General features: G+C 38.2%; 2 protein-coding genes across 2 annotated transcripts; both read left to right on the top strand.

Moving 5' to 3' along the window:
• The first annotated feature begins 19,689 nt into the window (after positions 1-19,689).
• Positions 19,690-27,944, top strand: LOC134531967 (protein takeout-like). The gene is made up of 6 exons (XM_063368067.1): positions 19,690-19,897; positions 20,552-20,644; positions 22,710-22,857; positions 24,610-24,743; positions 25,820-25,969; positions 27,716-27,944. Exons 1-6 carry the CDS (start codon positions 19,825-19,827, stop codon positions 27,865-27,867), a joined length of 750 nt encoding a protein of 249 aa, XP_063224137.1. The 5' UTR covers positions 19,690-19,824; the 3' UTR covers positions 27,868-27,944.
• A 6,984-nt stretch (positions 27,945-34,928) lies between these two features.
• On the top strand, positions 34,929-59,810 carry LOC134532293 (protein takeout-like). Its single transcript, XM_063368712.1, has 6 exons — positions 34,929-35,001; positions 36,028-36,120; positions 40,211-40,358; positions 42,558-42,694; positions 54,161-54,313; positions 59,593-59,810. Exons 1-6 carry the CDS (start codon positions 34,929-34,931, stop codon positions 59,742-59,744), a joined length of 756 nt encoding a protein of 251 aa, XP_063224782.1. The 3' UTR covers positions 59,745-59,810.
• Positions 59,811-72,089: the final 12,279 nt, after the last annotated feature.

Below are 72,089 nucleotides of genomic sequence, written 5' to 3'. Positions count from 1 at the left end.
TCACGGCGGTCATCTTGGATGGATGTGACCTTGACCTTTGACCTTGACCTTGAATTTGATCCTCAAAAATCGCCAAAATTGGGCAAATTTTGCCCAAAATTCCTCAAAATTTCCATTTCTGTGGAAAAAAGTTCCGCCAAAAAATCTCAAAAAATTCCACAAATTAAAAATTTCTCATTTCGAGGGAAAAATTTCCCGTTTCGAGGGAAAAATTCCCGTTTTTAGTCCTTAAAAATCCCAGCGGCTGAAAATTCCTAAAACTGGCTTAAGCATCCTTAACTCAAGCCTCAGTTAAGCCATTTCTAGGAATAAGGATACCATGACCGCCATCTTGGATTATGTCGTCACCGTTGCAATTTTCGTTACGGTCGCCATCTTTAACTTTTTTATTATCCGATTTTAATAAAAAAATTAAAATTTATTAAAAAAATTCAAATAATAAAAATTTAATAAAAATATTTAAAAAGCATACTTTTTTGACACGGAGCTCGGAGTCCTCGGTTCGAACCCGACGAATGCAAAAAAATAAAAATGACGACCGATCCTTCCCTCGTGGTGGGAGCTGGCAGACTGACTCCCACCACTTTTTATCATCATCTAGTATGACGTCATGGCCGCCATCTTGTCTTCGATGCTGGAAGCCATCATCATTGTATCGTCGGCTAGAGTGCGCTGATGACATGTTAGTTTAATTCGTATCCGCTAGAGTGCAGTAATAATTTATTACTGTGACACCCGCCATCTTGTCATTTGGCCGCCATCTTGAAAATCCGTAACTATTTAGCTAGAAATTCGGGAAAAGTTCCAAAATTCATTAAATAAATCACTCATTAATTTACATATTGATTCGATCGATTCCCGTCCTCGGTTCGATACCCGATCGTTGCAATAATGTTTAATCTTATGTAAAAAAAAATAATTTAAATAAACCATGTTCAACATTCGTAAAGAGACTCTAAATCCTCTACGACCACCATCCTATCAGACATCAAGACCACCATATTGGAAATGTGTAATTTTAATGCTAGAGATCCGGGAAATAGTTCAGAAATCATTAAATAAATTTGTAATCCATATAATGATTGATTGGATCGACTAAGGTCCTTGGTTCGATCCCTGGCCGATACAAAACAACTTTAATTTAAAAAATACTAAAAAAGTGTTAGGTTTGAGAAAATAAAAACACCACAAGTTCTTTTAAAAAAAATTTATTACATACATTCAATACACTACTACAAGTACAAAAAAATACACAGACAAATTACTAAAGTTTTGTGGATTTCTCGACATCTGCATCTGCCACCCACGAATTAAAGCGAGGTGGAAAGCCCCACCACTTGACGTAGGACCGTCCATTTCTTCGTTTTATAATCTTCTCCACCAAGTACGTATCGGGATACAACGTAGGCTGAATCTCTTCGGCATAGAAGCCTCCATGGATAGGTTTGTGGTCCAAATCTTCGAGGTAGTAGGTCCTAGGCTCTGATTCACGAACATGTGTCACACCGAAAAGTTCGGGACTCCAGTTTGCAGTGAAACCTTTCTCGAAGATACCTTTCTGCTTGGAGATTCGCACAATGTCACCGACGTTAGCTTTACGCTTTCGTGGATCTTTCTTCTTCGTGTTGGAAAACACTGTTTGAAGCAGGCGATTGTCCGTTACGTCCTTTGGCTTCATTTTCGTGGTAGAATGCACCGTGGAATTATACTCACACTTAACTTTCTCGATAGCATTTTTTATAATGTAGATGTAAGCTATCAAGACGTGAAATTAGTTTTTTGCACTTATTGCACTGAAACAGTATTCTTTGAGCATTATTCTGACAGCTGCTTCTTTCATGTCTGCGCGCATTTGAAGTTCTAGTAAATGATGCACCACAATATTTGCATTGATGCGATGTATCCTCTTCATTAATTGATGTCTGGAATGCAGATGGTGAAACTTCAGCTGATGGTGGAACAGCACGTATCGTTGTCTCCTCTGCAGCAGGTATCGGGATCTTCACAGCTGTCGTCACCTCAGCCATTGAGCCCTCCGCTGCCATGGTCTCCTCTGCTAATGGTATCGGGATCTCCGTCTCCATCATCGTTGCTGCCATCGAGGTCCCCGCTGCTAACGGTAAACTTTCTATTCCGGTCGACATAACTAAATCTCACGAAACTTAATGGAGAGAGCACGTCCGTACAGCACCGCGGCCAGAGGTGAACTGCGGGTCCAGTCGTCCGAACCTGGCTTATATACCCACGGCCTACTGGTATGCTACATGAGTCAAAATAATGTCTGTATTTAAAATTATTTTTTTATTAGGTACCTAAAAATTATAGAAATAAAAAACACACGAGTTCAAGTTTTACACATTTATTTATAAAACATACACAAATACACATTAGGTTAAGGAATCAAGCATTTTCACAAGCAAAGTCTTTAATGCCGCACGAACTGACTCGTCGACTCCGGTTCCAACTGGTTCGCAGGCCACGGGATCAGGAACACAGGTTTCCAGCTGGTCATCTTCTGCGATGTCGACAACTCCGACAAGACATGGTCGGTGACGTCTGTGACCACGTCTACGCCTGGGCTTTGGCTCAGTGCTAGTTGGGACAGATTCACTGCCTGAACTGCGACGACGAGACGCACACCGTTTGGACGTCTGCGTAGAAGCATCGCAGGCCGCAACAGGTTGCAACACGGCCATGTTTGGTGTTGCACGTGCAGACGAGGCGACTACCTCAGCGATGCTGGCAGGAAGGATTGTGTGTGGTCTCATGTGATAGACGGCACAGTTTCCAGGTTCGCAACAATCTACCAGCTGCTGGGTCGGTTCGTAGGACACAGGAAAGTGCGCAAACCGCCAATGCTGAGCGCCTCCATCACAGGTTTCTGTATATGTACGCAGATACCCGGAATCCCAGTAGCTGTACTCGACACTGCTGAAGCTAGGTCTTGCGCTCACGTACACGTTAGCAGGATGAAACGTAAACATCTTCTTGCAGGTCGAACGACAACTGAAGGCACGTACGTAGGTGCGCCATTTATATATATGCAGGCTCCTACTAACACTGTGTGTGCCATTTCTGCATTAACTGCGAGTTTGTACAGGCACAGACACGTTCAAACTTGTCACGTAGCTGCACGACGTATATTGCACTAAGCTTGCGCAGGGAAGGACAACCGTAGTCGGTCTGTATATCCACAATTTCAGCTGCTCCGACGTCACACAGTTCTCGTAGCCATTTCTTCTGTTCAGGTCCGACGACGTAGATTATTTCGTTTTGCAGTAGTAAATCTTAAATAGTGTTTTTCACTTGGTGGTACGGAATTTTTCCTTCGTCCCACTCTAGTCCATGATAATATTTACATAGCCATTCGTTCGACCGTTTACTTTTTTCGTCTAGTAGTTTCCACGGATACGGGGGTCGGAAGCTACGGGTTCGAGTCCGGCCGTCGTGAGTGACGCTAATTTCCTTGAGCACGAATCCATTTTGACTCTGGAAACCTTGCAGGTTGCAGTACATCTTGTGGCTAGCAATGCTCGGTCGTAACTAAATTATTATCGAAAACGAAACGGTATTTATGTCAGAATTTTCACAAGTTTGTCTCGACAATTGTACGAAGCAAGCCGATCGTGAAGTATCAGACAAAAAGCATAGGTGTTTGGCGGAATATTTCCGCTAGTCGTTATCTCGATCCTACAGTCGATGATGTTTGAATTTATACGATCATCCTGTTTGGAAACGTCAAACACCATTAACGGTGCCTTGTTCTTGAAACTGTCGGGACTCAGTATCGGTGACTGTATCCGCCCGTAGTAAGCTTGCTGAAACTTGGCATACATTTGATATGCTAGAAGAAATCTTCCACTTTCAAAATCCATGTTCATGTCAACGTACGGATAACTTTCGCTGTTTAAAAATATTTTTACATTACGTATTTGACAGTTATCGAATACGGAGCGACTTACTCCTGCATTAAGCTGTCTTCCGGTCTGAAGTCCGACGATGATGTATCTTGGTTTTTCCGTAGCGAAGCTGGACTTTACTATCCAATTGATACGCTGACTATGAGGCAAGCCAGGATAAGTTTCCAGGCTCCAGGATCGGAATGGCACATCGAAGTTCTTGCCATTTTCTATGTTCTTCAACATCTTGACCCGCTCAACGGTGCTCACTTGGATGTGGGGCAGCATCCACTCGATAGACTGAAGTGTTAGCGAAACATCTTGAGGGTTTTCAGCAGCGGCGACAATTGCATTAATGTGCGTGTTGGCTAGAAGCAGTACGAGCTCTTGTTTCGAATTAATGATTATATGCTTGTAGTCCTCAGCGAATCCGAGAAGCATGGACAGAGGAACACAAACTTCGAACTTCCCTTCGGCATAAACCGGAAGCTTATATTCATCCTCGAGAGCCCAACCGGCCATCTTTGCAGCAGACAGTTCATTTGGCGTGAGCGAAAGGTAATTTTTCATAGCAGATGTTATGCCTACATCTCTCGTCTGGTCTACCTCGATACCATTGAGTAAATAAGTAATGCGCTCGATTAGGTGAAGAATACCATTGCAGGATATTGATGTCGTTGTCGGGTGCGTACCATCCGCTTTTGTAAGCGTGCCTCTTATACGTAGAAATGACTGCGAAGGTAAAGTACAAATATCTTGGTGCTGTACAGCAATGCGTACTTCCGATGGTAGTGCGTACGGTCCGAGTAGGAAAGGCTGGTACTCGTGCAATTCCATTTTCGTAATGCTGTCATCAAAAATGACCGGATCTTCCACGTTGAGGATTTCGTCTTCCATATTTATTCGGCACTTGTCCAATACTGAGAAGATACTTTATGTTGTCAGGTGTTAATGCACCGATGTCTGGTAGAGAACTGTTCTTGTTCACGCCAATACGATTTCTTTTATAACTGTTCGGTGTTACGAACTTTATGCCCATCGCTTCAAGTGCAGACGTAATGTAATTTCTTCGTCTTGAAAATTCACCAATCGTCCTCGCTGGTCAACGATTCGGACGACGACTTCGTGTGCGCACTTCACGACGACTGGAACGTAAATGATACTTTGCGGTACTTCTACCAGTTTATATCCTGGCGGGACCATCGGCGAAAACTCGTGCAGCATGTTGCTTAGTCTTCCGTTGAGATACGTTCCACTTGCCAAATTACAGTTTATTCTTATGACATTCACAGGCAAAATGTTTACTGCGCGCGTAGATTCATACGTTCTTCCTGTACCATACACCTTTGATTCGAATCCGAGCATCGTACCTATGGTCCCAGGTTTCGTAAAGTCGACATTTTCACTGCATGTTAGAATGCTTTTTTGAGTGTTTGGATTTCCACGCAGTTGAAAGTCTACATCCTGTGGTAACATATCCCTGATGTAATTTGCAATGTCATCTATTTCGTAAGAGCCAACAGGTAACCGTATTTCATGAGCGGTCCCATCGCTTTTCAGGAAGCATATCTTGCAGTTTTCCTCGTCGATGTTCGGTATGGCATTATACGTTTGAAAATCTACGAGTCCGATACACCATTCTCCGTCTAAATCCAGAGGCGGGAAATGAACCGCCCGCAGCTCAGATGCGTGACCTGTCAAGGTAAGTGTTATCGACATGACTAATAAATTATCGTCACTGCACAACCTTTAAGTAGCAATTTTTATTGGTCAGCTAATTTTTGTTTGTTAAAAAGCGAAGACACAAGTGTCCGCAGTTTGTTTGATTTGGCCTCTGTTCCGTTTCGTAATTGTAAAACAACGTAGTGGTCCGACCCAGGTACTGTCGCAGTTCGGGCGGAGGCCGTAAATTTCCAAAACTATCGTAGTACTCGACCATGTTTCCAGTCTTTACATAGGCCACCCAGTGCGTGCCGCGACCCGCCGACGTGTCTAAATTAATGATGGCACGTTCGTGCGTTTTTGGCTTGCTGGGCAAAGTGTCTCGCATAAACACGCCGCGGAAGTTTGGTATTTTAAGTTTGCGTGCGTACTTTATTAAATCTACGTTGGTGAGCGGTCGTTTCGGTAGGGAACTTAGGATTTTTTCATTCGTTTTTTTTTCATGCCTCGGCCTGATTTTTGCGGCCGTAAGTACAGTCCTGCGCCGTTTTTTTTACCGATGGCAATGGCTTCCATGCTGGCATTATGTCGCTGTGCTTCTTTTAACTGCTTGCGTTCATTCTTCGAAGTGTTGACTGCCCGCACTATACCGCTCGTTGCACCGATGAGGCCGCCGAGAACACCCAATGCAGGCAAAAGCAAAGGAAGAAATCCTCCTATAATCTTCTTGTCGAGAGTCTGTAATTTTTGCTTGGCTTTTTGCACGCCTGCACCAGTCTTGCGTTTGGTCTTGCGCGAGTTAGTCTTTGACTTGATGGAGCCGGCTCGACGAGCGCCCAGTCCTAATTTCGTCTTTGCCTTCATGATTTTGGAAACGTCCCCACGCTGCGATTTTCTCTCCAAGTCCCGCGTTCGACGATTTACTTATATCTTCGGCTTCCTGTGCCAATGTCTCGTCGGCCCGGTGCCTGGATTCCAGATCCTTGCTTAATGAATATGCGATATCGTGCTGCTTGCACTTTTCGTCCAGAGAATTAATTCCCACGTCACCGCGAGCTAACCTTTTCGCTAGTTTAGTCCCGGGGCCGCAGAATCTGTAGCCGGGAATGTGTAGCTCGAATGGTAGATTGTTTATCAGCGAGTTTACGAGTCCCGCACCGATGTGTTTTTTGTTCTTACCTCTTCGAGTCATTACGCACAACTGACCAGAAAGTATAAATACGCTTATTTTATACAATTACTTTAGTACAATGCAGGTCGTCAAGCAAGACGTGTGTTTGCCCGTGCGCATTACGCAAGACGATGTATTTAGTGCGCGTGAATCACGACATGGCTTACTGTTGCCTTCTGCCGTACGATGCATAATGGCGGGTCCGTCCAACTGTGGCAAGACGTGTGTTTTACTGAGTTTACTGGAGGAGCCAAACGGTCTTCGGTTCGAGAACGTTTACTTGTATTCCAAGTCGTTGCAACAGCCAAAGTACCAGCGCCTAGCAACTGTTCTACAATCTGTGGATGGTCTGGAGTATTTTCCATTTAGCGATAATACCGATGTTGTACCTCCAAACGAAGCAAAGCCTAATTCCGTGTTTGTGTTCGACGATGTAATGTGCGAGAAACAAGGCATAATACAAGAGTACTTTTCCATGGGCAGACACGCCAAGGTAGACTGCGTTTACTTGTGTCAGACGTACGGTCGTATTCCAAAACATCTCCTACGAGACAACGCAAATGTCATAGTTTTGTTTCGCATGGACGAACTTAATTTACGCCACGCTTACGATGATCACGTAAACACCGACATGACATTCCAGGAATTCAAAGACATGTGCTCCTTGTGTTGGAAAGAAGAACATGGATTCCTAGTCATCGTAAAGGACTGGCCTCTATATAAGGGCAGGTACAGACGAGGTTTCGATCAGTTTATCGCCAAACATGAGTCATAGCATTTCGAAATTCGGCCGTAGCAGTCGAGACTTAGGTACTGCTCTCAAGTCTCATGACGACGTTATCCGCAAAAACATTTCGCTACTGGCTCAAAAAGTAGACGGGGTGAAAAAGGAATTTCTTGAGTACCTCGTAGCCATAGACCAGCGCGTGGAAGCTTCGGATTCTCGCATTCGCGACATGATCGAAGTATCGAATGCACAAAGACGTGACGATCTGAGGACTTTTCAAAGTAGTCTGAAAGCATCACTATCTCATTCGTCAACAAATTCAGATTTGGCCAAACACAAGAAAGAAGTTTCTGCGAACGAATAAAAAAAGTATATAAGGAGGTCTTGCAATAAGTTTTCAGCCAGTACAATGTCGGACCTGGCCAGTGACCTTCATCAAGCTATACAGTCTGTTCGCGAAAAATATTTACTTGCTAGACGAACCAGACTTGCACGTGAGATGGAAAATGAGGAGATATTTAAACCAATCACTAGTCGCCTCGACGAACTTAAAAACAAGGAAGAACCAGCCTTCATTGTGAAGACAGAAGTTGAAGATGAAATGCCGACTGTAAAGAAGAGAAAGTATGAACCAGATCGAGAAGAAGAGGACTTAACAAATACAGAGTCCATGCACAAGAAAAAAATACCGAAAAAGGGACATCAAGTTAATGCAATGGTCCGACCATACCTGACATCCTTTACGAGCCGGAATAATGACACGACCTACGGAGTGTACAGAAAACATAATAAGTGGTTCCTCGGTGCTAAAGAAATAGACTTTCTACCAGGAAACATCGTGCGCGTAGCAGAGTTCAAAACGCGCGGGACTCCGGGTCTGTACGAATTGCTGTTTCGCAGGGAACCTAAAGGATATTCTCACAACGACTTACAAGAGTACAAAAAACTGCTAGAGCTAACCAATGCACATTTTCGCGATAACGATCCAGATAGTGGTGTATATAAAGATGTAGATCATGAAAAAATGGTCATTCTCGCTAATCTCTTCAGTGAACTAACAATACACGGAGAAGGTTTAAAATGGCTAGAAAGTGGTCAGACATTTGACTATGTATATTGGGACGACCCTAATGAATTAGTTGATCGCCTTAGAATTCTACATGCTTCGCTTAGTGTAGGAAACTATTCGCACATCAACGAAATAGTCTCCATACTTGAAGAACTGAAGGAAGCCGGCTACATACAATGAGTCGAACCGGAATCGCTCGCGAACTTCATGCTCCTGCTAGACGAAAATACCTTCGTCGCAAAGTCATAGTTCGTGGAATTGATGATTTATTCCAGGCGGACCTTGTTGAGATGATACCGTTTTCCCGATTGAATAAAGGTTTCAAGTACATGTTGACAGTCATCGATGTTTATAGCAAGTTCGCTTGGGCTAGACCTGTAAAATCAAAGACTGCAACTGACGTAACCAAGGCCATGAACAATATTTTGCGTGATGGACGTGTACCGTCGCACCTGCAAACGGACCTCGGGAAAGAATTCTACAATGCAACCTTCAAGGCTTTGATGAAGAAGTATGGCATCAAACACATCTCTACATTTAGTAACGTCAAGGCCTCCGTTATCGAAAGGTTTAACAGAACTTTGCGTTCCAAGATGTGGCGACAGTTCACGGCTAACGGAAATTACAAGTGGCTTGACATCTTGTCGAAACTAATAAGCGAGTATAATTCCACGGTGCATTCTACCACGAAAATGAAGCCAAAGGACGTAACGGACAATCGCCTGCTTCAAACAGTGTTTTCCAACACGAAGAAGAAAGATCCACGAAAGCGTAAAGCTAACGTCGGTGACATTGTGCGAATCTCCAAGCAGAAAGGTATCTTCGAGAAAGGTTTCACTGCAAACTGGAGTCCCGAACTTTTCGGTGTGACACATGTTCGTGAATCAGAGCCTAGGACCTACTACCTCGAAGATTTGGACCACAAACCTATCCATGGAGGCTTCTATGCCGAAGAGATTCAGCCTACGTTGTATCCCGATACGTACTTGGTGGAGAAGATTATAAAACGAAGAAATGGACGGTCCTACGTCAAGTGGTGGGGCTTTCCACCTCGCTTTAATTCGTGGGTGGCAGATGCAGATGTCGAGAAATCCACAAAACTTTAGTAATTTGTCTGTGTATTTTTTTGTACTTGTAGTAGTGTATTGAATGTATGTAATAAATTTTTTTTAAAAGAACTTGTGGTGTTTTTATTTTCTCAAACCTAACACTTTTTTAGTATTTTTTAAATTAAAGTTGTTTTGTATCGGCCAGGGATCGAACCAAGGACCTTAGTCGATCCAATCAATCATTATATGGATTACAAATTTATTTAATGATTTCTGAACTATTTCCCGGATCTCTAGCATTAAAATTACACATTTCCAATATGGTGGTCTTGATGTCTGATAGGATGGTGGTCGTAGAGGATTTAGAGTCTCTTTACGAATGTTGAACATGGTTTATTTAAATTATTTTTTTTACATAAGATTAAACATTATTGCAACGATCGGGTATCGAACCGAGGACGGGAATCGATCGAATCAATATGTAAATTAATGAGTGATTTATTTAATGAATTTTGGAACTTTTCCCGAATTTCTAGCTAAATAGTTACGGATTTTCAAGATGGCGGCCAAATGACAATATGGCGGGTCTCACAGTAATAAATTATTACTGCACTCTAGCGGATACGAATTAAACTAACATGTCATCGGCGCACTCTAGCCGACGATACAATGATGATGGCTTCCAGCATCGAAGACAAGATGGCGGCCATGACGTCATACTAGATGATGATAAAAAGTGGTGGGAGTCAGTCTGCCAGCACCCACCACGAGGGAAGGATCGGTCGTCATTTTTATTTTTTTGCATTCGTCGGGTTCGAACCGAGGACTCCGAGCTCCGTGTCGAAAAAGTATGCTTTTTAAATATTTTTATTAAATTTTTATTATTTGAATTTTTTTAATAAATTTTAATTTTTTTTATTAAAATCGGATAATAAAAAAGTTAAAGATGGCGACCGTAACGAAAATTGCAACGGTGACGACATAATCCAAGATGGCGGTCATGGTATCCTTATTCCTAGAAATGGCTTAACTGAGGCTTGAGTTAAGGATGCTTAAGCCAGTTTTAGGAATTTTCAGCCGCTGGGATTTTTAAGGACTAAAAACGGGAATTTTTCCCTCGAAACGGGAAATTTTTCCCTCGAAATGAGAAATTTTTAATTTGTGGAATTTTTTGAGATTTTTTGGCGGAACTTTTTTCCACAGAAATGGAAATTTTGAGGAATTTTGGGCAAAATTTGCCCAATTTTGGCGATTTTTGAGGATTAAATTCAAGGTCAAGGTCAAAGGTCAAGGTCACATCCATCCAAGATGGCCGCCGTGATGTCACAAACCAATATGGCGGAGCCGGCTCTCGGCTCCACAGCCTGAAGCCTGATCTCGGACATACATTCGTATACTACTGACACCCAACCCGAGGTTTTAAGACATTATTATTCCTGTCTGAAACTCACGTCAATAGCGGCTCCACGGGTGTTCCTCAGAACTACAACGCTGAATCTCCAGCATGCTAGCTGTACGTTAGCTTCCATTCCGCTGCTGTCTGCGGGCGGGAATGGATCTCCGCTGGCAAATATTGACAGCGGGCGTCGCCGGATGACTCGGGATGAGGACGCGTCCGTCACAGAATGACGTCAAAGTATGACGCGACGGCCGAAGCACAAACAAAACACTTCAGAAGCTCACCTGCCTGCCATGAGATAGTCGGCGCTCCGTTAAAGAATTGCGTGAAGTAACGCGATGTTTTACTGTGACGCAGAGTAATTAAAAGAAAACGTCAGAACCATTATTCAGGCTTTTGGAACTTAAATCTTCTCTACAGCCTGTAGAATAAGTAGAGGTTATGACATCATCAGACCATAACAGTAGCATAATTTAAAAAAAATTCTTCGGCACAGTCTATAGGCGTAGGAAGATTTCGAAATACCTATTTCCTCTTGAAACGTTCTGGAAACTTCTATAAACTTCTGAAAAATTTAAAAACCTAATGTGCATGACATCCTATAAGTTGTATGATATTCCGAAATGATTGATAAAACATTTTCTTACATCTCACTATTATTCAAAATAAATAAATATTGTTAATTAGATGGACCAGTAGCCAATATCAATCACTAAAGTTTAGGATTTAAAAGCATGTATAACATATTTTATTTGTGTGTAGCCTTTTTCCAAAATGTCAATTTTTTTTTGCATGCTGCGCGCAGATTGTAAAAATTTACTCTCATAATTTTTTTTCATAACGCGCCTTAATAAATGCAGTTTAAAAAAGGCTAACAACAAATAATAATAATATGTGTGCTTTTCAAACTGAAACTTTAGGGATTTAATTGAATATTGGTCCATATAAATAAAAACATTTATTCATGGTGAATATTAGTGAATATAGTTAATTGTGTTTATAAACTTTTTCAAGTGTATTTATGTAAGTGAGGTTATGTCCCCGCTTGTATAAAGATGCCAGGTTGATTGTCTACTTACACTTTCGCTAGCACGGAGTGTCTGTGGAAGTTTTATTAGTCTCTCGCCCGTTTTCATGGAAGTGTTTGTGAGGTTATGTTTCCATAGCTATGTATAATTGTTTTTGCACTATCAATTATTAAATGTCTATTTGAAACATTGAAATTAAAAAATTAGAATAAAATTACTGCATGTATGTTGATTTTAAATATTTATTAAAATTTAACTCTTAAATATTACTAACTTAATTCATTAATGTTATACACGTGTTTATATTTCAACTGAATACTGAGTATTTATTTCAATTATTTTAATTTGATTTAATTTGTACTTTACAACCGTAATGGTAATATCACTCCAGTACTTTTATTATTTTATTTCTATTGATTATTGCATGCAAATTTAAAGTAAGTGTAACTTCTAACGCGACGCACCCCTTCTTTTTAGTTTATTATGTCTTCTTAGATTTAAGACGCTTTGAAATGTGTTAGCTCAATGCAGGAGCGGTCTGAGCACGATTCGTTTTAATGAAAGTTGTATGTAGGTATAATTGCCTTGGATTCACACGATCACGTGCTCGCGCAGAAACCAGCTCGGCCTCCAAAACAATGCCATCCGCCACTTTTCCAAGGCCCGGCGTAGGCGCGCGTACTTCCGCTACATGCTGCCGAGTCCGTGTTTCAGGTCTGCGTGACCGTGGATTTCATGTCCAGGCGACTCAAGGGCAGGTCAGTGACAGCCGTATTTGAAACCTACCCAACCTGCATCTTGATTCAAGATCTCAGTTTTCGCATACTACTTATAGGAAACTAACAAGATATATAACGAGTACTTCGCGCACATATAGTGAAATAAAATATCCAGCCCTGTCTAATAATTATTTGAAAAGCTAAATTACATTGTTCACGATTGAAATAGCGCAACAAAAGCGTCACCAATTTATAGTTAAAAACTTACTCTACTTATGTTATTTTAAGGCTGTTTAAGGCAAACCGTTTTTTTTTTCTTTAGTTATATTTAAATTTTCTTTCACATTTTCTGTAACCAAACGTAAAGCAATATTTTTCGACAGAAAATAGTTTTATAGTATTTTAAATTTTGGTGAAACAGTCCCACATCTCTCATAATGGGGAAAAAAACTAAGTGGTAATGTGTACAAAAAATAATTAACAATAGATAATTAAGTATTTTTAAAAATATATTTTTAGTATTATAATAATAATATTATGTATTATAAAGTTATTTGGTAAAATAAATATATTATATACTACACTATAGAATAAATTATTATTATCAAATAAAATACAAAATTTTAAACCAGGAAACTTTCATCTGAAATACGATCATAAACTTAAAAATGTATCAGGAACGTGATTCTATTGGATAGTTCTGTGTCATCACTCGCAAAATAGTTTTTTTATTTGAATAAATAACACTTAATGACTATAAACACATGAAGCATAAAACTAATATATCGAAACACATAAACAATAGTATTCTAAAAATCATACCGGCATTTAAATTACCCAAATTAGTATTTACATATTTTCGTGTTTTTATTTTAGCTGTAGATAATAAATTATTTAAATAAATAGGCATTTACATAAATATTGTAAATATTAAACTAACAAATTAAAATTAATGTAAATATATAAAAATCCTAACATGGCTATGCAAAGAGTGTTTTCAGGTGATGGTATTCCTTAGTTTATGGTTGGCTGTGAACCACTTGATAAGCAACTCTGTAATTAAAGTCTACCAATCTGCGAGCTCGGACACCAAGAACGATAATTACGATCGGAATTCCTGACCAAACTGTAGGTCGTTGAAATATTACAGCTTAATAAAACGTAAAACAATAACTTTTACCGTTGTCTTTGAAACACACAACGAATGTATAAATTTGCTGTTAAGCAGTTTTAATGGGATTTCTAAATGTTTCTTTAGTTAAGAATCATTATTTTTTATGGTATGGATAAAATTTTACATAACATCTCTTTATTGAAGTGAAACTTCTTTGCTGAAGGGGCTACAATTTTCGAGCGTTACGAAAATTCTGATCGTATGAGGGGAATAGCCAGGTACGTGGTGGGGGAAACCGGTAGAGCAGGAGAGTGCGTATGCTATGCTATTTGTAACGGCCGGAAGAGGAGACGGCATGGAAGAAGTATAAATGACGCAGTAGCGATCCTACGGAATTCTCTTAACGCTGCTTGTGTTTGTCTACTCTTAGGATTTCGCAACGGCTAACGTTTGACGCTACCATATAACTTTTATTTTATTTAAAGTTTGTACAATTTATTTATTCTTGTGGAAAACAGTTATAGAATTTTGCAGATGACTTTACTAATATAACTCATTTTTAAAGTGTGTAGTGTGATTGAAAATGTAAAAAAGACGTATAGACATAAAGAAGTTAGCTTTATAAGTGTAATTTATTTTTGGTATGTGAACAATGTGATTTCAAACGTCTAAAGGACTTATAGACTTGTGAGATAGACTTTATAAGTGTAATTTCAGTTATATTGGAGTGTGTTTTTTTTTTGTTGTTTCCTATTATTCAGCTGAAGATCGTGATTTACACCATGCATGAAAAATAATAAAAAGGCAGAAGATAAGTATTATGAAAAAAAGCGCCAATAAGTGTCAGTGAACGAATGCGAGAGTAAAGGGCATGGGAAAAGGCATTTATTTTCATTTGAGATCATACCCGCATCCTTACTATTCTCAATTATTATCTCTTGTTCAATAAAAAATATTAAACTCAATATTTGCATAATCAGAAGTTCCACTTCTGTCGTGGGTTGACTCCACGCACAATTTTTTAATGTGTTTTATTTGAAATTGGGCGAAACATCCCCACCATAATACTCTCTTTTGATACAATTCAAAAAGCTTTGAAGTTTTTTGAATGATTTAGAATCGTTTTGAGTGTTTTGTGTGCGCACTCTTCCTTTCTTTTTTCCAGATATAGGTATTAAATCATAAAACGCAGAGATATAATATGATACATAGGTACGCAAGCACGCACCTTTATAAAGAAGTGATTGCCTGAAAATTGTAGTCATCACGTGTTTAAATTAGTAAATACCTATATCATGCTAACCTCGTCAAAAAATCATGGCCAAAGTACTATGTGTGTCGAAGTCAATAAGCTGAATTATACAGTCCCATCAGCTGAGTTAGGTGTAAAATTGGCAAATAGAGCAATAGTTTGCTTTCAAATATAATAATGAATATATGCATATTATTATTACCTCATTTTTTAAATGTATATGTCATTTATTGTAAATCCTTATTAAATTCCTTCACCATGCAACTGTCAAGCCATGTTATTAGCCAAAGAGAGATAGGGACTTTAATACTTGTAGCATCGTAGCCCCGTAGCCTTTGGCCTTGTAAACTCATATACTTGTAGATTCTTAGCCAAGTAGCCTTATAGTCCGACATCCAAGTATCCGTGTAGTCTTTTGCTGGAGCTTTTGAAGCCAAAGACAGTTGGAGCCTTGAATACTTGTAGCGTCGTAGCCTTGTGGCCTTGTAGCAAAATGTCGCTGGAGCAGTTACGCCCAAGATAGTGGGAGGCAAAGACAGTTAGAGGCATTGTGGCCTACCGTAAATATGTGATCTTATCCTACCGAATGAAATGTTCCAGTAAATGTAAATCCGTATGGTTAAATAAGCTAATAAAGTCTGTAGTATCGTATCCTCATAATGAGACCGTATTCCTCTGTTGAGATTATATCCCTTTGACGAGCTCGTACTTGGAAATTAATGGAATGATGGCTGCAACGGCGACGGAAGATGGCGGTGGCGCCCTCTAACAGACGATATGTGTTAACTAGCGCTCCTGGTAGCTATTATTTAAAATAAAGATGGTGACAACGCCCTCTAGCAAGTAATGTTGTTATTCCTTCAAATTGAAAAAAAAAATTAAAGTATGACTATGTGTGTTAATATTTTATATACCATATTTAATTTTCGGTCTGGTTAGTACCCAGATGGCCGTGCGGTCAAAGGTGTATGTTTTCCAGCCTGGAGGTCCGAACTGTCATGGTTCAAATCACCGCGGTTCCAATGTGTTTTGTATGAAAATTAATATGTCGATGATGACCACAATAACACCGACAGGTAATGGAACATTGACCTTACGAGCACGAGACAGAGCGATCCTGGCGCTCTCTAGGAACAAACATCGGGAACAAATATGTCGGTATCCAAAATGGCGGCCTCCAGCGGAACATAAAAATCCCAGAACAGCTGTTGTGACGTCTTGAAATATGGTGGTCTCCAGCAGACGAAAAAGATATGGCAGACATGTAGAATCGAAAAAGTATTTGTAAAGTCGGATCCAAGATGGCGAACCTGACGTCAGAATTCAATATGGCTACCGTAGCGAAAAGTCAACATTCGGGGAATGGGGCGTTTCATGACAGAATGGTTAAATTCAAGATGGCGATCGTAACGAAGAGTGCAATGTTCGGGGAGTGGGACTATGAATTTCAATGTGGTGGAATTGAAGATGGTGACTGAGGTCAAATTTCACGGTCAAGGTCATCCAAGGTGGCCGCCGTGACATAATAGCGGTCGGTCGTTGACTCCAACTCACACCTCTCTCCTACTCCTAGGACAGGAAATACTTTTACATACTAAACGATCGATTTGACTAGGTGAAGGTTGAGGGTTCGATCTTAAATTCTCAAGATAACATAAATTTATGAGCATCCAGCAAAAAAAAACCGGCCACCGTGAAAAAAAATATATACATATATATATATATATATATATATATATATATATATATATATATATATATATATATATATAGATAGATAGAGAGAGAGAGAGAGAGAGAGAAAGAGAGAAAGAAAGAGAGAGAAATGTTTGTTACGCCTGAACCATATATTGGTTTTTATGTTGCAAATAAATTGAATCAAATAATTATTTAGATAATTTATGTGCACAAAACGCATTTCTAACATCAATTTTACTCTGGGTATGCCTACAAATTACATTGTGATAGAGAGTAAATATTGCTTTAGAATCATACAAGCAAATATTTGCTTGTTCCAATAAATTTTTAACTGGGCGCTTTGACCTTTACATTCTTTAGGCAGGTATCGCAATGACATCGGGTAAAAAGTTAACCAAGTTAACAGAATACTTTTACGTAACCTTATTTAACTTATAACAATGCTTCACATTAGCTTTTTAAAATTAACTAACGAGTAAAAAATCACAAAATAAGGGTGAGGAGATTAAGTTAAAAAATTATTTTTGTGCTACATATGTTAAAAAAATATTTAAGATATGATTTAACTTTTATAATTATTGGTTAAATGAGTTATTTTAACATGTAAGACTTGGAAATTGTCATTACATACTTATTACGGAATTGTGAAAGAACTTTATTTATTTCCGTATGAATACATAAAAATATTTCATTTATAATATTCTTATTTAATCTTGATAACTGGGTTTGCCGTTTAGTTTAAACGTTTGGAATCGCAAAAAAAATATCTATGTGACAAAAAATATGTTCCAACCCTAGGTATATTCGAAACAATAAAATAATTATAATAATTAAGTTTTCTGGTGGATTTATATAATAAAAATGCACTTTCAAACACGGTTACTGAATAAAGCATAGTAAAAATGTAAATGTTTGATTATGGTTATAATCACCATAAATTTATTTCATTTAACTTTATATTATGATTTATACAGCTAGCTTTAATAACTTCGTGTCTTTGCTCATAATTTAAGATTACTGTAAAATATAACAATTTTTGTTAATTTATTTTATGAAAGGCTTTGTCAATTCAATATGTGTTTATTTAAAGGTTTATACAAATTTAAATGCCAACACATCATTCAACCTTAATATGAACTTAGAAGTAATAGGGTGCTATACTGTTTTGAATTAACCATTTGTATGTATTTCTTACTGTAAAACCCTATCTCCATGTTTGTGCACTATTAATAAATTAGAAAAAAAATATTTTTGCGAAATCCTGTAATTTTAGTTTTTTTGTTGTTTTGGTAAAACATTAATATTGTTGATATAATAATGATATCTTACAAATAAAGGCACACATAAAACAGTTAATTAAATATGGTATAGAAAACTATATTAAAATAAAAAATAGATTATTTTGGTTTTAACAACCATAAAATCAAGACTTTCTGAATCGATTATATATTTTTACAAAATTTCTTTAAAAAATTTAGTCAAAATATACAAATTAATTTCGGATAATGCCGCATTAAGTAAAGTGATCAAGACTACATTATATTATTTCAAGTACTTTCCAACTGAGAAAGAAATTCAAATAAAAGAAGGATTCTTTGTAGTTCCATTAACCTGGATATTCGTATAAACTACGCCATATTCCGACTGCTTAGTTCTGTGTTCCATTGTAAACAAGGTACACAAGCATTTGGGGAAAAAAAATAGTTTTTTTTCTTTGCTGTAAATTAATAAATTTTGATTGTTCAGATGATACTGTTATGATTCTTGTTTATGACAAATGTTTTTAAAATTAAGGACAAACAATTTTCAAACATATAACATCGGGAAAAAAAAAAAGAATCTTATATTTTAGTATTCACCAGGGATGTGTTATATCTAAACTCGGTAACGAGCAAATTCATGTGTTCTTCTGTTGTAAATACACTTATATAAAACTCGGACTTTAAATTTATAGCAGATTAAAAAAACATAATGCCGAGCGTGATAAATGTACTCAAATTTTGTTTTCAACTACGTTTCTGGACGCGAATCACAAGTAGTTTCCGCAACCACCGATAGTTTTCGTTGCCGGAGCTGCTACGTCAATTATCGAATAATTTGATAAGCAGACCGAAATTTTAAACTTAATAATGAAACAGCTCAGATAAAAGCGAAAAAGACTTGGAAAAATATAAGTCCCAGATTCAAGCCAGAATTTTGACAATAAACTTTATTAAAAAATTGCCCCTATTTTAAATGCTTCAAACAGTTAATTAATTATAGTTTAACTTTGGCTTTGCGAAATTTTACTGTCGAAATCCGCCACAGATGGCAGCACAGTGGTTACACGTTTCCGCTCCATGCAACATACGTGCCATTCATGAAATTACTCTTACCAAATACCTTAGACCGAGAGCTAAGGTGTTACTCATCAAAAATTATGCCTGAAAATTGTAACTGGAAATTAATTTAACATTTTAAGAAACGAAAAAAAACAATATTGAATGTATTACCATCTCAATTAAATTATAATAATTGTTGATTATAGGGAACAATCACCCTGATGGCAATTGACGTCGCTGTAAAATTTCAGTTCGTGGTTGCACCCGACCACGCTCCTGGTAAGCAAGTGTGTGATTGAATTAAAATGAGTTCTCGGTAGTTGGGAAAAGCAGAGTCACGGAAGGCAGAGCTCGGATAGAATTCTTCACTCTGAGCGACGTCTCCGGATAGTAGAAGGAGTGTTTGCCCCAGCGAGCCAGAGGGCATGACTCGCCGCCTCTTGAATAGCGAATGTGACACTCTCGCGACGGCGGCGGCGGCCTCGACCTTAAGAGTCGCGGCTAACCGAAGGCAAACATTTGCCCGGTTTTTTTTCGCCGCCTGACGTCTCCTTCCGCGAGGAAAAAGCAAACACGAGGCCGTTTAGCGCCCGGTCTCCGGGGTTGTTTCAGTCCGACTTCCCGCCGGACGCGTAGTATAAAGCCGGCGGCGCGTCCATCGTCGTCGTCAGTCGATCCCCCCCGCCGGAGCACCAGTGCAGCCAACTGCCGAGAACATGAAGTGCGCGGCGTATGTTGCGGTGTTGGCGGTGCTGGTGGGGAGCTCGCTCCAAGCGGCCGTCAAGCTGCGTGAGTTGGCAACACTTCTAAGCCGCGCCAAACTCGAGTGTGGCACTTACCACGTTTAACCTAAATAAGCAAATATGTACTAAAAAGTCAAAGTTTTTTTTTGTTTTCTTTTGTCTCATTGCACAGCTGTTAATAAAGTTTCGAAACAAAGATACGTTCAACTAATTTTGCTTTGAACGTTAATTTAATTACTAACCTTGTCTTTTTTTACTAAATTTTATACAGAGATAAATTTAAAAATAAAATGATTTTCACGTTTAATTTAAAAACAAAAACGTAATAAAAAATAAAATATAAAAATAATTCGACATAAATCTTTGGATTTAACATTCCTTATTAACTTGGGAGACCAAACAGCAAGAGGAATTAATTAAAAAATAAAATTAAAAAATAAGATTACCTAGTTATAAAAGACATCAGTGTGTGACTAGGTACTACATTTTTTTACGTTATTATTTAAGAAACAGAACATAGAATCATAACATCAACCTTTATTCTATCATGGCATAATCTCGTTTAATAACATTAACTTACTTCAGTAACAACACTCTCAGTGTGCACACAGTCACTGTATGGTGATTAATGCAAATTTTAATGTGATTTTTTTTTATTTTTACAGGGTTAATAAAGCTTGTATGTGGTTTTTACCAACAGCTGGATACCTGAAGCTCTGCTCCAGGGGAGACCCGAACTTGAACGACTGCGCTCTGAAGAGCGGCATTGCTGCTTTGCCGAGACTCGCAAAAGGTAAGATTCATTCACACACAACCTTAACATTGTTGTAAGGAAAAGGTTCATTAAAATTTACATTTCCATCTCCAGAACTGTACATCGTAACGAATAATGTTTCTTATTTTTTTACACTAAAACTTTTTTTCTTTGTTTTATATTTAAGTAGAAATTATGTTAAAAATTTAAAATATTTAAATACGATTTGCTACAAATTCACAAAGTAAAATAGGACGAACTTGTATTTTTTTCTGCTTTTCAATAAAATTTTATCACCACGAGATCTATGTTCTAAAAACCATTGTGAAGTTATTATTAATACCAGTTAAAATGTTCACATAGGCCCCACGTAATCTCTTCGTTTTCCCTTCGCACACAAGGACAAATAAAAAAAAATATGTAAGTTTGGATTAGATGATGAATTTTTTCTACGCATTCAGGACTTCATATTTTCTAAGCTTAAATTGAAACTTGGTTTTACAAGTAAGGATGGTTATTTAAATTACTTGTCTTTATGTTGTTTGAAGGCTATCCATGTTCAATTATTAATGTTGCGTTGTAAGTATCAAAAGCGAAATTATTTCAACATAATTTTATTCCAGATTATTTAATAGAGGTTAAAATCCAAGCTAATGTTCATGATAAAGATCACGTACGGGATCTTTTACAAATGAAAAATAACGTTCAGTAAATATCTGGTGAGAAAATTTGTGACCCAACAAAAAATGCAAGAGATTTATCGTAATACTTCAAATAAAAGTAATGACAAAAAAATAACCTATCGAAAAGGCGTTTGGGATCGTACCTTAAAAAATTAGTATCCAAAATTAATTTGCTTTCAATGTTTCGTATTTTTTCACATGATACAGGTATTAAATAAAATCTATATAAACATATACTATTTTAATAAAAGTTTTTCCTACTTAATATAACATTATTTGTTTTTTTCAAAAAAAATTTGGAAACAAATTTTAAGTCCTAGTATGTACAGAAACCTTTTAATCTTGTCTTCTAATACTTGAATTTTTTGTTTATCTTTTATTAAATCAATTAAATTTAGTTAATCAAAAATTCTAATATTGGCTTTTATATTGTTTCGTTAGCTTGGTAATGTTCGCAGTTAATATTGGAAAGCTACTCGGGGAACGAATTAAAAATAATTTTCGGTAATGGGATAACACAAAGCATAAATGCTTGGGCAAGAATCCAAACCCAGTATTACAGCGAATTTTTGTTTTTGATACGGTACAGTTGCTTTTATGTAAATGTACAGATTATAGAATATATTTAAAAGTTACAGTGTACTAACCACTGGGCAAAATACTAACTTTGATCAGTCCCCGAAGTCTGGGAGGACAGTTCGACCCAGCTATTGCGCTCGGATGTTCGAGTCACGTGACCGGGTATGCTGTTGCACTCGGATGTTCGAGTCACGTGACCGAGGGTTCTGTTGCGCTCGGATGTTCGAGTCACGTGACCGGGGATGCTGTTGCACTCGGATGTTCGAGTCACGTGACCGAGGGTTCTGTTGCGCTCGGATGTTCGAGTCACGTGACCGGGGATGCTGTTGCACTCGGATGTTCGAGTCACGTGACCGAGGGTTCTGTTGCGCTCGGATGTTCGAGTCACGTGACCGGGGATGCTGTTGCACTCGGATGTTCGAGTCACGTGACCGAGGGTTCTGTTGCGCTCGGATGTTCGAGTCACGTGACCGGGGATGCTGTTGCACTCGGATGTTCGAGTCACGTGACCGAGGGTTCTGTTGCGCTCGGATGTTCGAGTCACGTGACCGGGGATGCTGTTGCACTCGGATGTTCGAGTCACGTGACCGAGGGTTCTGTTGCGCTCGGATGTTCGAGTCACGTGACCGGGGATGCTGTTGCACTCGGATGTTCGAGTCACGTGACCGGGGATGCTGTTGCACTCGGATGTTCGAGTCACGTGACCGAGGGTTCTGTTGCGCTCGGATGTTCGAGTCACGTGACCGGGGCTGCTGTTGCACTCGGATGTTCGAGTCACGTGACCGAGGGTTCTGTTGCGCTCGGATGTTCGAGTCACGTGACCGGGGATGCTGTTGCCGCAGGAGACGCGAGCCTGCACATCCCAGTGCTGGACCCACTCCGTCTGGACCGCATCGACGTGAAGCAAGGCTCGGGCCCCGTCAGGGTCGAGCTGGCGCTCACCGACGTCTACGTCAAAGGCTTGAAGGACGCCGATCTCAAGGCCGTCAGGTGGGTCAAGCGATGTGTGCGCGTCACTCGTTAGTTCCTTTCTTGTACTGAGGAAGATTGATTTGGTATATTTTTTGACGTGTTAAATCTTATCTCTCGATAAACGGCAGTTGGTGGAAGTGATTTCAAGAACGGAACTGAAATGTGTAACAACCGCGGTGCTGCCATCTGTGGCGGATGGCGTGAACCAAAGTAAACAAAGCCAAACCGAATCTTTAAAGTATTAACTGTTTAGTGAATTTTCACAATATGGGTAGTGTTTCAATTTTTTTTTTGTTGAAAATCAGGTCTAAATCAAGTTTTTTTTAATCCAAGCCTTTTTTTTCACTTCATTCTATTGCTTAATTTTTCATTCTGCAAATCGATTGATTCTGTTTTACGTAGCTGCTCCTGGCGAAAATAAAAGCGAAAACACAGTTTTCATATATTTATCACGCTTGGCATTATTTTAAAGAATTCTAAGTTGAATTTTGTGTCCGAGTTTAGTATTACGTGTGTATTTAAACTTTCGAACACATAAGATCGTTACCGACGTTAGATATTACACATCTCTGGCATGTACTGAAAATATTTACTCACTTTTTTTGGACATAGGTACTTTGTTATACTGTATGTCACAAGAATCCTCAAGTGTCCTCTCTCAGATGACTTGCGCCTTAAGACGGGAACAGATCTCAGTTGCCGAAACGTCGCAACGGTTTACTTAGAAATCCTACTGTGTTTATTTGTGCTGTCGTCGTTATGGTAACAGGGATGTATGGGTTCACCTGTGCGTCTCTGTTTCATCGTTATATTGTCCACATCTTTATCTGTGTAGTATTAACGCTGGGTTCATCCAAGGTCATGTTTGTCCTTATTTTTTGTTTTGTTTCAACAGCCACGTCGTTGGTAGCCCACGATGACCGCCTGTGTTAGAAAATATTTTTAATTATTTCATTTTACGATTTTTTTGTTCTAAATTTTTTTAGATTCTCTGATTTTGGCTCGTTTGATGCGTGTTTGCAAATTCTAATTGTTTGTCTGATATTGTGGTGTTTTATCACGTACAGTGTAACCAGCAATAGCTTTTTAAAAAAGAAAGAAAAAACCTTTCATGCTATTGTCAGTTCTTCTTATTTCCATTACCGTAATATTATTTTGTGTTTCACAACAATCGACAAGAAAAAAAAAAGAGCCGTAAACAATGAAAAGCGTATAAAATATAAACTTTTTTAATTTATCTACAAAATGTTTTCCTCTTTAGCTGTCTATTTTTCTTTAAAAATTTTAATTGCAACCTAGCGAATCTCAGTTTAAACATTACAGATTAAAATTTTGGAGTATATTTAAACTGATGGCACGAGTGTTTTAAATAAATAATTTCTTGATACGAAATAAATTTATTTGCTTTAGCCTTATTTCTAGTTCATATGGGTGTTAGAGTTCCTTTAAACATTTCTTTATTGATAATGAAGAATAAACATTTAGAGTTATCATATGTTTTCATATTTACATTTAAATTATTTTTCGTCGTTTTTTATTGATTAAATTATTATTTTGACATAATTTACGAAATAAATTGCAACTAAAATAACTTACATAATTTTGAGGTTTGATCAACTCGAGAAAATAAATAATTTTTAGTAATTTTTTGTTCTGTATTTTTGTATATTTGTTTATTTTAAATACCTCAAAAAATAATATGTACAAAACTTTTAGGTCTTTGTGTAGAATTAGAAACTGACTGATGTGTTGTAACGATATTTTTTTCAGTTTCGACTTGGCCAAAAGAACTGTGACCGTGAACTTCATTGCCAAGAAATTGGTCATTGACTCCAAGTACAAGATAGACGGACAGGTCCTTATTCTGCCAATCAAAGGAGACGGAGACTTCAACCTGAAGCTTGGTAAGTATCTTGCGGGATGTGCATAGGTATCTGCAGTTTTGGTAATACTAATATTTAAAGAACGCCCTTACAATAATTTAGAAATTAAGTATCGTCTTTTACAACGATGTCAGAATAAGGTGATTTATTTCTACACTTAGGTTTTGAAATTTTATAATTTTGTAGTCGGTGCGTATAATATTTTGTGACTGTTTGCAGTTGATTGCAAAATAATTCAGTAATTAAATATAACTAAGCTCCTATGTCTATTGCCACGAATCTCTATATTTATGTTTAAGGGTTAACACTTTATTAACTTTCTGAACGAAAGTCAAATTAAAAACTATTTTGCATTTTTTCTTAAAGACATATAGTTCCGAAATTGTATACAGCGTAAAAGTACGAATTTTTGATATCAATGGATTTGCACCAACAAAAATTATTGTGTGTGTCAATACTGGTTCCTAACTTCCTAAGTGTGGAAATAATGAAAACATTTAATTAGAAATATGTTTTAGTTTGACATAGATCAAAACCAAACCAATTCAAAGTTACCCTATCAGCATAATCTAATTAGAGTACTAACACGTAAACAATACGCTTATTACATTAGAATATATATAAAACTTCAATGTACTATTTAATGAAATTGTTCAAAAATCCACATATTTTTGAAGAATTTATAATTTAGGCCTTACAAAAATTATTTGAAATATATTTCAAGTACCTATTTCTATTTTTAATAAAATTAAAATATGCATAGTGATGTAATAGCTGTGATGATCATACAGTCAAGCTATTCCAGTGATTAAATGAAGCCCACTAATTTTAATTAAACAAAATATTTGCTTTGAATTTTTATATTTCTTTAGTTTTTGCAATATTACATTTTTATTGTTTATTATTGAAGATATTAAATATAGCTTAGTAGCAAATAAAACATAAATTAATAAATAGTCATAGATGTCAAACCAACAAGAAACATTTTTTGAACTAAAAAATAGTTTGAGAAATTCGTTCACATTTTATTATAAACTCTTTGTTTAATTAACGAACATCAATACAATTGAGCACCGAATTGAATATTTTCTTTACAGATAATTTGGAGGGAACATTCAAGAGTGACTTTGATATCGCCAAGAAGGATGGAAAAGAGTACATAAAAATTAAGAACAACAATTTCGACTTCACCATCACGAACGCATTATTTGACTTAAAGAACCTTTTTAATGGTGACAAAGTTCTGGGTGAGTATATAGCAGAGACATGACGAGAAAAATGTTTCATAAATCTTCGGAAACATTTTTAATGAAAGACCATTAAAACTAATATAACTTAATATTTTAACTTGATTCATTGCTTAAAAGTATCATTAAGATAGTGTTACGCTATTAAAACTTGCAAAATATTAATTATAAGTGTTCAAATATTGCAGGTAGGAAAATTGTAAGAATAATGCAAAGTTAGTACTCTAATAGACTTAGAAAGAATTAGGTGGATACCATTTTACTAAAATAAGGTTATCTTTGATTGGCTCTGTTAGTTCAATTAGACTAGGATGTTTTTCATAGAAGTTTAAGAATCAGTCACTGAGATGGTACATACTAAAGTTTAAGAGATAAATATCAAGGGGTTACTGGTGGGCGAAGAAGATGAAACGTTAATACTCATTACTCATTGTTTACAAATAGCTTTAACGATTGGCGGTAGTGGGACATCACAAAGTATGAATTCCCGGGTAAGAATCCGAACCCAGTATTACTGCAAACATTTTTTTCAATGATACAGTTGTTTTCGTGTAATTAAAAAAATTTTTTACCTGTATCTGTAATTTCACAACAATATTTCTTTTCCATTTACAACAAAAAAAATTCAGTGTACATAAGACTGGGTTTTCAATTAAATAACATAAGCGAGTGCATAGCAGACCATGTGCACGACAGTGCACACTTCTTGTTCAAAATCTGTTTACAATTAAAATCTTACTGCTAATTTCAGCCAATGAACTTTCGCGGTGTATCCGACATCTGTTGGCAGTGTTAGAATGTAACTATATTAACTACTAAATTATTGTCCTGTGACATCTGAACAGCAATTTATCTGCACAACTTAAAAATAAATAAGTTTTATATAAAAATCATTCTAAACCCAACACATAATTTTTTGTTTAAAATTCCGCTAGTGATTTATAAGTAATATCATAAACTAATTTTTAAGGTAGGAATTACAACTGAGCATTGTAATATTTCGACAATTATTTGCACAATATGAGTGATAGATATAAACAGTTCTCTAGTCCCGCAAAAATGACTTCCTACTTTAGTCTCATTGGTGATAGCGCCATGTGTCCGTAACATAAATAAATTGCATTAATTTCCCTCCTATGCATGCGACCTCTCTCCCGTGCGCACGACCATCCTATGCACTATTGTGAATCAGTAGGTTTTAAAACATGGCGGTTAAATCTTGCGCTCAAAACCCACTGTTACCGTTTTTTTTCCTCAATAATTGTGCAATCAGTTTAAGCCTGCTCGCTTTGATCTGATTGAGTATGGCGAGGCGGATAGGCCTCCACCGGACCACGGTTACACTGGGTGATTTGAGGGGTCCCAGCGTGATGTGGGAGATAGGGGAAAGCGCCAGCAGTGCTGATAAACGTCTTAGGGCTCATGACACAGCCAACTGTCTGGTCAGCTGAGTGTGGTAAAGGGGCTGAGGCGGTGACTATGCTGGGTTGGTGGCCCCAGCCACTGGTCATTGCCGAAGCTCTAATACCCTCCCTATCAACAAAAGGGAGCGATCCGTAACAGTTCTGTTTTTCTTAAAAGCTCGGGAATGTTTATAAAAAAAAGCGAACTGGAATGCTACTCCCACCCTACCCTATTAGGGCGCATATGTGGGAGGGGAACTTGAGAATGCCGGCCGTAAGGTCGGAATAATGTGTCCATGGCGAGGGTTAGTGTTCTATCACTTCATTGAACTCTCCGCCGCAGGCGACACGATGAACACCTTCCTGAACGAGAACTGGAGGGAGGTGTACGGCGAGATCAAGCCTGCCGTGGCTGAGGTGGTGAGGACTGTCATCGTGAGGATACTGGACGAGTTCACCAGCCTGCTGCCGTACGACGAGCTGTTCGCCGCCTGAAAACCACACCCCCAGAACATATTTATATTTATAATTAAAAATAAAAAATTTGAAAGCTACGTCACATGTGTTTTTTTTTTTTAATTCACTGCCATTAACCTTAAAAATCCGTAGACCTATGGTGCACGTTCGTAGATACATTAAAGATTTATAGAAGTATGTGGTTAATTTTAAACGGAGTCAAAGCAGATATTTTATGATGCTATGAAAAAAGCTCAGCTTAAACTAAAACACCAGATACAAAATCAATCCATAATTCCATACTCGGAAAAAAAAAATGAAAATTTGCTCTTGTTAATAACATTTTGTATACAAACATTTCGATTAAACTTGACTCTATGGGAATTCAGGCTAATGTTCATTTTTGGAGTCAAGAAGATGACGCTATATGACATCAATAATAAAATAAAGACGTTATACTAAATAAAAGTTTGAGTGTTATAGTTTCTTGGAAAAAAACCTAACAGAAATGATTCCCAAAATGTTCGGATTATCTCGAGTAAACTTTATTTATTAAATTTAAATATAAGTTTTATATTATGGGATACTTTTAATTTTAGTCTATGTTGATGCCAAATCATCTATCTCTTAAGTCAGGCCCTTAACATCGTATCCCATTATAAAAGTCATGATTTAATTATATTTTAAGGAAATAATAGGCCTATCAATTCGTGTTGTTAATACATTTTAAAAATTAATTATTAAATCAACAGTTTCCTTTTTCACCTCTCATTTTTGTTTAATATAAAAAGTAATATTTCAAAAACAGGTGGAAAAGAAACAGTTATGAATAAAAATATTTTTAATCAGTTGGAATTCAAACACAAAACATCCATTACCAAGTCAAATATTATGCCATGAGACAGCTGAGAAGCATTAACATGCAATATGTATAGCGAAGCCTTCCTTCTATTGCAATCGTTAGTGAGCATCCCACATTCCACATGAAATATATAAATAATTTTTCCTCAGCAAAACATGATATGACATCTGTTAACAATAATCGGGATACTTAGAAAAAGTTCTTTTGCATGAGATAAATTAACTCTCTCTACTGAATGGAGTCAAAGACAGAGGCAAATAGTTTTGAAGCCTCGTAAACTTAAGCCATGTAGTTTTGTAGCCTCATACACTTGAAGCCATTTATAGTCTTGTAGTCTTAAATATTTTATACATAATAAATGTACAGATATCTTTAGTGATTACTGCTAACACTCAGGAAACGCTAATGGACGCGAAACCTAATTCCGATAAAGTGTTGTAGTAGTCCTACCAGCCGCTGCGCGCTACTGCCTCGCACTTCCGCAAGCCCTGCCATCTCGTGAATGTTAGGCCAACTACTTGAATAGCGCCCCAAAATCACGAAAGTATTTCTTCATATGGAAGCGACTTCTATCCATATACATATCACAATGCCGTTTTATAGAATGATATGATATGACGTATATAAGTAAAAGAAATGCATTCCGTTTTTTTTTTTTTTTTTTTTTTTAGTTTTTCCTTCTTTCGAATGAGTCCTTAGCATGGTTACCGCTTTAAGTTACAATCAAAGAAATTGAAAAATTACATAGTGTTAGTAGTGCTCCAGGTACATCATAACTAAGTGGGAATGTTAAGACGTTCTTTCTATAATAACAATATAACGAAGATTTTATGCAAGTAAATTGAAAAATAACCCAACTTTCAAAATTCATAAATTATTCGCCTGTTTCAGATATCAAAAGTTTCAACAATAACTCAGCGTGTGTATTTTGTTGCAGTCGTAAAATTCGATAAAAATTTTCACCACAACAATTCGGGGTGCTTCTCCATAAAATAAAGCAACATTTTAATTTTCCTCTCACTCACACGAGATCGCCGAGCAGCCATTATTTCAATAATACAATGACCGACCACGTGCAAACAACTCTAAAAATTTCACACCAAATATCCCGTAAAAATAATTTAAGAAATAAACATGTTTTCGCTTGCTCGAGCACTTTTAAAATTACTTAAGATTTTTATAAATACTTTTATCAACATTGAAACATCTGGAAAGTATATTGACCTATAAACTCTGTGTTTTTATTTATAAATTTGTTAGAAATATGGTGTTTTTTGTTGTTATGTTGCTGTTTTCAAATCTCATCTTCGCTGCGAGAAAAATTGTAGAGGGGGAAATCGTAACCCGAACTTTGCCGAGATAGTTAGGCCTCGTAACGATGCCGCGCTTAGAATAGCAATTTCAGTACCTTTCGATTACGATCGTTCGGAACCGCGTGTTGTCGATCTGCCAAAGAGCTATATGTCGGAATCGATATTGAAATGTTCCGATAGAAAACGCTGGAAACTTAGAATAAACTTCCTGGAGCCAAAGGAAGCGCGAGCTAATTACTTTGGGAACCATTGACTGTCGGGGCCAAAATACGTTTCTTTGGAGCCAAATACTTTTGGAGCCATTAACTTTTGGAGCGAAAGACTGTTGAAACAAAAGATTTTTTTTTGGAGCCAAATATATTGAATCCGTTTATTTTTGGAGAAAATTACTTTTGGATTCAAAGTCTGTTGGAGCCAATGACTGATGGAGCCAAAAGACTGTTGGAGGCATTATATGTTATCGTAAATTGGCAATCGCATCCTACTCAGTTTAATGTTCATAAAAGTGTACGTCCTTTTCTTTAAATGTCCTTAGTCAAGTCTGTATTATCATAAGCTACTGATGAGATAGTACCCAACTGATGAGATGGTTTAACACTAAGTTGATTGTTCGTCAAAATGTACTTTATTTTAGTCAAAAGTGTGGCCTGTGTGTACGTTGCTTGTACGGTGTCTACATTGCATGTTCATTAACTATTCGTTGAGTTTGTATTGAGTGTTTATTCATTGCATGTCCTGTGTGTGTACTGTGTGAATATTGTGTGTCCTGTGTCTACTGTGTGTTTATTGTGTTTAACTGTATGTTCATTGTGTGTCCAGAGTTAGTACTGCATGTACTGTATGTATGTTCAATGTGTTTACTGTGTGTGTACTGTGTGTCCAGTGTGTGAACTGTGTAACCAGTGTGTGTAGTGTGTATTCTGTGTGAACTGTGTAACCAGTGTGTGTAGTGTGTATTCTGTGTGTGTACTTTGTGTATACTGTATGTGTATACAGATTTTCAAGATGGCGGGCATGACGTCATATTAGCTGACGATATATATCTTGGCATTAGTGGTGGGAGGTCAGTGTGACATCGGCTTCCATGGAGGAAAGATCTGTCACCATTTTTTTTGCACTTACAGGGTTCGAACCGAGGACTCCGAGCTCCGTGGCATAAGTGTATGTTTTTTTATAAAAAAGTAAACTATTTTTATTATTTTTTATTAAATTAGATTAATTCGTTTTTTATGAGTTTTATAATTTTTCCCCGTTTTTTTTTAAATAAAAATTACGAATTTTCAAGATGGCAGCCGTAAAGGATATTGCACCGGTGACGTCATAATTGTGGCCAACTCCCCTTATACCGGGGTAGTTGCACACGTCCGCACTCACCACGCCAGTCCCGCGTACGCGTTACCACTGACATACTGATACTGAGAGTGTAAAGAAATTAAATTTAACAGACGCGCATCGACTGGTCTAACATTTGGTAAGTGCGAAAAAAAAATATATTAGCGTACTAAATTTACCGAGAGTCCAGGAAACTCTATCGTGATAGGTATAATAATGAATTACCAAACCAAAGATGCTCAAACTTAAATACCGTAAAAAGGCAAAGGGACTTAAAAGGTAAATTCTAGGTATCATTTAAATTGGTATAATTACATTCACAGTGTAACGACATTGGTTTACAGACACTCTTGCTGTATAATTAATTCTAATCCAAAGTCCCAAAAAAAGTCTATTACGGAGGAGGGGGGAGGAACCGAAATTATGACGTTCTTCAGCCTATATAATCCACTCACTAAATCCCGTCGCCGCACTCTGTTTTCAATACACATCTTCTGTAAATCGTACCAGCCGGGAAAATAAAGTACTAAAATCCAGTTCTCACACTTACTTGGTACTGAAGCATACCTCTGAAGCTGGTGACTCCCGGGGTCGGGCGTAAACCCCACTCACTATTTGCGCCTCTAGCAGCGCAATGCTTCTGTGGCCCGTGCACTAGCCCCACACCATCGCGCGCTCGTGTTCCACCACGTTTTTCGCTTCGCCAAACGTGCCATGGCATTACCGTCATATTGCCGTTAATTCTTGTTCACGTAACGTAACACAACTTCCCCATGGCTGGGATGCGATTCCTCATTCACGAGCAGTTCCGCGGCCGGCGGTCAAAAACACACTCCCCTCGCAAACAGCTGGCAGCCGCCTCCCACTCGTCACGTCAGCTGACATCACCCCCCTCCTCTGCTACCACCCCTCACTCCGCTAGATCGTTCTCGTTACTTCTCGTACGTCCCACTACAGAGTAAGAGTACTTAACGTAAAATAAACCAAGTATACTATTAAAAAGTTACAATAAATAAATATTAAAATACACCATTAAATAATATAAGGACATAAATAGTGTTATAAAAAATTAAACTATCTTAAAATAAACTTTACGCAAAATAAAAATAATAATAATATCCAAGACGACTGAGGCCGCCACAAGTGACCTCATAATCCATGATGACGTCAGAGGGTTATCGGAGGCTGTAGACACGGATCATTATGCCTCGATATGGACAATTCTAGCCGCTGGTATTTTTAAAGACTTAAAACGGTAAATTTTCCCTCGAAACGGGAATGTTTCCTTCAAAAAAAAATAATATTTTTATTTTTAAAATTTTATGAGAATTTTGGCGGACTTTTTCTTCCATAAATTGGAAATTTTGTACTTTTTGGCGAATTTCAGGCAAATTTTGACAAATTTTGGTAAATTTTGGCAATTTTTGAAAATAAAAGGTCAAGGTCATAAAATATGGCCGTCGTGACGTCACAAATCCGAGATGGCGGACCGGCTCCAGCTCCACACCCTAAACCCTGTGCCCGGACCGGCCAATACATACTACTGCAAACAGAATTTTAAATTTATTTTAAGCTTAAGTTATATTTGTCACTGGCCGGGAATCAAACTATATAATGAAATCTATTGCGTTAATCATTTTTTAATAAGTGATTTTTTTATTAATTTTGGAATTGTTTCCGATTTTCTTGGTTAATTATTACAAATTTTAAAAATAGCAGACATATCGACTTATATGAGGCTGGTATATGAGGAACTTTAGTTGCTGATATGATTTCGAACCGGTTTTATTAATAAATATTTTTGTCTAAATAATATTTTTTCATTGATCTAATATCTAATCAAGGACGGATAGCAATCAAAATAATCATGATATAAATAAGTGATTTTTTTATGAATTTTGGGATTGTTTCCCAAATTATAGCTAAATAATTGCGATTTTCCAAGATGGCATCCAAAATTTAAGATGGCGGGGCGCCACAGTAATAATAATAATAATAAATTACTGCTTTCTAGCAGGTAAAAATGAAACTAATATGGTAGTAGCGCACTCTATCAGACGAAAACAAGATAGTTACTTCCAGCAGACGAAAACAAGTTGGCGGCCGTGACGTTATAATAGATGGCGATATATGGTGGCATTAGTGGTGGGAGGTCAGTCTGTCGCCGGGTTCAAACCGAGGACTCCATGACGTAAGTGCGTTTTTTAAATAATATTTTATTAATATTTGGTTAATAAAGTTTTTTTTTTTATATTTTAAAATATTTCCCAAATTGTTCTGATAATAATTATGAATTTTCAAGATGCTGGTCTTGACCTCATAATCCAAGATGGCGAAGTGTTTTTGGTTAAATTATTATTATATTTTATAAATTTTAAAAATTTTCACGATTTTATGGCATAAATATTTTCGATTTTCAAGATGGTGACCGTGAAAAAATTGCAACGATCTAGGTTAGAATATGGCAGTCGTAACGGAAACTGAAACGATGTCACAACTAAGATGGAGACTGTAACGTAACGTGCAATGTTTCCTAGAATCCACAATGGCGACAAAACGAAATGTGCGAAGTTGTTTTTTAAATAATATTTCATTCATATTAGATTAATTATTTTTTATAATTTTTAAAAATATTCCCGATTTTATAGCATAAGTTTTACGGTTTTACAAGATGGTGGCCTTATGATAATTGGAGCGGTTAGGTCAAAATTGAAGATGGCAGGTATGTCGTAAGAAATTTGTATTATTTTCATAAAATTTTTCAAAGAATTTTTTAATGTGCCATTAATAAATTACTTTTTACTCTTGCCAGTAATCGAACCAATGTCCGAAATGGATATAGTAACTAAACATTTGAAGTAGCGAATATTTTAAAATAATATTTTTTGAAATTTTTTCGGTTTTTTTGGTCAAAAATTAAATAAATTAAATTTTATATTCAACGTCTATGTCAAGGTCCTGTTATCAGTGGCTTATAGCGGCTTGCTTTAAGGAGTCTAAAGTGATTTTGAGGTATTTGTGTTCTTTCTAAGTCAAAAGTCTTTTGGGGTTTTTAGAATTCCTTTTTTTTTTATTATTTTTGAGAAATAAGAAGGGAAATTTTCCCTCAAAACGAGAATTATTCCCTCGAAATAATAATTTTTTTTAAGGAATTTTGAGTAATTTTTTGCAAATTTTGAAGGTCAAGGTCATCCAAAATGGTTGCTGTTACGTCACAATCCACAATCCACATACTAGAAGCCTGGCGCAGGAAATACTTTTCTTTCGCTACCTTCTACGCACTGGAAGCGAATTAAAAGTACGGTAACCCAACAGCTTAATTAGTACTTTTAAACTTCAAAGAGATTATGAGAGAAAATTGAGCGCCTTTTTCGGTGCAGCACTTCCGTCGGGGAAGCCAAGAAGGCCGTTCCAATGCCAAGTTCACCATGGCCAGGAATCGTTCCAGAGCGGTAAACTTTTAATATTTAACTTCCTGGCGCGACAGCGACGCAGGCGCTGCGTTATAAAACCCGCGGGCGGGCGCTCCAAGTTCGCCAGTCGACCGGGTTGGAAGGGTTGGGAGTGTACCAGTGCAGCCAACTGTCGAGAACATGAAGTGCGCGGCATATGTTGCGGTGTTGGCGGTATTGGTGAGGAACTCCCACGAAGCCATCCTCAAACTGCGTGAGTTGGCACCACGAAAAATCAGCTTCATCATACTCAAACCACGCTTTAAAAAAAACAACAAAGAAAACGCGTTTTTATATGTACGAGTTAGTCGTTAGTCTTTAATTTTTTTGTTTTCAAAACATTAAATATTTTGAAAAATTTAACACAATTATGAAACTTTTTAACGGAAATCTTAATTTTTAAAAATAAAAATAAAACATTTTTGCGTTTGTAACATTATAGAAAACAAACAAATTTTTTAATATCTTTGGTGCCATATTTTTCCTGGTACTATTTAATTATATTAGCAATTATTATATTTCTATAAATATTAACGTTAACGAAGTGAATTCCGGTTTTGTTCCCCTTCCTCATAGTTTCATTTGAAAAACCCATAACCTTATTAGTAGGTTGAACGTGCGCATTTCGCTTGCATACTAAAATAACATTCACAAACTAAGTATAACTTAAGAAGCCTATAAGCTTATTAGCCTAACAAAGTATAACTTAAAAATAAAAGTTTTTTAGGCGTAAAACAACTTTGTCAACATAGAACCAAACAAATAATTTATATTTTCAACCAAACAATTTATTAATAACAATGTTGTTTCGCTACCAATAGAAAGACACTTTGTGCACGCTGGTTGTCAAAATCAAACATTTGTTAAGGTTTTCACTCATGAAATACTTTTTAATGGTTGCAATTTTTGTTATTTCGAATTTCATGTATCAAATGAACTTATTAAAGGTTTTAACGTAGCTAGCTACCTGAGTTGTAAACTCTTAGTTTCCGTTTGGTTACAAGTGTATATATGAAGCAATTATAAAATGAAATTTATTTAAGGTTTGTAGTATTCCAGTATATTCCAGTAATTTATCTTCAAATATAAAACTCTATTATTTTGGAAGCGAAGACTTATTTTCGGATTCTAAGCCTATTAATTCAAAGGGGTTGAAAAACGTTTCGAAAATTGTAGGTACTTGGAATTTAAAGGTCATACTGGTTTTATAATTAATTCAATTTTCGAATTTCTGTTTCAGCTACATACTTGAAACCCTGCTCCAGAAACGATTCCAACTTTAATGCCTGCGCTCTGAAGAACGGAATTTCAGCTTTGCCTAAACTTGTCAAAGGTAATATTGAGTCTTCCCACAGACGCTACGTAAATGTTATGTCTGAGGAATGAATAAGGAAACTTTAGATTTCTCATTTTTAAAATTGTTTTATTTATATCCTTTTTTTATATTATTTAAACAATCTCACTTAATTATTCAGTACATGAAACCATCTCAAATCCAAGCATGTGTGTATGGATACTACCAGTCTGTTTATGCTACGTGCCGTTTTTTAAATTTTCTTACTATATATATTATGAAAAAGAAAATATACAAAAAATTTGCAAAAGTGCAAATACATAAGCTAAACAAAACAAAAATATAGCTTAGCCTTATTAAAGGTTTCTTAAGGGGGGTTATGCCTCGCCATCCTGCAACTCCAAACGTTCTGATACCGCTTGCAATAAAGCTCCCGTGCTAAATTTTGTTTTTGAGCTGTCTTGTCATAAGACTTAGCTTTGGCTACTTGTTGGAGTCACCACTTGTGAACTGGTGCGATTATCATGACAGTTGTAGTCACCCGCGTGAGTAATTACTAATTAGTTGCTTCCTTGCGGCGCTCACAGACTAGAACCTGTTAGTAAATCTGGGGTCACAACAAGGTATAGGCGGTCTGGGAGGGATATGATTTATGACTTGACAATGGGATGAATGGTTAAAAAATTAGAGTTATAGCATTAAGATGGAAAGATCCACGATGGCGGGGGCCTGTTCGCCCCTCCTCCCTTTAAACAGAAATGATGCTTGACTAAGCTCCGTGATAAGAAGTCTCAGTTGGTTCAGAAATAATCACTTCGCTCGCCTCTTACAAATAGATATCCGGGTTACGATTCCTGGTGGGGTCTCAATCAGACTTTTTTTCGCAAGTGTGAAACTTAGCGGACGTTTCCAGGGGTACTCTCGCTAATGCCCCTATCCGCGACACAGCGCATCTATTCATAACGCGGTTCTACCGTCACTTCTCATCAACCTTCATAGTTTTTAATGATATCGAAGTTGACGATACGACTAGTTCTTGTGCGTTCACTTATCAGTACATTGTAGGGATCAAAATTTTGGGGCAGTATGTGACCTGTCTCAGGCTTAGAAGTTTTGGGAAAAGTTTGCTTTTAAGTAGTTGTCCGCTAATATTTCCCGCGTATAATGGCTTACTTAATGTTCTATTAAACCAAAATAAAAATGTTTCAATAATTTCATCTATGGACAGAACGTGGCTATAATTTATATATCGTTACAAAACTGTTATAATGACACTAGTTTGTCGGTTTGAATTAGTACCAAATATTTCATCTTTAAAATATCAAAACAATTTCAAAACAAACCCACAAAATACTTTTTTAACTAAAAATAATGAATTAAAAGTAATATTTTGATAAATAATAAAATAATTTTAGTTAAAATTTAAGTAAGTATAATAAACTCTCTTATTTCATTAATTTTATCTAATTGACATTATCTGTTCCGTTTACAAACAAATTTATAGTGTATGACCACGAAAATATTCGGCACTGAGGTTTGTTTCGTATCCAAAGCCATTTATACAACTGGAGTACGTTAATCTGGGCCAGTGGTTCTCAACCTTTTAAAGTAGGGCACATTTAAAATCGTAATAAAGATTGAAGTACTCTTGGCAAAATCATTACATAGTCTAAACATGAAATTTTTCATGAGAACCAAAAAAATAGTTTTTCTCCTTTGCTCCTTGGTATTTTAATGATGCGAAACTTATGCTGTAACACAATTAAAGCTCCCTTGCTCCCTTTGATGTTTTAATAAAAAGATTAATTTGTAAGTGAAATTAAATGAAACATTTTTTAGTTCTGAAACAATTGTAAATTTGTTTTTGCCTTAAAAATATTAGCCAAATTGTGCATAAATAAAAATATATTCTTTATTTATTGATTATATTGATGTAAAGGACCAGTTAAAAACCAGTAAGTAAACCACGTTAATGTTAAATAAGGTTTAGCGACATGTACAGGATAGCAAACATAGAATATAAATAGACATTTACTAAAGACAATGGATATTTTTGCTTAAAATACGGTAAGATGGTTGATATTTCATAAGAATATTGTAAAAAAGTTAATTTTCATGAAAATATGAGAACAATGGTTGTTTTTGATGAACGCATCAATTTCAGAGCCTCATATCGTACAGACTATATATATTTTTTAATTTTAACACTTGGTTCTGTGCATGCGCGCAAGGGATAACCACAGAATGGATCAAAACATTTAAAATTGAATTTTTTCTGACTATTAGCTAAATGTTTTTGCCACAGCTCTTCAATTATTATGACAATTTTAACGCGCCCCGACTTCAAAAAGGTTTCAGAACCACTGGCCTAGTTTAACCTACTCGGGTTGTAGTGATGGGCCAATATTTTCCGTGGTCATATGCTATAAACTTGTTTGTGAATGGATCAGAAACATTCATTTAAATAACAGATATATTTTAACATTTACATGAAAACAATTGTGTCTCTACAAAATAGCGTTTTGTAAAAATACTGGTTTCGAAATCTTACCTGGGAAATTTTTACATTCTGATTGTCCCAATACCACAAAATTATTTATAAACCGTTTTTGAATTCTAGTATTAACTGCGCACATCTATAAGCACAATATAAAAGAAAATAAATTCAAGTTGTTAAATATTCGATTATCTTTCCCATGGTTTTTAAAAATAATATTTGTTTGAATGAAACCTCAATTAAATATAAAATTATGCGCCAATTTTCGTAGAAAAAAAAATTACCATAGCCATGTGTTGTACAAATTCAAATTATATATCTTGTAGAATTGCTAACTATTTATTTTGAAAAATCTTTTGTAAAAGTACCTACAAGTTTTTTTTTTCGCCTGTGTGACCATCGAAGCTGCAATGTTTGTCGTCGAAGTCGCGACCGCCCTCATCGGAAGTTCTGTTGCTCTCGGATATCCGAGACACATGACCGGGGATGCTGTTGCTCTCGGATATCCGAGACACATGACCGGGGATGCTGTTGCTCTCGGATATCCGAGTCACATGAACGGGGATGCTGTTGCGCTCGGATGTTCGAGTCACGTGACCGGGGATGCTGTTGCGCTCGGATGTTCGAGTCACATGACCGGGGATGCTGTTGCTCTCGGATATCCGAGTCACATGACCGGGGATGCTGTTGCGCTCGGATGTTCGAGTCACGTGACCGGGGATGCTGTTGCGCTCGGATATCCGAGTCACATGACCGGGGATGCTGTTGCGCTCGGATGTTCGAGTCACGTGACCGGGGATGCTGTTGCGCTCGGATGTTCGAGTCACGTGACCGGGGATGCTGTTGCTCTCGGATATCCGAGTCACATGACCGGGGATGCTGTTGCTCTCGGATGTTCGAGTCACGTGACCGGGGATGCTGTTGCTCTCGGATATCCGAGTCACGTGACCGGGGATGCTGTTGCTCTCGGATGTTCGAGTCACGTGACCGGGGATGCTGTTGCTCTCGGATATCCGAGTCACGTGACCGGGGATGCTGTTGCTCTCGGATATCCGAGTCACGTGACCGGGGATGCTGTTGCTCTCGGATGTTCGAGTCACGTGACCGGGGATGCTGTTGCTCTCGGATATCCGAGTCACATGACCGGGGATGCTGTTGCGCTCGGATATCCGAGTCACGTGACCGGGGATGCTGTTGCTCTCGGATGTTCGAGTCACGTGACCGGGGATGCTGTTGCTCTCGGATATCCGAGTCACGTGACCGGGGATGCTGTTGCTCTCGGATATCCGAGTCACGTGACCGGGGATGCTGTTGCTCTCGGATGTTCGAGTCACGTGACCGGGGATGCTGTTGCTCTCGGATATCCGAGTCACGTGACCGGGGATGCTGTTGCTCTCGGATATCCGAGTCACGTGACCGGGGATGCTGTTGCTCTCGGATATCCGAGTCACGTGACCGGGGATGCTGTTGCTCTCGGATATCCGAGTCACGTGACCGGGGATGCTGTTGTTCTCGGATATCCGAGTCACGTGACCGGGGATGCTGTTGCTCTCGGATGTTCGAGTCACATGACCGGGGATGCTGTTGCGCTCGGATGTTCGAGTCACGTGACCGGGGATGCTGTTGCCGCAGGAGACGCGAGCCTGCACATCCCAGTGCTGGACCCACTCCGTCTGGACCGCATCGACGTGAAGCAAGGCTCGGGCCCCGTCAGGGTCGAGCTGGCGCTCACCGACGTCTCCGTGCAAGGCCTCAAGGACGCCGATCTCAAGGCCATCGAGTGAGTGGTAGCTCTCCGTCGTCTGTTCCCAGATGTCCGCTTAGTCACGGCCGTGCGTGATCCCTTTACTATCGAAACAAGCTATATCCACTTTCCAAAAAAAAAAAACTTTTTTTTACAATTCTTTATTAATTCTGTAACCTCTTACGTTAGTTCTGAAGATATTCACTGAATCTAATTGGATATATATATATATATATAATCTTTTTTTGAAGTGCGATATACATTGAAAGCAGCAGCTAAATACAAGTTTTAATTTCACTTGAATGATTTAATCTAGTGGTGGATGAACAAATTTCCTTGTGACGTTTTAAAACTGTTTAGTATGATATAACATCAATTTTAAAAAATAATAATTTTAAATAAACTGAATTATAAATGCAGAACTTTTATTTAACGCGCTTCATCAAAAATACAATACCATTTTTCCACAAATATTAAATAAAAAATTTAAATTATTTATCCAAGCAAATCATAAATATATAATTATTAAGGAATTACACAACGTTTATTTTAAGAATAATTATATTTTACAACAAAACTTAATAAATTTATTAAATATAAACTACTATTAGGTCGTAATACCATAACATTTCAAACCAAAGTTCTTTTAAACAACCCCTATCCCATATACATAAACAACAAAGCCTAGACAATGAGACTTTTTCGAATCTCCGGAAAAACTTCTGAAAATGAATCGAGCAGTTTTTTTAATACTAAAAGTCACATGTGTATTAGTAATCCGGGGTGATAAGTGCAACACTGGTTGGTGCTCCTAGCGTGGTATCGCCTCTAAGCGCAAGACGCAATACTGTGCAGAATGACGAGCAGTTCCATTGTCCTATGGTATTTGAGTTATATGTGGTAGAAAAATAAAGATAAATGTGTAGTTCAAGTCCCTTTAGCGCTTTCAGGGATCTCTACCGAAAATTTCGTGCTCAAAAATTGTCCTTGAACACACGCGTTTTAGACATTGGAAATACAGGTTTTAAAACGAAATACGGAAACAAGAAATTCTCATCCACCCTCAGCGTTCAGGATTTTTCATAAGTAGGCCCCGCCCTGACATCTCGAACAGTTTTTCAAAGCGCGTGGTTTTGTTCCGAAGCTCTGCACACCGCGCGTGTGTGTGTGTGCGCGCGCGCGCGCGCCCAGGAAGTCGGGCTCTCAATGTAACATTTCACAACATACACCCGGATGTAGCTTGGCTTCTGGGTTGCAGCCTCGTCTCAAATGCGGAATACATCACCGACGTTTCGGTCGAGATTGCAGGCGCCGTCATCAGGCTAGAGTTACTTACCTACTGAGATTATTCGCCGCCGATCCATCATACTGCCAACTGGTGCATTTAGTGTGTGCGAGGCCATAAAACTAGGTTTCTATGACGCGCTCGGTGCATAGTAAATCAAGATGCACCCCACACTGTTGTTAGAATCACTTTTTAAAGTGACTATGACGCAAATTTTGCAGGTGTTTTTGTAGTTCAGGCGCGTTATAAAAAAAAAATCATGACAGTGAATTTGTACGATGCGCGCGCACCACGCAGCGAAATTTTCACATGATGAAAAAAAGCTGCATACAAATATAAATCATACATGTGCTTTTAGAGATTTATATTGAATAATAGTTCATATAATCCTAATAATTAATTTTTTATTTTGAATATTAGTGACATAAATTGTATTATATACTTTTTCAAGTGTATTTATCAACGTGAGTTTATGTGCCCCAATGCATAAAATGATTTACAATTTTAACTATAAATTGTGAGATTATTAGTTAATGAATAATAAAAATTAATACATTTGAAAAAATCATTATGTATATTTATTTATTTTCATTATTAAATACATTTTATCACGATTATAACACTCAATCAAATAACTAACTTTTTAGGTTTTTTTATATTAATATTGAATACTTAGTTATTTTTTTTGGTTTTTTACTTTACCATATGTATTTATATCACTCCAGTCCTTTTATTATTCTATTTATACTAATTATTTGCATGCAAAATTAACTTATATTTTTAATAACACCAAGTAAATGTAACTGAAAGCTCGGGAACATTATTATATGCGCCCTTTTTTTATAATTATATTTGCAAATGGAACTCAAACTTGCTCACTTACTGTAAATTGAAACATTGTAGTTTGGTACCCACGTGCACAATAACGGAGTGATTAATTTTTGTTTCAGTTTCGATTTGGCCAAAAACACTCTGAACGTGAACTTTATAGTGAAGAAACGGGCAGATGTCAGTTCCAGGTATAGCGTAGATGGCCAAATCCTTGTCCTGCCAATAAAAGGTGACGGAGATTTCAACCTAAAGATTGGTAAGACACAAATATTAAGACATTTACTTTTACAAATGTGAGGAGATCTTTGAATATTTACATTTTTCCAATAATGTGTTCTCACTTTTCTTGTAAATTTTTTGCTTTGTTTACGCAAAGCAAACTATAGTAGATTTTCTGAAACTATCATAAAAAAACATTTCTGTGGCATCACTTCATTTAAATAGTTATTCTTAAAATTAATGCATTATAGTTCTTAATAATTTCACAGCTATAAGAATGATTCCAACCAATCGCTATAGACTTCAAGCATTCCAAATGTAAAACCGTCAATAAATAAAAATTATTAATATTATTATAAATATAATTATAAAATTTATAATAACCTGTATTGTATTTTAACAGTTATGTATGAATTTCTTCTATCAGTTTATGTTCCTTTTGCTTAAAAAAGTATTAGTTAATATCTAACACAAACAGAACTGAAAATCAATCCCTGGCCTATTTTCTCTGTTGAAGCTTACAAAGAAATATTTAATTATTCAGATACTTTGAATTTTTTGAAAGTAATTTTTATGTTTGTAGTTTTATTTTTTTAAAAAAACCGGCAAATGCAAAATAGATAATTTTAAGGGCGTATTGTAATACATGATATAGGTATACATATAATAAAAATGTAAAGGCTAAAGTTGCAGTAATAAGCAAAGAGAAAACGTTTTACCTACTTGCAGATTAAAAACTATTTCAAATTGACATAAACTCGGCTGAATTTTTGACCGAAGAATTAGAGATTTCAGTTTACATACAGACAGTAAAAATAAAAGAACTCTCTGATAGATGACACAAACATTTCTCCATGTGAGATGTATTGTGTACAGTGAGTTTTTAATTTAGCTATGGCGTCACTCGCATGCGTGCCAAAGAACCGGAATGAGACGAATAACAGGAATATCTGGTTAATCCACCAAGGACCAAAGTCAGTTGCATGACGTCAATCATTACTTAAACAGAACGTATTAAGCAGTTCCTGCGTCAAACGAGTTTGGCTCAAAAGATTTTAATACATTGAGAACGGAAAAATATTCGTGGATTTATTTCGTGATAAGATGAAAATTTAAACATATTTACCCCTAACATAAACTGCTTCCGCTATTAGCATGCAGTTTACCGGGAATAAACTTGGCCAATTAGAATGCCTCAACAAAATAATTCGCAAATCAACGGCTATATATATATTTTTTTTTTTTTCAGTTTCTATCCTGTATATAGTTACGCTCATCACTAACTCATTGGCTCTTAAACGCCAAAGATATATGTATAACCTTGGAGACAACCGTATCACGAAGCAAAAATAGTAGCCTACTCCATAGAGATGTGTATAAAATAAATATGGAAGAGTAACAATCGAGTAACATTAAAGTAGGCTATTTGTTAATTCACAATTTTTCAATGTATGCCTTAGGCGCCTCACGAACAACTATGCTTATAAAAAGGCGTATATCTCAAAAAATTAACTCTTAAAATCACTGGGAACCTTTTGATGATATTTTAATTTTTTTTCTATTGCCCGTCCAAAAATATTTGTTTATATATTTTTAAATATTCTTATATCTTCGAATTTTAATTTTTTATTAAAAATGATATTTTAAAAATTCAGATTTTTTGTAGTCACGCCTTTTTGAATTTTTATATTATGTTATTCTTTTTGGTAATATATTTAGCAGAACAATTTTCATTTACAAAATATTAAAAGAATTTGCATTTTTAGTAATAATTTTGTATATATTTAACTTAAGTGCTTTTATATTAATCATTTTTCAAAGGGCGTCTTATGCGCATTACAAACTCCCAGTTCGAGAATGATTACTCTTTTCTAACACATATTGCAGGGGCAGGCATTTTTCGCGAATAACTCTAAACGCCTATTAGACTGAAACAAGGTATATCCGCACCAGAGGTTTCTCCCTTGTGATTGGCGGCCAACTGCGAGAGAAGTCGATGTCTTTTTAGACCGAGCCACTCAGGATGCGTTTGCTTCCCCACTGAATTACTGTGATCGGTGTTGTAACAATCGACATGCGCCTGAAAGAAACTCACCCAATCACGAAACACAGACGATGCTACGGTGTTTTAACTTGTCGTCGAGCGGGCTGATCCCCTTATTGGTTGTGTAGGTTCTTGGGCTAGCTCAGTTGGGGGTGGGTTTCGGGCCGCGTGGCAGTTAAGAGGATCTAGCCTGCTAATAATGAAACTACATAGGGTTTCGTGGCACTCACTCTTTTTATTGGCCACTATTTGCACTGGCACAGGGCTATCGCAGTTCCCGCCTACGACCGTTCTTAGGTGAGGCCTGACTACACGAGAATTTCCCCTTACACGGCCGCCTATGGGAAGTAGTAGGCGCCGGCGTCGCGGCGCTAACCGATGGCGTTTGTCCCAAACCGGCAGGGCTTTGATTTCCTGTCCTATAGCGAATTCAGGCAAGCACTACCTGCGGACACAGTTTCTGAAATGTCCCATTAAAATGGCGAGGTCTCGTCCATGACACAATGGTACTATTTTATCCTAGGCAATGCATGACTATACAAGCGAATAAAGATATATATATATATACATACATACGAGAGGAAAGGAAAAAATTATGAAACACTAATAAAAAGAAAACTAAACTATTTACAATAAGGCGACCCCTTGGCAATAGTTGACATACTAATCTCCATAGTTTCGAACTGCCTGACACGACTCGAAGACTGTTGCTGATCTATTCCCCGCGTCACTGTCGTTAAGCCCGGAGGCCTCTATGCTCACCCGTTTCACTCGTCTTGGCGAGAGCTCGCGGCCGACACGTCACTCCTCCGCGGTTCTCCAGACGCGACTCCCTCCTCTGCTCGCGCCGACCCCCTCCCCGCGCGCGTCTCGTGCAGCATCTCACGTCCTCGTGGACGGGAACCCGCGACTTGTTCACCCCGTGCATATTAAAATACATGTTATTTACCCTTCTAATTTAAATTATACATGATGGATGATATTATAGTTTTTACAATAAAAATTATGTCCTGCTGAAAGAAAAGAAAATATACATAAAAAACTACGTCGGAGGGACACTGATTTATTGAAGGTGGCACCACTGGCTCCCGCACACGCCCGCGCACAGAAGAAGGCGGTGACGCGCCATAACGGCCTGTAGGAGCTAGGGTGGCCTCTGGGTCGACGTCAAATGCCCCCCCCTCCCACAAGGCCATTATGCGCGTCAACGTCTCTTAATCGCATCTGCCGTTGCACTCGTTGATCGTAGAAACGAGAGGGTAGGAAGTGTCTTGGCCTCTGGTGTGTATCGTGTGCGGGTGTCTCGCGAAGGGTGGCAGTAAACTCATGACACTGAGTCGGGATCCTGTGTTAGTGTGGTGGCTTGCCTTTGGTAGGTTATTGCACTGAAATTCCCGTAAGTAGGTGGGTACCCGCCGTATCCTCCTAGGTCGGGAGTTTTCCCCAGATTCGCTTCTGGAAATTGAGGGGCTGAGCGAACAGTTGGGGTCTAATGTCCTGCCCTTTCCCCCCATCCTCGTGGTTGGGATGGCAGACCACCCCGAAGATCCTGGTTCACCTGTCAGGACCCCCATCAGTTCTTCCTCCATCCCCTCTGTGTCCCCCCGTTCTGTATCTGAGTCTGGTTCGGTGACGGTCATAATGAACGACGAGTCCGCCAGACTCGTATTGAGGGGCCAGAGAGGGGTGTCTGGGTCTTTCCCCTCCTCGTCCTCCCCGTCCGTGTCCGGTTCCGTGATGAACTGGATCACGTTTGTGTCGGCGGTCGTTTCGTCTGGTTCCCCAAATGTCCTGGCTGGTTCCATTACGCTCTCTTCTGCCCCTCCTGTCTCCGTTCCCTTCATGGCTGCCCCTGTGTCGGCTGCCGGTCGCGTCTCTGTCACGTCTCCTTGTTCTTTCTGTCCCGCCATGTCCTCGTCCCACCTTCCGTCCATGTCACGGCTGGCTTGGTTTGCGTCGGTGACTGGTGTAGAGGCAGACCCCTCTCCCCTGTCCGTGTCCCTTGGAGCTTGTCTCTCCCCCGCGGCTAGGCGCAGTTGGTCTCTGTGAATTTTTGCGGGCCTCCCGCTTGGTGTACGTATTAAGTACGATGTGGCCCCCGCCTGTCGCAGAACGGTCCTGGGGCCCGCCCATTTCGGGGCTAGACCTGCACAAAAGTTCTTTGCCCTTGACGACAGAGGATGCTGTCGGACGTACACTTGGTCCCCGGGGTTCAGAGTAGGGGGGGGTCTAGTGGACTGTGGTGTCGTCTGCTGTAGATAGGCCTCCTGTCTCCGCCTAGCCCTCTCCTGCATTCTGGTCAGCTCGGTATTGAGACATTCGCCCCATCCGGCTTCTGTGGCTGCCGCCTCTACCCGGCATTCTCCTGGCAGCGCCAGGTTCCGCCCCATGACCAGCTCTGCCGGCGAGTAGCCCGTGGCGGCACTCGTACGACGCCTCAGACAGTATAAGAGGTTCGGCAAATGGGTATCCCATTTTGAATGGTCCTCTCCCAACCGGAGACGGAGCTGAGCCTTTATCTCTTGGTTCCGTCTCTCGGTTGGGTTGGCCCTCGGGTGATACGTCGACGTCGTGTGGTGGCTCACCCCCCACCTTCTGCAGGCCTGTTTCCAGCGGGCTCCCGTGAACTGACATCCGTTGTCCGATAGGAGCACCGCTGGGTACCCGAAGCGAGGGGCTACCTCTCCGTCGATCAGCGCTATCAACGTTCCCGACCGGACGTTGGAGACCGGATAGGCCTCGACCCATCTGGTAAACAGGTCTGTTAGTACTACAAGGAAGCGCTTGCCTTTGCTGCTGCGGGGATAGGGCCCCATGATATCTAGAGCTAGTGTGTGGAATGGGTGTTGCGGGCGGCGAGGTCGCTGTTGCTCCTCGCCGTCTGTCCTCCGGGCCTTGCGCTGCTGGCAAGTGTGGCAGCGTCGGACGTATTCCCGGACATCGTGTCCCATGCCGGGCCAGTGGAAGGAGACCCTGATTGCCTCCGCGGTTTGTTCGGCCCCGGGGTGGCCTGCTAGCTGGTGGTCATGGAAATAACCCAGTATGGCCGCGCGGGCCCCCTTCGGGGCGTGAGTTCGCCAAGCATCCCCACCTCCCGGCACCCGCGTCTGCAGGACCCCGTCCACGCAGCGCTGATCCGGTACCACCTGGTTCCCGCACGCCTCCACGGCGGCCTTCGAGACGTCGTCCCCCCGCTGAACCCGCTGCACGGCGCTAATCAGCTGGGAGAGAGTGTCCACTGCCTCGGGTTCAGTGACTGGTTCCTCCTGTGTTACCGCGTACAATGCCGCGGGCCCCATCTGGTCTCCCGTGACGGGTGCGCGCCCTGACGGAGGAAGCAGATCGTCCCACGTGCCCTCGTCCTCAAAGATGTCCTCTGGGTTAGGATGTCGTGACAATTCATCGGCAAGTTGGTTAGTCCTCCCTGGCACGTGTTCCACTGTGAATGCAAAGTTTTGGAGGGTCACAGCCCACCGGGTAAATTTACTCTTCCTCCCTTGCATCGAGTTCAACCATTTTAAACACTGATTGTCCGTCCTAAGAGTAAACTCCCGCCCTTCCAGATGGTGTTGGTACCGCTTGACAGCCCACACCACTGCCAAGCACTCCTGTTCATTCACATCGTAGTTCCGGGCGGCCGGCCCGAATTTGGCACTGGAATACTCCATCACGCGTCGCTCGCCATTGGGTCCGACCTGGTACAACACGGCCCCCATACCTACTTGACTCGCGTCCGTTTGTAGGTACAGGGGTTCGCCCGGCACCAGCCGTGCGAGGGTGTGACTGTCCTTGAACAAGCGCTTGACAGTAGCCAGGGCGCGGTCGGCCTCCGCGGTCCACCTGTATTTTGTTTTGGGGGATAGCAAGTCCGTCATGGGGGCCGTCACCGCTGCGAAGTCCGGTATGAAGGACCGCAGCCAGTTCAGGAGCCCCATGAGTCTTTGCAGCTGTTTTCTCGTCTGTGGAGCCGCCTTGGACGCGATCAGGTCCAGGTGCTCCGGGAGAGGGCGGCACCCCTTCTCACTGACGACATGCCCCAGGAATCTGATCTCCGTTGCCCCGATATGGCACTTGTGCGGGGCGCAGGTCAGCCCGTGTCTGGCCAGCCGTTCGAGGACCAATGCCAGGTGATGCGCATGGTCCTCCCACGTCCGTGACCAGACGATCACGTCGTCCAGATAGGCCGTGACGAAGTCGCCCACGAACCCATCCAGGACGCGGACCATCATGGCCTGGAATGTCGAGGGGGCGTCCATCAGCCCGAACGGCATGGCTCGGAACTGAAACCTGCGTCCGTCCGGGGCCGTAAACGCGGTCTTAGGACGGTCTTCCTGCCTGACGGGGACTTGCCAATACCCGGACCTTAGATCAAGTGACGTAAATATACGGGCGTCCCCCAAGCCTGCCAACGCGTCTGCAATGTTTATCAGTGGTGGTGGGGCGGGTATGGTGACAGAGTTCACGGGTTTGAAGTTCACACAGAACCTCAAGGTCCCGTCCTTCTTCTTAGCCATGACGATTTGGCTATTGTACGGAGATTCACTAGCTTCTATTACTCCGTTCTGGAGCATTTCGGTTATCTGTTCCTGCACTACCTGACGGTCTTTGAGTCCAAACTCCCGCGGCTTTACGTATATGGGACTGTGTGGCTTTGTAGGGATGGCATGTTCCGTCACCGTTGTCCGCCGCAGCATGTCTGTGGCCGCGAACACTAACGGTTGCTGCGACAACACGCCCTCGAACAACCCTGTGTAATTTGGTGGCACGTCATGAGTGAGGTCTGCCAGCTGGATCTGTGGTGAGGGAGGAACAGGGCCCGCCCGGCCCACGCCGTACAGCGTTCGGCGCCCCTGACGGCCCACGTGCAACTTACTGTCCTTGATGTCAATGGCGGCGTCCTCCTGGACCAGCCAAGGCAGGCCCAGGATCAACTCCTCCCGCAGTCCACGCATCACCAGGGCGCTAGTCCGACTGAATAAGTCACGAACACCGATGGTTACCTGTGCGCGTCCAGACGTGGACGCGCTTGTCCCCTCCGTTGCCAGTTGCACCTCGTCCTCGTGTGGCTCCAAGTCCTCGTCCGGCACCAGGTGGGCGGAGACAAAAGAGTGGGTCGCCGCCGTGTCCACCAACGCGTGGACGGGACGGCCGTTCAGGAGCACTGGCACCCGGAGCAGCGCCGCCTGGTCCGTGCCCAGCTGTCCCAGCTGTGCTGGAGGAGCCCCCTGCTCCTCTGGTGGTGACCTGTCCCCTGCTGTTGGACTGCTACTGGCTCCCCCGTCTGCTGTGGCGTCCATGCTGCGGTTCCCGTGGTCCCTCGTGTCTCTTCCGAGCTGCCCAGTGGGGCTGTCACTTTTGGCGGGCGACGTCCCTGTGTTCCTCTCGTCCCTGTGGCTGGTGTCATGGCGGGCGTCGTTGGGCTGACTCGTCCTCGGGCTCGGTGAGGTCTTTTCTGTCATGTTGTCCGGGTTCGTATCTAGGAGGCAGTGGCCGACTCTGTCCCTGCCCCCTATTGTCCGTTTCCCGGATGGCGTCCTTCCCTTTCCATCTTCCTCCACAACTCCGCCTTGGTTGGACACTCCGCGTGCCAGTGATACTCCGGGCTGCGGCAATACTGACACCTGGGTGGACGGTTGTCACTCGTCCGCTGATTCGTACTCCGCTCCTCTGACCGTGTTCTGGTCTCCCGTGTGGGTCCCCCTGTCGTCCTCTGCCCTTGTGGTGTGGCCCCGCCCCTGTATCGGACCAATGTCATTGCGTCCTCGGGTGTCACAGTCTCTTGTGACATCACTGGTGTCATCCTAGGCTCCCGTCGTGACTCTCTTGCCCAGAGTTCCCTCCTACTTGCTGCCAAGTCCATTTCAGTCTCCCGGGCCAGCTCCACGAACTCGGATACCTCTAGGTCCACGGCCCGTCGCAGAAAAGGGCGTAGCGACGGCAACAACTGTTCGCATATTACGGGCATGACCTCGCTCACTGTTCTCTCCGGCCCCACTCGCCGGTGCAACCGCACCTTCCTATAGATAAATGATTCGGCGCTCTCCCCTGCGGCCTGTGGTACACTGTAAAGTTGTCGCTGACACTCGGCTCGTGCCAGTGGTCCGTTGAACCGCCTCTCTAGTGCTCGCTCGAATTCTCCCCACTCGGATAGATAGTCCCCCGTGTCCGTCCACCATTTCGCCGCCCGGCCCCGTAACTGGCCACACACTCTCGTCACCCAGTCCCTTCGTGGCACTCCCCTAAGCCTGTCCACACACGCGGCTACAAACGCACTCGGATCTTCGTGCGGTTCTCCCGCAAACTCCGGTAATGGGCTAGCCACCTCGACCACTCGCATCACTATACTCGGATGACCATGACCTATGGGCTCTCTAACGCCCTCGTCGCGGTGACCCGGTAAATGACTCCCCGATTGTCTGTCATTACTCTCCCCGCTACTCTTCACGTCCGCTAGTCCCCATGGGCATTCGCACGAAAGGTCCTGTCCGTGTCTCCCCCTGAACGGAAGTCCACACCCCACACACGTGTCCATCACCCTCGCCTTTGTCTCATCCGGTCCCTCCATTTTTCCGGTCGTCACCCGGCTTCACTTGGTTATCCGATCCTTCTCGGCTCGGTCGGCGAACTCGCCTCTCGGCGCGCGATAAGCCGCAGCGCGATACCGCGCGAATTCGAGCCCGGCGTGGGCCGCGCCGCCTTATCTCTCTCCCGCGTGAACCTGATCCCGGCGTGGATGCGTCTCCTTATCTCTTTCCCGCGCCGCTCCTTCCGCCTGCTTCCGCCGCTCCGCCGCGCCAGGCAGCTCCCGCGCCGTTCGCGTGACGCAACTCGCGCTACGTCGCACGCTACTCCAGTCCATATAATGTCCGTGATGTCCTTTCCGCCCACTTTGTCCGTGTTCTTGGCAACCCGCACTTTGCCAAATTACCCCCTTTGAGACAAAATTTCGAAAGTTTGAAAGTTTTTTAAAAAAAATTGAAAGTTTTGAAAATTTGAAAGTTTGAGAATGCGTTGCCACCTAGTTGGGGGCCACTTGTCGTCGAGCGGGCTGATCCCCTTATTGGTTGTGTAGGTTCTTGGGCTAGCTCAGTTGGGGGTGGGTTTCGGGCCGCGTGGCAGTTAAGAGGATCTAGCCTGCTAATAATGAAACTACATAGGGTTTCGTGGCACTCACTCTTTTTATTGGCCACTATTTGCACTGGCACGGGGCTATCGCAGTTCCCGCCTACGACCGTTCTTAGGTGAGGCCTGACTACACGAGAATTTCCCCTTACACGGCCGCCTATGGGAAGTAGTAGGCGCCGGCGTCGCGGCGCTAACCGATGGCGTTTGTCCCAAACCGGCAGGGCTTTGATTTCCTGTCCTATAGCGAATTCAGGCAAGCACTACCTGCGGACACAGTTTCTGAAATGTCCCATTAAAATGGCGAGGTCTCGTCCATGACACAATGGTACTATTTTATCCTAGGCAATGCATGACTATACAAGCGAATAAAGATATATATATATATACATACATACGAGAGGAAAGGAAAAAATTATGAAACACTAATAAAAAGAAAACTAAACTATTTACAATAAGGCGACCCCTTGGCAATAGTTGACATACTAATCTCCATAGTTTCGAACTGCCTGACACGACTCGAAGACTGTTGCTGATCTATTCCCCGCGTCACTGTCGTTAAGCCCGGAGGCCTCTATGCTCACCCGTTTCACTCGTCTTGGCGAGAGCTCGCGGCCGACACGTCACTCCTCCGCGGTTCTCCAGACGCGACTCCCTCCTCTGCTCGCGCCGACCCCCTCCCCGCGCGCGTCTCGTGCAGCATCTCACGTCCTCGTGGACGGGAACCCGCGACTTGTTCACCCCGTGCATATTAAAATACATGTTATTTACCCTTCTAATTTAAATTATACATGATGGATGATATTATAGTTTTTACAATAAAAATTATGTCCTGCTGAAAGAAAAGAAAATATACATAAAAAACTACGTCGGAGGGACACTGATTTATTGAAGGTGGCACCACTGGCTCCCGCACACGCCCGCGCACAGAAGAAGGCGGTGACGCGCCATAACGGCCTGTAGGAGCTAGGGTGGCCTCTGGGTCGACGTCAAACTTATAACTAGTCTCGTAATATTTCGCGAAATATGCATGGCCCTACATATTAGGTACTAACAATCCAGTAGTGCATCCTTAGTAGTTTAGCGAGTGACGTTCATTTGGCAAGGATCGTGACTTACACCGGATGACTCATATATGTTTGTGTATCAAGCCGGCACTCTAGTTATAACGTGCTCAAAATAATTTTAATAGTACCGTCGTACAAAAGCCTGTATGCTTAAATGTAGCAGATTAAACTATACAATAAAAATAATTTTAAATTGTATTATAGAATTGGTCTTGCCACAATGTGTGCGCAAAGTTTTCATTAAATTTAAAATCCCTAGAAAGTTTCACTTTCGTAGTAACGAAAGGTTCAGTTTTTCGAATTGAGTATAACATACTGTGAGGTTTAATTAACCAGAACTAATTAATCACGCGAATGAATATGGATCCAGTAATTATTAACTTGTAAATCCCACCTAGTTAAACCTCTCCGTGCTTAACCTACTTTTATAAATTTTTATTCATATTGAAAAAATGTAGATTACACGTTTCCCAAAAATTATGAAATCCCAGCAAACAAAATGTTGTTTACACATGTTTCAAACAACATGCAAAATGTTTTTTTACACATATTTCAGGATAAAAATTTAAACGAATGACCTGTTAGTACTTTTCTACGGATTTTGTATGTGTTGTGAATTTTTTTTTAAATTTGTATTGTTATGTGTTTATTTTATCAAAAATTACTTACGTTGGGTTACAATGTCGAAACTAATTATAAAACATTTTTAATTGCCGAAAATAACTCTTTTAGAAACTTGCGACATAAAACCACTATCACAAAATATGCCATAATGGAAATAACTTTATTTTATTGCAATGAACATAATAATCTATGTTAACTTACCAAATAGTCATATTCGGTTTCAACATAGCAAATGTCCACCTACATATTTAACGACTCATTATTAATGAAAATTTGCGATATTGTGTGTAATTAATAATAATATTTAAATAATCATTGTTCAAATAATGTAAATATCGGCAATTTTTCTTCAGCCTTAGAAGTTTTATACAATTTTTTTGTAAGAATACAATTTTTAAGACATTATTGGTTATGTTTTTAATACTTTTATAATATCTCAATATATAGTTTTCATTTTTTTTTCAATAAAATAGTTCATGAAAATAATTTGTATATAGTTATTTATTTTCATCAATAATAATATTAAAATGGTTAATCAAACATAATTTTTTTAGAAATGTCTTCTTTGTAAAATGAAAAGTTAAAATGTAACTATTATTAGGTTGATTATTTATTTGTATAAATTAAACAAAGTCTTTTCAAACAGATGGCTTGGAAGGCACATTCAAGTGCAAGTTCGACCTTATCAAGAAGGAAGATGGAAAGCAGTACGCCAAGATTCGTGACAACAGTTTTGATTTTGAGATTTCAAACGCGATTTTCGATCTGAAGAACCTTTTTAATGGCGACAAAGTCTTAGGTAAGTACTGCAGTTACGACGATATGTTTATGATTATACATACTATATTCACACAACTTAAATTTTCCACTAAAAAAAAAAAAAACCTTACATAGTTTATAAAGCTTAAATAATAAAACAGTTACGGATAGTGGCTTTTTGTCTGAGAACTCAATAATAAACTACAATTGTAGTGTTTACGTATATTTGAAGCCAGCGTAAAAGATAGAGCTGGTTTTTGATCATAATATATTCTTAAAATGTTAATAAAAGTGTTCCTTATGTCTATAAATTAAGCCTGCCTTGCTTCGGCTTTCTTTGAATCATAACTTCGAATGGCCTCTTTATTAGTGACATATGTTATTAACATACAGGATTAGCCTTGCGGTTATCAATGTTCTATATTTATTCGGTATTTTGGAAATTGCTGACGTTTTTCTGATATATGACGGAGGGTATCTTAGAGTGAAAGGTTTACAGATTGCAAACTAGCTAATCCTAAATATACACCAACTCACGAGCAAAAGACAGTACCACTGGCCAATGAAACTTTAAGACTGATTCTCTGAACCAACAGAGATAAAACCCAAGTTCGTTAAAATTCACCATTAAATGAGAGAAAACGTTTTTTTTTTTAACAACATAATTTAGTAGCGGAAGGTCACAACTTAACAAAAAGTAATTTGAAACTCGATCAATTGAAAATAGCATAAAGTTCTTGTTATGGTGGCTAAACACTGTGAAAATCCAGTACACTTCGTTTTTGGCACGGTATGTCCACTGATAATTTCATGTTTACACACAAGTCTGGGTACAAACCCAGATATCTTGGTACATTATCCAATTTCATGGTTAAATTAACAGGCCCTGGGCTATTTTACTTTGAACATAAAATCGCATTGATAGTCTTGGAGATAAAACAACGCCTTAAAAAAACTTTTTAAGTGTACATGTATAAAAAGGTAAGTCTCCCTGCCGTGTACCTGCTCACAACGGAATACATAAATCGTACGTCAGATTTCAGCGTAGTTTCTTCGTAGGTATAGTTATCTATTACCAAGAAGACAACATCCTTTATTTCAGATGCATTAATTGTTAAAAGTTCCGTTAACATACTGAAATTTCTAACACTGAATACAAGCAATGTAGGTGAAAGCGTCGTTTACCCACATAATTGGTGAATCGCTTAAGGGGGTGTACTGCGGTCCAAAGACACGAGCTGGGATTCGTAGTAAACTAAACTAATAATCCTTAATATTGATCATGATTAATTATTTGGTACCCTTATTACAAATAACCATAGTTCTCAGATAGATATTAACAACATATTTAATTCATTAACATATTAATCACCTGCAGGTTGCTCGGAACACACCAGCAGAGACTAATAGTAAAGAGAACCCCTGCGGAAATCAAATACATAATGACAACTCGGCACGACACAGTAACACATCATCTGTTCTAAAAACGTTCTTTAAATTATTCATAAAATGGAAATTATGACTTAAAACAATTTCTGGGACATAAGTCATTGCAGTTTTGCACTGTTTGTTATGGGAAAAATTAATAAATGCAAAATAAGAAGAAACAATGTAAAAAAATTGGTTGTCTGTAAAGTCGGTTTACGGACGATAGTTTAACGTGACAACGTCATAACAAAACATTGATGAAATGATTGCATACTTTTATGAATAAAATTGAATCATTTATATTTTAATAATAATAGAATAAATATTTGAAATTAAACTAGTAATCAGATTTTTAAAATGCAAGAATATTTAACCTTTATTGCCGAAATTGTTGTTGTAATAAGCAATGAAAACAACATTAACTTTTCAATTCACTTTATAAACTGTCGAGTGGAAGAGAGATAGATGCGGTGCAAGCGTACAATGAGCGTAAAGGGACACAGCGTAACGGAACAATGAGCGTAACGGAACAATGTGCGTAACGGGACAGAGCATAACGGGGCAATGTGCGTAACGGGACAATGTGCGTAACGGGACAATGTGCGTAACGGTACAGTGTGCGTAACGGTACAGTGTGCGTAACGGGACAATGTGCGTATCGGGACAATGTGCGCAACGGGACAATGTGCGTAACGGGACAAAGAGTAACGTAACCATGTGCGTAACGGGACACTTTTTCGTGCGTGCAGCCGGCGTTCATCGATTTATTAGACGTTGTCACGTCAAAAATAAAACCCACAGAAAAAAAGACTAAATCAGCTGATGTCAAACGATGAACCTAAGCAGGTATTCTGAACAACGCAACGAATACAGCACAGACGAACTGAATTCAAACTTAAACAGCAGACAGCACAATAATTCCGCGGAAATAATTAATACATAAAAAAAAATAACAGAACAGATGAACACAGTGGGCTAACAACGACGAAACAATTTCGACAGTAACAGTAAATGCAGACAGACAACCAAACCCAAAACCGCATATACGAACACGACGACGAAGACAAGCAGATGTGGACAACACAACATCAAAGACAACACCAACGAACACGGTGGGTTTCCTGTGGCAAAACAGTTGCGACATTTCGGGAACTGACCTCTGATCCCGTCACCTAAAAACAACAGTCATCGCAATGACGCTGTTCCATGTTTCTCCGTGACGTTCAGTTAAGTACCATAAATACATACATATACACTACAAATAGTTTGAAGAAAAATGCCATGCCCGAGGAGATTTTCCAAAATCCTCAGCCGCACCCCTTTTAGGCTGGATTCAAAATTAAATTTATAATAGAAATAACAGTAACATTAGGTCTTGTGCACAAGATTATGCCGCCGTGTTTTTAAAATTCTGATTCACAACACACAACGGTTGTGTAGATAGGAGAGAGTTCAGTCACATAGGAGGGGAAATAATGTATTTTATTTATGTTACGTACTGATTGCTCAACAGACAATCAGAGCAGAGAAAAGTACCGCTTTTACGGGGCTTGCGAACAGTTTATATTTATTTATCATTATGATGGTAGAAAGTTATCGAGATACAAATTTTCATTAGTAAAACTTACTGCAAAACAATCGTCTATATTATTAAGATAAAACATTTGTAATAAATGTACATGTAAAAAGTACTACATATATATATTTTGAGGTCTCATTAATATTTTTTACTGAAATTTTTGTTTACCTCATAAAAATATTATTAAAGTTATGAGTTAAAAATAATGTTAACAGACTGCTGGTCAGTTTTCATGGTAACATCATACATGTAATATTTATTTACAAACACTATCAAACTATATAAAAATAATTCATAGAGAAATATATTTGGCTAAAATAAACACGTAATAATTCAAGTGTGAATGGATTTCACTCGGGTCGGGTGCATGGTCTGTTGTGAACTCGCCTTACGTTTATTTGAAGTGAAACTTTACTAAAACCGGTTGGAGCAGTATCATAATCACATGTTAACGGAAGTGACTAGGTAAAAAAGTTAGCGTGTGAAACGTACGTAACGAATGTTGCTTGATGTCTCGGGGTTTCTTAAAAAAAAATGTTTTTAATTAAAACATCTTTACATCCGGTTACAGATGGCCTCAGCAGCGCATGATAACGTATGATTTCCAAATTTATTGTAAGCGTTCGCATACATTCTCATACTTTCGCATGCTTCCGCACACGTCTGCATGCGTTCTCGTACTTTTTTCCACACTTTCGCTTACATTTGAACGCTTTCGCATAATTTCGCAACTCGTAGTTCACCCTTCGAAACTCTCACCTCTGAGGTCTGATCCGGTATTGGCATTAGAATTGTGAGTGTTTGTTTAGCATTTCCAATAAAGTTGTGTATCATATTTTAGCTTTCATAAACCAATTAAATCATTCTTAGATTACATTGAATACATGGAAAGGCACTAGTGACAAAGAAAAGGTTTATTTTCAAGGCTTGATTACTTGTGTTTCATATCACTCTTATCTATGACGTTTCACTTTTAAATCGCGTGGAGGCCACGTACCCATGTTTTAAGTTTTATTAATTGTGAACCAAGCCATATTAAGTAATTTACATCCCCCTTCTTACCCTTGCGAACCACCTACCCCTCTTGCTCAACACTGTGCTAAAAGCTAGCAAGACGTCTGGCCCGCACTAAAGGAATATTTATTATTGTGAAATCAGGTATCACAGTGGAAGCATGTATCACAATTTTTCCCGAAATTTTCCTTCTTTCTTTACATTAACACTTAAAACGGAATGTAGATGTTCGAAACTCATAATCAGCGACTTCATGTAGGGACCCCAATTTTACTGACACTGTAAAAATTATGTTTGATTTCTCGTAGGTCATTAGCTAAGGACGCAGAAGCTTTAAAGCTGTTAAGATGAACCATCAGCAGCTAAACTATAGTTATCTTGCATGACTTATAAAAACAAAAGCTAAGCATCTGTTGGTCATGTATAACGGCTCGGTGGCTTCACAGAAATGTTTTGGTCCTTTTAAAAAAAAGATTCCTTTGGAAACAAAAGACCAAGAACTAGTTTTTTAACACTAAAACAAAGATATTGTAACTTTGTTATTGTTATGTTTTCATATCTATATGCAATACTTTTTTAGAGATAACACTGAGAAATATTTCTTACTATAATTGTCGTATAATTTTATATTATAATTGATGTTTCATCAAGCATAAACTTTTTAAGCCATGAAAAACATAACTGAAAATTCAATAATTTTACATTATTTTTTTTAACCGTGCTTAATAATATGTGAAAATAATACGATAAAGCTACTCAGCCAATTCAAATTAATAGGACAACACAGTGCATAAATAACCGGACAAAATTTCCAACCCATTATTACTGCGAACACTATTTCATTTTGATACCGTCGTTTTCATATTAATGTACATAATTTCAAACATCTGTAATTTTACACGAATATTTATGTTCAATTTAAAAAAAAAATTCCAGTCCAAACAAGCCTGCGGCTTTGATCTGTTGTCAGAGACCTGTAAAATTCGCGGATTCATTTCGCTATAGGATTGAGTCCAAATACTTTTGACATTTTTTTTGCTTCATTGATTGGGCCACAGTTTATCTGAAGGACTCTGGGCCAATGAAAAATCTCTAGCAGAAGAATTAGCGAATCACGATCATTCCAGTCAACAGGTGTTACGAGTCGGTAACCAATCAGCAGATGTAATTTGCACAAGTGCATTGAGGATCGAGGAGTCTATGCTTTAGGGTTTTGAAATCGCGAATTTTACAGGTCTCTACTGATTGTCTATGGCGAGGGTTAGTGTTGTGTCACTCCATTGAACTCTCCACCGCAGGCGACACGATGAACACCTTCCTGAACGAGAACTGGAGGGAGGTGTACGGCGAGATCAAGCCTGCCGTGGCTGAGGTGGTGAGGACTGTCATCGTGAGGATACTGGACGAGTTCACCAGCCTGCTGCCGTACGACGAGCTGTTCGCCGCCTGATACTACGTCTTAACTAAGTTAAATACCTTATAATTGTAAATAATCCAATAAATTACGTAAACCGTCAGCACTGTTTTATTTTTGAAGAAACATCGTCATCTCATTTATCACAACATTTATGCTGTATCCTCTAAACAATTGCGTGGATTTCCGAATATTTCGTACAACAACAAGATCACTTCAGGCTGGACTTAACGTAACTGACAGATACATTTGTGACGTGTTACCACCTAAAATTAATTCAGGAAAATAATTCTGTGACAGCGATAAAATTCGCAGTGGTTGTAGAACTTCATCCTTTTAAACATAATCCTAATGCTCACTGGTCCATACCTAATTTTGTCTTTATTATATTAGATAAAAATAAAACTGCTCCAGGTAAAAAGTATATACATTGAATCAAATGATGAAAAAATTTTGAAAATGGCTATTAACAATATTTATAACTCAAAAATATCGTTTATGAATATGTGTATGTTTGGTTTATGTTTGGCTATTTTCCCGTTTTGTTTTTTTCTCTGTTTCAGCATCAATTGAAAATCACTTGACGGATTTTGATGAAACCTTTTTCATTAGTAAGGTCTTCAGGTTAGGCTATAAATGATAACAGTATTTTATTCTTAACTGGGTGCAAAGGGTTATTTGGATAATATTTAATAGTTCCGAGTATAATAAGGCGTAATAAATTATTTTTTTGCTAATAAAAACATACGAATAGCACCAAATACAAATGTTCCATTTAGCAAAATTCAACCTCTAAGGGGTAAACAAGTACACTTGGTTTCAAGTTAAATAATTATATCTAAAAGTTTAAACAAGCATAAGATGATATATTGGGTACCAATAATAAACATATGAAACCTACCGATCTTCCCATTTTGAGAAATGTAACCTCTAAGGGGTGTAAAATGCGTAGGTTTTGTTTTAAGAAAATTACATATTTCCGCATCTACTAGACCTATGGGGAAACCATTGGGAATGAACAATATATTATAAATAGAACAAGATATCTTACGAATGGTAATTTTTCAATTTTCTGGAATTTTACTTAAAAGGAGGTGAAAAGGGGATAAATAGGTTTTATAAAAATTTATAATAGTTCCATGGTAAATATATCTGGGTGTAAGAAATTGAGCATGACAACTTTCATAAATATTTATAAAGGGCGCTTTTACCATTTTTCGAAATTAAACCCCAAATGCTGTGAAACGAGGGCACGGTAGTTTTTGGATTAATAAATCATATAAACGTGAAAATAAAGCTGGAGTTAAGACACTGAGCAAAAATAAAGAATAATTTATTATTTCATATCATGGTCGAAATCAGTTTCACTCCATTATCAAGCTTATTCAAAGGAGTTCATTGGTCAGCGACAAGTTCACATTATTTGAAGGGCTGTACGTGACTGGGGAACCCCTTCTTCGTCTTGTTTATAACTGGTTTAGGGTCTTCAGGACGTGTCAATATCTCTGTAGTCTAATCGACAACGGGAAACCGATATGTACACAGAAAACATTTATATAAAAAAAATACGATTAATGTTAATATGAAACTAGCTCTGTTAAAATTGTAGGTAAATTTGATATTTATATACAAAGTTTGTGAGCTTTCATGCCCAGAATCACAAACTACTGCTTGACATCTGGGTTGCAGCCACGTGTGTGAAAATGAAGCTGTGCCCAACGTTTCGGCAAGCTTCTTGCAGCCATCTTCAAGTGTGATAAACAACTATTCCTTAATGCCCTGTCGCACTGTCGAACATTCGCTTCAAACAATTTCCAATATGTTGGGTCAAATAAAGTTGGAGGGGTAACGCGTCATCGAAAGCTCACTAGCGCAACAATCTTTGTTTTACGAGTTGGATGACTAAATCTTCCATTGAATATTTGATTCCTATATGTAAAATAGGAGGGTTGTAAAATATGTTGAATGTTGGATGAAATCAGGAATTCAAACACGGAAAAGACATCAGTTCCCGTCACAACGACATTTAAAAACGTCAAATAACACATAGGATATTAGAGAGGTTATGAAGGTGAAATTACAACAATAATGTTAATATGGATGTTGTATGCGAAATAATTGTATGTATGAAAAGGAAATTAGGTTTCTATAGCTTGAAATATAGTTGAACAATAATATTTTATTACGTAACAGATATTATTGTGAATTAAATTTATACATTTTCAAAAATATTTAAAATGTACAAATAGCTTATAATAAGTTCAAAAATTCCATTAATCTGTCTTTATTTAAACTAAAAGATTTTAATAAAATAACAAATTATGAGATAGCTCAGACAAAAAAACTTTGATCGTATGATATTATATAAAACAAGTTTGATTTTATGTGTCCAAATTTATTTGATGGAGAAATTGAGAAGCCATTTTCCGTTCAATTCTACCCCTCCAACTCTATTGTCAAATATAGTCAGAAAACTATTTGACAGTATGACATAGACCACGTGACACAGCTTCGTTGCTCTCTGGAGGTTGATTTAACTATGCCTTATGCACGTGGAAAAGACTAATGGAAAAACTAAACCACCTGCTTCTTTTCTTCCTGCGCAAAGCTGCTGATGTTACTCACCCACAATTACGACACAGAAGAGCAATTTCACTGCAATTAATTTAATAACCTACTAAATCCTTACGTCTAAATATGCTTTTCTCGTTGGCTACATAAGAGTAGGCTGCGCAATTGCGTCCTAAGTTATTATTATTCTTTTAAGTACGCCCATCAACCGAGAATTCCCACCCACCACATCCGGCATTTTAATTTTCTTTTCCGACAGGAAATAATATTTTCATAAGACAAGTGTTAGTTATGGGCTGCTATGATAAATATAACTTGGGGTTCAAATGCAAAAATATACAAAAATTTGAAGAAGTATGTCTATCAGCTAAATATTAAAGCCAAGAAAGTCAATTTCATTCAAGAACGAACTTAAGAATTATTTTCTTAATCAGTTTAAATGTCTTGGAATATATATATTTTTAATTCACGCGTAGCTTTTAAACATAAGGTAGGCCCTAATTTAAATTCAAAAGTTATGCTAAGAAAAGTTACAGACAGGGAAAATTAAAAGGGCGAAAATATCATAGTATGGAATTGCCTTTTACTGAATGAATGAGAAGTTGAACAAACTATCATAGGTATTGGCGAAGGCCAGAATCCAAAAATAAATTAATTACTTTGTTTTAGAATGCTTGCGATATATTTTTAAATTTATTTGCACGAACTTAGAAACCTAAAATACATCAAATACCTCCTTGTCTGGGCCGTTATATTGCGTCAAGAGCTCTGGGTGTTAATAGTTCGTTAGAAAACAGTTAAGGATAAAAATATAAGATGTTTGATATTTAATATTATGTTTCGTTTTATGGTTACATTTTTCCATGTGCATTTTAGACTTTAGAAATAGTTTAAATATTGGAGTTTCACAGACTTTTAAAAAATGAAAAATATAGTGGTCTACGTATAGTTAAATAGGTAGCCACTATCATAAATAATAAAAAATAGACAAGTAAGATCCCCAATTTAAGTCCCATAGAGGCTCGTTATCGACGCCAATTCGACGCCTTGCGCATAGAGGTGGGCCGGTGTCGCCCTAAAAGACCCATGTGCTGTAAGATCTTGTAAGAAACCCTTAAGAATCCCTTTGTTTAAACCAAAACCACTTAATTTAGCTGGATTCATCTCATGAATGATTTGGTCTGCGGTTCTCTACCGAGTCTTAAGACAACTTTCCCAAGGCATGACAAGATTGTCCTGGTTACACCAACTAGGAACGTGAATACCTTATTTCATAGTTTGGCATAGAGTAAATTATGTAGATTTGAAATGTTTTTGGACATACTCCATTGGTAGTTAAACGGTCATTAATAGATGAAACTTAAAAATATGGTGTTCAGAAATTCGGTTTAATCATATCGCAGTGTTCACCTGGGCATCTCTGAGTTGCAGTTGTGTAATATGTAGGGACCGGACAAATTCGCGGGTTCAATGACCTCCAGGATGTACTCCATAGTTGTACGTACACTCGGTTAAATGTCACCCATTCATTGGCTGCTGTATTGTGAGACGTCCCAGCGCAGCAGCCTGTGATTCGATAAAGCTTTGGTCGTGTGTTTCTCATTGGCCCAGAGTCATAAAGATGATTTGTAAGCCAATAGCAAAGGCAGCACTGAGGTATAACTATTTGTATTTTAGTCTATCGTGAAATGAATTCACGAATTTTTCCGGTCTGTAGTAATATGTCCATATTGTGCCATTGCAGCATTCAGCTGGGCGTACACTCGTTTTTGCTTAACTATTTGTGTGTTTTTTTTTTTTTGTTTCGGCAAACTGAACGCTGGCTTATTTTTTTTTAAGAATTTCTGTTATGGGGGTAATTTATTTGTAATTTTGTCTTTAAGTGAAGGTATGTTTTGTTCTAACCATTTGTATTGTATTTTATTATCACATAATTATTATCCAATTTAAGTGCATCAAGAATCAAAGAAAAGAACTCTGAACAAATTTAATTAATCTAAAGTTTAATTAATTATATTTTCGTCAAGGCAGTGTGCTATTCAGTTTTCGGAACTATTCTTTAAATTGTGCATTTGTAACTATGTTTGGCTAACTGTGTTATGCCATCTATGGTCACTTCCTTCTTCTTGGTGACCATCATGTGAAAAACTGTATTAATTTTCTGCTCTTTATTTATCCACCGCATCCATGCGGTAGTTTCAAGTTTGGGTAGCCGCCTATTGGGTGAGTTTTCGCAGATTTCTCTGGAAATCATGCTGGACATTTATTTTTAAATATTTCACCATGTAATTAGTCTTTTGAAATGTTTTTATAGCGGCCCACGAGTCATGGATCTGGAGTGCTTCCCTATGCCGGCCATGCTATGAACTACTTGTAACCCTTTGTTTGGAGTAGAGGATGTTCTCCTCTCTTTTCTGACGGCTACGGGATTCACTCACTCATGAATTCAGGAAAGTGATTCTTCGTTTTCATACTTCGCATGAAGCATGTGTTTGGCAATAAATGTGGACAACCTACCTAAATTTATTTTATAAATTTTTCATCGTTTGTTTTTTTATTTTGTTTTGCTAACATAAATTTATGAATTAAAGTAACGTTAATATTTATTTAATGTCTTGGGGCCCCATAGTTTTTTTTAATTTAAGTAACAAATGTAACAAGTAACAAATGTAACAAGTAACAAATGATATTCTATTTATTGTTTATGAAGATTTATAAATAACTAAGTAATACTGTAATACTCATAAAGTTTTTTTTTAATATATCAAATATAACTAATGGTCTGAAAATGAGTTAGTTTCTATTTTTAAATATTACCCCCAAGTTAATCTAAAAGAAAATATATTCTCATGTCTCTATAGTAATTTATACTAATCCTTTGGTTAATACATAATAACATAGTACAGTAAATGTAAACGATCCGACATATCTGAAACTTTCATGTGTTATAGTGTCCTTGGGTAACTTCCAATGCCACACATTGAGGTTATGTAGGATGCTATAGCAGATGAATACCTTTCAGTCAAAACAATATGTCACAAAATGGTAGCAGAGCATGGTTTGCTGTTTACTATGTTATTATTTTGTTTTATATATAATTGTGAAGAAACTAAATCATAATTTTAATTTTAAGATTTTATAACCTTAAATATTTTGTTGTGTAAAATAACTCAGAAACATTCTCTTTTGTGTGATTTCTCTTACCTTTTGCAATCTTAAATAATTTTTTTATGAATTTTAATTGTATTTTTAATATTGGTAGACTAATTTTTTTTGTAATCTCTTAGCTAATATTTTAAAGTACAAAACTGTAATTGTTTTAATGATAGATAATATAATTTGCATATTCTTTATTAACATAATTCTAAATGGTATTTCAGTTTAAATATTGATGCAAGTTTTGTTTGTTCAGAGAAGTTTTTGAATACTTATTATTTCCCGTTTTCATGATACTTTAATTTTTTTTTAATATCTTATTTTGCAGATTTTCATGTGTTGAGTGGTCTGTGGTTTACTGTTGTTACTTCAGGGAATTTTTTTTTAATTGAGGTTGTTTTGTTTACTTTTCGTGTATCACCAATTGGGGCACGTTTTTCGTAACCTAACCATGATAGGTATTTTTTGTTTTTGTTGCCATCATTCAATAAGTTCTTTTTTTCAGCTGGTTGTTTTAATCATTTTAATGTTGTTTACTTTGCCCATGTTTTGTTGTAGGTCATCTTGGGTATGTTTTTTATCTAATTTTTTTTCAGAGAATTTTGTCGTTTTCTTCATATGTTCATTTAACGTGTGTTTTAATGCTTTTCATTGCACGATTTAATAATTGAGGTTATGGTATTGTTTTATAAGTATCTAATTTGCAGTATATTTATTTTTGAATCAAGTATTTGGGTAATATATTCTTTTTGTCTTGTGCTGTGTTTGATCTTCATTTAAATTTATTCCTCTTGAGCCTTTTAATGTTTTTTCATTTAAATTTCATTATTTTGCATTTGTTTTGTTTTAATTATTTTGTTTCAGTGAGATGCAGTTAAAGGTCAGTGGTTTTCTTCTGTTAGAATTTTGTCGTTTCTCTTTTGAATCTTTTCTTTAAGCACTAATTTAGAAAGTTTTATAGTTTTAATGCATTGCATGTTTACAATTTTGTATTGTCTGGAGTAAGTGACTTCCAGACGACATTAGATTTTGTTTTAATGTTTTGTTGACTTTGGTCAAGTTTAGCCCGTGGGCAAACTTTTGCTAAATTAATTTTTCTTGTGGTGGTCCTTAGAGCTGTTGAGCCAGGACAATTCTCTAAGTGTTAGGCTTCACCAACACTTATTTTTGGTGACCTCTGTCATGTTTTAAATCTTATGTCTGCCATGGAAGATCTAATCACTCATTTTAATAATAGTTTCATTTTAGGTTAATAATTTGTTTTGTGATTTTATTGTTTTTTGAATAATTAATTTTTTTTAGTGCTAACCTTGATTTATTGCTTTTCTATTTTGTTTGTCTTGCTAGGGTCATCTTTTAAAATAACATTTTAATATATCCGTTTTGTTTCTTGTCTTGTCATCCAAAACATATACTCTTTTTGAAATTTCTGTTTTATAGGTTATGTGTGTGTTAGTTCATGTGGGGATGTGGTGTGTTGTGTAGGTGTTGTGTGTCTTGTACATCTCTCCACACGATACAGCTGTTTCACATGTGTTCCACACATTACACCGCGTAGTGTCATAAACTTAATCATTTTTTCATTTTTTTTATTTTTCAAGTTTTTTTGTTTTGAATTTAGATGTTCCTTTTGTTTTAATTTTGTGTACTAGGTTGTTGCTGTATGACATCTTTCCGGTGGGGTGTCTGCTGCATGGAGTTTGCTAGGGTGGTTGCGGCTTCGGCTCGGTGTTGCTGCGACTCACCGTTTCAGCCATCTCTGGTGAATTTCGTGTAGTGGAGTTCTGCTTGGTGGGATTGTCGTATAGTGACACATTCCTCATTCTAAGGTATGGTTTCAACTGATTTCTTCTCAAAAATTTTTCCTCTTAATAAATTGCAGGCAGTTTTTTTTTATTATTCACTTCACCTTTGCTGAATCGTAACTTTATTCATGTTATATTTTGTGTTAGGGGTCAAGCTTGCTTTTGCAGGTGCTAAATTATTTTTGAGTGTCTAAGGTATGGGACTTAGTCATTCACCTTTGGACGACCGTTTTCTTATTTTTTTTTAATTTTGTGTTGTCGCTGAATAAGCAGTTTAGAGATTTTTGTTTTCTTTTTTTTTTTTTTTGGCTCATATTTCTTTCATATTTGATCTGTATTTTCAATGTAAGTTTTGTTAAACTTTGATTAGGTATCTTCTATTTGGAAATTTTTTTAAATTTTATCATGATGTGTTGTATGAACTGCAGTACTCAGAGCGGTATCTTATGATCAGGATCTTAGTGACCAGTATCGGGAGTGTGACCTGTTGTATTTTGGCACCTCCCAGTTTTTTTTTTAAGCCGACGGGCATTTTGTTTGAGGTGTTGTCCCTCTTTGTTGTAGCATACGCTGGCTGTCCTGGGTACTTGTACCACCATTCTGCCCTGTCTTGTTTCTACAATTACACACTGAATTTTTTTGTCCTTTGGTATTTTGATCTTCGATTTCATTTACACATTAGCTTTGAGTTTTGTCTCTCGTAGGTATGAGAGCATCCTACGTTCAGCTAATTTATGATGATTCCGAGACAGAGTTTTATGTTTAGCTTACTTGAGCGAGCATTTAAAAAGATTTATTATGCAGGGGTGTATAGTCCCCATTTTGTTTTAATACTTGTATGAAGAGGTGTATATTCCTCATTGAGTATGGAGTTTATAAGGATAATATTTTGTTGTTTCTCAGTAAATATATAGGGGTTTTATGCTCGTGTCTGTGGTGTTTGTTTCTTCAGCAGTATAATGATTTAAGTTCTTGATTTCTATATCTAATACAGTCTTTGTAGTTTTGACATCATTAATTCTTATGTCTCTTTTTTTTGGTAAATTGAATTGTTTTTGATGGCAACTTAAAAAAAAAAATTAAGACGGTAGCGTCTGGTTTGAGGGAGGGAGTGTGTGCCATTGCAGCATTCAGCTGGGCGTACACTCGTTTTTGCTTAACTATTTGTGTGTTGTTTTTTTTGTTTCGGCAAACTGAACGCTGGTTTATTTTTTTTTAAGAATTTCTGTTATGGGGGTAATTTATTTGTAATTTTGTCTTTAAGTGAAGGTATGTTTTGTTCTAACCATTTGTATTGTATTTTATTATCACATAATTATTATCCAATTTAAGTGCATCAAGAATCAAAGAAAAGAACTCTGAACAAATTTAATTATTTTAAAGTTTAATTAATTATATTTTCGTCAAGGCAGTGTGCTATTCAGTTTTCGGAACTATTCTTTAAATTGTGCATTTGTAACTATGTTTGGCTAACTGTGTTATGCCATCTATGGTCACTTCCTTCTTCTTGGTGACCATCATGTGAAAAACTGTATTAATTTTCTGCTCTTTATTTATCCACCGCATCCATGCGGTAGTTTCAAGTTTGAGTAGCCACCTATTGGGTGAGTTTTCGCAGATTTCTCTGGAAATCATGCTGGACATTTATTTTTAAATATTTCACCATGTAATTAGTATTTTGAAATGTTTTTATAGCGGCCCACGAGTCATGGATCTGGAGTGCTTCCCTATGCCGGCCATGCTATGAACTACTTGTAACCCTTTGTTTGGAGTAGAGGATGTTCTCCTCTCTTTTCTGACGGCTACGGGATTCACTCACTCATGAATTCAGGAAAGTGATTCTTCGTTTTCATACTTCGCATGAAGCATGTGTTTGGCAATAAATGTGGACAACCTACCTAAATTCATTTTATAAATTTTTCATCGTTTGTTTTTTTATTTTGGTTTGGTAACATAAATTTATGAATTAAAGTAACGTTAATATTTATTTAATATCTTGGGGCCCCATAGTTTTTTTAATTTAAGTAACAAATGTAACAAGTAACAAATGTAACAAGTAACAAATGATATTCTATTTATTGTTTATGAAGATTTATAAATAACTAAGTAATACTGTAATACTCATAAAGTTTTTTTTTAATATATCAAATATAACTGATGGTCTGAAAATGAGTTAGTTTCTATTTTTAAATATTACCCCCAAGTTAATCTAAAAGAAAATATATTCTTATGTCTCTATAGTAATTTATACTAATCCTTTGGTTAATACATAATAACATAGTACAGTAAATGTAAACGATCCGACATATCTGAAACTTTCATGTGTTATAGTGTCCTTGGGTAACTTCCAATGCCACACATTGAGGTTATGTAGGATGCTATAGCAGATGAATACCTTTCAGTCAAAACAATATGTCACAATATTTTCTGTTTTGTATCATCGTTGGGTTCGTCTCTTGATCGCCGTGTTACCCTCATCGTTGTCAGCCGTTGTGTCAGTCTGTGCTACCACGGAAATATCTATGCGGTATTTGTATTTAACTTTAGAGATAGGCTGAATTTGACTTGTTTTCTGCGCGATTGCGTATTTGTGTTTTTATTCCATTGTTAAGGCTTCTCGATGACAAACGAATAACCAGAAATGACGTATGAAAAACAAAAGTGTGTGCATGGAGTCCACGCAAGACAGAAGTGAAACTGTTTGCTTATTATACCATTAGGTGTAGGAAACATAATTCTCTTTGACAGAGGTCGCAGGAAAAAAAATATATGCATGGATGCGAGCGCTAAATTATGCTACTGCGTAGTTATGCAGGCAACTTTGAAGCTTAATATAAAAACCTGTTACTACCTTGTTACGGGTAAAAATGTGTTGCATTACACCGCACAGAAGGAAGTGAGTTGCAGTTTGAAACAGACCAACCTTTCTTCAATTCGTACAGTCTGTTGGAATGAGGAAATGTCCTGGGTGAGTTGTGTACTTGACATTCAATAAATCTGAAACATTTTTTCCGGACAAACCAATTACGTTACTAAAAAAAAATTGGTTGTCTGTAAAGTCGGTTTACAGACGATAGTTTAACGTGATAACGTCATAACAAAACATTGATGAAATTATTGCATACTTTTATGAATAAAATTGAATCATTTTTTTTCAATTGTCACTATTTTGTTTAGATACAAAGGAGTGAAATAAAATTTACAATTTAATTGATATTTTACTTTTATTTGCACTCATTAATACAAATATGTTTATTAATTTAACGAAGAGATTATTTTAACTATAACATTTATACATTTTTGCTTTTTAACTTCTTCCAATCTGTGTTATTCTGTTAAGGATAGGACGATGATAGGAAAAGAAGTAAACGAATGGGAGTGTTTCAAGTTTAATGTGCCTCGAAAAAGTCAAATCGATGGTTGTTCCAATCGAGTGGAAGAGAGATAGATGCGGCGCAAACGTACAATGAGCGTAACGGGACACAGTATAACGGGACAATGTGCGATACGGGACACTTTTTCGTGTGTGCAACCGGCGTTCATCGATTTATTAGACGTTGTAACGTCAAAAAGGTCGTGAGAAATATGCTACAGTCTTGGAAAAATCAAAGCTTTTATCATTTCCGTGTACAAAAATTAATTTTGTTTAAATAAGTAAATTAAATGTCAGTTTAATATTATCTTATATTTTATTAAATAGGTATTTTTATTAGTTATAAAAAGATGTTAATCTTATATGAGGTTTTTTATATTTATTTTAGAAAAAATATTTTCATTGTAAATAAAATTAATAACGTTTTTTTTCTGTGGTTTAAAATCAATTTGTCAATATGATTTGGCATGATTCCACTTCCATTTTCAAAAAGTATTTATTGTTTCAAGAAAAAATATTTTGTAATATGGCGAAAAAAAATATTTCTGCATAAAACTGTAAAAATAACTTTTTATTTATAATGCATAAAAATTTTACATTTTTATTCACATTAAGGTTGTGAAGTGCAGAAATAAGAACATGAATTATTTTCTAAACGTTCCTGTTGGAAGTGTACAGATAAATATTTTAAAAACTTTTGTCTAGTGTATCTAAAAAATGTTTTGTTTTCATACAGGTGACACTAACTGGTTCCTGATCTATAACTGACAGAAAGTGGAAGTGCTGGAGAAGAAGATGATTCACATGCTTTCGAAGGTGACTGACAAAAGGCTTACGAAACATCCCAGATCCGTGAACCTCTAGAGATGTTAATATACATGCTCTCGAACATGACCGACAAAGTGGCCTTCGAACACATCCTTTATCTGGAAAGCTCTAGCAATAATAGTCGACATTCTTTCAATGAGAACGGACAAAGTGGCCTCCCAAAATCACATCCTACACCCGTGAAGCTATAGCGATGACAGTTGGCATGCTCTCCAAAGTGATGGACAAAGTAGCCTCCTAACACATAGTAGGTACGCGAAGCTCTAACAATGACAGTCGACCAACTCTTAAAGGTGTCGGACAAAGTGGCCTCAGAACACATTCTAGACCCCTTGAAGCTAAAGCCGTGATAATAGACACGCTCAAAAAGGTGATGGACAATGAGGACTCTGAACACATCTTAAACCCATGAAGCTCTATCGGTGATAGTATCAGTTCTCTCGAATGTGGACGGACAAAATGGCCCTCCGAACACATTCTGCACCATTGAAGCTACAGCGGTGACAGTACAGTAGTTAAGTTTTTTATATGTCTATCTAGGATGAGTCTTTGGGTTACTTATACACAATATTACAATTAATACTAATACTATGCAATTAAGTATGCATAAATGTAAATAATTAAAATTTGCATAGTGATACTCATTCA

This window comes from Bacillus rossius, chromosome 5 (assembly GCF_032445375.1).
Source record: "Bacillus rossius redtenbacheri isolate Brsri chromosome 5, Brsri_v3, whole genome shotgun sequence".
Classification (NCBI taxonomy): Eukaryota; Metazoa; Arthropoda; class Insecta; order Phasmatodea; family Bacillidae; genus Bacillus; species Bacillus rossius.
The sequence above is the reverse complement of the archived record's forward strand: the minus strand, read 5'-3'. Positions and strand labels throughout refer to the sequence as shown.

Coding starts and splice junctions, on each gene's coding strand:
- LOC134531967 (XM_063368067.1), top strand. CDS start 19,825: ATGAAGTGCGCGGCGTATGTTGCGGTGTTGGCGGTGCTGGTGGGGAGC. Junction 19,898..20,551: donor CCAAGCGGCCGTCAAGCTGC/GTGAGTTGGCAA, acceptor TTTTACCAACAG/CTGGATACCTGAAGCTCTGC. Junction 25,970..27,715: donor TAATGGTGACAAAGTTCTGG/GTGAGTATATAG, acceptor TCTCCGCCGCAG/GCGACACGATGAACACCTTC.
- LOC134532293 (XM_063368712.1), top strand. CDS start 34,929: ATGAAGTGCGCGGCATATGTTGCGGTGTTGGCGGTATTGGTGAGGAAC. Junction 35,002..36,027: donor CGAAGCCATCCTCAAACTGC/GTGAGTTGGCAC, acceptor TTTCTGTTTCAG/CTACATACTTGAAACCCTGC. Junction 42,695..54,160: donor AGATTTCAACCTAAAGATTG/GTAAGACACAAA, acceptor CTTTTCAAACAG/ATGGCTTGGAAGGCACATTC.